General features: G+C 51.2%; 1 protein-coding gene across 2 annotated transcripts; it reads right to left on the bottom strand.

The window, feature by feature from the left end:
* Window positions 1-8,251: 8,251 nt before the first annotated feature.
* Window positions 8,252-46,053, bottom strand: ADARB1 (adenosine deaminase RNA specific B1). Of its 2 annotated transcripts, XM_065876049.1 has the most exons (10): window positions 45,987-46,053; window positions 41,560-42,494; window positions 37,979-38,093; window positions 35,840-36,008; window positions 35,049-35,226; window position 34,106; window positions 33,850-34,018; window positions 26,296-26,477; window positions 9,241-9,419; window positions 8,252-8,431 (listed from the first exon to the last, which is right to left on the bottom strand). In XM_065876049.1, exons 1-10 carry the CDS (start codon window positions 46,012-46,014, stop codon window positions 8,252-8,254), a joined length of 2,136 nt encoding a protein of 711 aa, XP_065732121.1. In that variant the 5' UTR covers window positions 46,015-46,053. The 2 variants fall into 2 exon arrangements, with proteins under 2 accessions (XP_065732121.1, XP_065732123.1); XM_065876051.1 differs by lacking the exon at window position 34,106 and having other exon boundaries at window positions 35,078-35,226.
* Window positions 46,054-63,125: the final 17,072 nt, after the last annotated feature.

Here is a 63,125-nt window from a genome sequence, read left to right as displayed (position 1 = left end):
GAAAAAGGTCGGAAAGGTATGAAGGCTGAATGAAAAGAAAGGCAAAAAACGAAAGCAGGCTCATAGCTGACGCTTTGCAATGTGTGTTTGCAGTATTATTTAAGAATATTCGATTCCTCCATATAAAACAAGACATGAGTAGAGAAGCAAGTGGTCTATTTGACTCGTGAAACCGTTTACAGGTCAGCCGGACGTGGGGAGGTACCGGTATTCATAAGACACTCGTCTTCACGAGGCCAGACATTACCCACCCACAGCTGGCTTCCAGTTCAGCCCCAGCATTTCTTGCCCGAGGCAAGCAGATAAAAGGCCAAACGCATTTCATCCAGCAGCGTAACTCAAACTCCCAGTGGAATCGGGTTTAACGTCTTATTAGTCTTGTCACTAACTAGAGTTAACTAAAGTCTTTGACGTGCTCATATAAAGATAATGGATTCTCGTATTCCACCCCAGTAAGACAAAGAGCTAAATGTATTCTCACACCCTCTACCCTCCCATCACTCCAGGCTTCGCCACGTTGACACAACCCAGACCTTAAACTCTGGCTTTTCAGGGCTATGTGTTCTCTTACTTTCAGCTTAGCTTTTACAACCACCGTAGCCTTCCCACCGTACGGATGATTGTTACGATATAGGCCTCTTGCAAGATTTCTTAAATGCTGTTTCTCTATTTAAGCGTTTCATCAAAACTGCTCTCAATGCCGATTTTTCTGCGTCAAAGCTCTGAGGCACCATTTTTAACAATCAATCATTTGCTTTTGTTAATTCAGTGGGTATTTACCGTCTGCAGCATGGCAGGGCTGTCCTAAGTGACGGGGATCAGCCGTGCACTGATGCCTCTGACCTACAGTGTTAACGTTCCGTTGGGGACAGATAAACAAACCCAAGTTACATCAGAGCAGTACGTGTCAGGAAGGAAAATCGGGCAGGGTGAGCGGTGACGGAAGATTCAGTGGGTGCATGAAGTCCTTATTTCCACGAAGGTACCCTTAAAACGGCTCTCCAAGGAAGTAAATGATTGCGATTTAAAAACCGTTTTATGCCCCGCTTCCCTTTTTAAAACTTGGAAAATTCACATTTTACAGTGGTAAAATTTTTTGTGTGTGCGTTACCTGCTTTTGTGTAAAAAATCCCAGAGCACTTAGAGTACCATAAAATGGTAGTTTTAAAAGTCTATGTTTGAACTTTTAAAATTCCTTATGAAAAATTTTAAAGACATAAAAGTGGAGAGAAGAGTATACTGCATTCCTATGTGCTGGCTCCAGCAATCTCCTACACTCGGCCAATACTGTTTCAACTAGACCTTTTCTCCATTTACAGTCCTTTTTTATTGTTTTCGTTTTTTCTTTTAAGGAAGCCCCAGACGTACCATTTCATCTGCAAGGGCTTCACTGTGCCTCCTAACGACGCCCTTGCAAGGGTAACAAACGGCACAGACACCGCATTTGCCGGATGTGACACTTTACCGCTAGCGTCCGGATAGTTTAGATTTTCTTTGTCTCTTCCTCTTTCCATCTGGTTTTCTGATTGTAAATGCATTCTATTATTTAGTTCACTATTTCAAATCCTGCTTGGCTCTCTTGGTTTCATTTCATCTCTTTGAGAATGTTCATTAAGCTAATTTTAAATTCTTGGGCTCTCCGTTCTAAAATATTAGCATATATTCTGACGGAATCTCTAATTCAATATTCTAATTGTCAAATAGCTGTACTCTTCAGACGTCTTCTTTCTCCTCAGGAGGTCATTTTCTGCGGGGTGTTGGCTACTTGGTCAGCTGGCCTCAGAGGCCTCAGTCCCAGGGAGCTGAGGGGCGGGGAGAGGCGGGGAGCCCCGGCCCTTGCAGCCCTGCCGCTCTGGGCTGTGGGCAGACGCTCCGAGAACAGGGCCTTGGCCCGCCCAGAGCTGCCCTACAGACCCAGGCCAGTGGTGCCGGTCGATGCTTAGCCACGCGCCCCCGCCCCGTCCTGTGTGCATGTGTGTCCGTGAGCTGACCGTCAATTGTGTGGCTGTGGGGACTGCAGCCCACGCTGCATATAATAGACAACAATAACACACATGATACTCCAGCAAGTCCCAGGGCCCGCTGCCCCTGCAGACGCCCGGTGGGTTCATCGCTGCGCCCTTGCACCCACAGCCCGTCCAGAGCGGGGTCGCCATCACCCATGTGTCTGGCGCGGGAAGCAATGGCGATGCCTCTCGTCATGGGCGTGACAGTTCTCAGAGGCTGCACCAACACGTTCTCAACTTCTGGCGCCCTCACAACCTGGCGGGCGCGTTTCAGGTGCCATCTGCACAGCCTGCGCCCCTTTCTCGGGCCTGGGGACAGCAGGGCAGCAGAGGGGGCCAGGGTGGGGGCGTCCAGCGTGCACAACTCCCCCGCAGGCCGACGCCCGGGCCCAGAACAACGCACACGGCGAGTGAGGGGCTCTGGAGATCCAGTACCTTGATCTCGATGACCGTGAGCTCATACGGTGTGATTTTAACTAACAGCTGGGTTCGACCTCTCCCCAAATTCCCGCACCTTCGCTGCTGGGCCAGTGCCCTGACTCGCCAGGTTCCCTCGGCTGGTCCCTCTGCCTTTACTAAAGAAATTATTAATAATATGACTAAATGTTAATCAATATTAACAATTAAATGACGGCAATTTACGAAGTAGCTGCTTCCCCGCGCCCCCCGGCTGCAGCCCGCCTGCCCCCTTCCCTCCTCCTCTCTCCACCACGACACCCACCCCGACACCCCTCCCATCCCAGGAATGGATCTGGAGTCTTTGCTGCAGGAGAGCAAGAGCTCCGTGTCACGTCAGCCCCGTCACGGAACACGGGGTCTTGCCCGCCCCCTCGATGGAGCCACAGGAAGACCCCACGAGGAAAAGCCCTTCTACAGACTGGACTCGTAAAGAGGAGGCTGCCCCCAACCTTTTCTCTGAAGCTTCATCTGCTCTTTTTGATGACACATATTTTCATTTGAATGTTGCTTTTATTGTGGGGAAAGAAATGAAAACGGAATCAAAATGGATGCAAAGGACAGTAAATTACTTGTCTGTAACAGTGCTTTTTATTTGTATGGGACTTTTGACTTTTCAAAAGGTTGTCCTGTTTGCTTTTCATGTTGATATAGAAATGTTGGACAAAGAGATACAATTTTTTAAAAGGAAACTAAAATTAAAATGACTCCCAATCCCATCATTCACACACGGTGACCAGACTCGGCCTCTTCCAGATTGTTCCGTGTGTGCTCGTACCCTTCTTACATAAAGCATCCGAATTTCTCTACAACCGCGAACTTCAATACTGCCTCGCAGCCAGGTTTCAACTTTACCGAGAACGGCCCTCCAAAACGCCAGCCCTGAACACTGCCGCTCTACCCTGTAACCAGGCAACTGCCTCACTGTGGCCGATACCCAGACAGTCTGGCCAGCGACGAGCTGGTGTGGGCTCCCCCTCTGCTGTCCCGTCCACGGCGCTCCACATGCCTCACGGCACATGGGCTCACGTCATCCTCCCTCTCTATAGCCCGGCAGGAGCAGGGCCAGCTATGCAAGTTCCACTCCTCCGCCTAACGTGTGGGAGTGGCCGGCGTGTGCCAGGAACCCACGTGGAGGGGGGAGTGGCCGGCGTGTACCAGGAACCCACGTGGGGGGGGGAGTGGCCGGCGTGTGCCAGGAACCCACGTGGGGGGGGGATGGCTGGAGTGTGCCAGGAACCCACGTGGAGGGGAGAGATGCCGGCGTGTGCCAGGAACCCACGTGTGGGAGTGGCCGGCGTGTGCCAGGAACCCACGTGGAGGGGGGAGTGGCCGGCGTGTGCCAGGAACCCACGTGGGGGGGGGGATGGCTGGAGTGTGCCAGGAACCCACGTGGAGGGGAGAGATGCTGGCGTGTGCCAGGAACCCACGTGTGGGAGTGGCCGGCGTGTGCCAGGAACCCACGTGGAGTGGCCGGCGTGTGCCAGGAACCCACGTGGAGGGGAGAGATGCTGGCGTGTGCCAGGAACCCACGTGGGGGGGGGGAGTGGCCGGCGTGTGCCAGGAACCCACGTGTGGGAGTGGCCGGCGTGTGCCAGGAACCCACGTGGAGGGGAGAGATGCCGGCGTGTGCCAGGAACCCACGTGGAGGGGGGAGTGGCCGGCGTGTGCCAGGAACCCACGTGGGGGGGAGAGATGCCGGCGTGTGCCAGGAACCCACGTGGGGGGGGAGTGGCCGGCATGTGCCAGGAACCCACGTGGCTGGGGGTGGCCGGCGTGTGCCAGGAACCCACGTGGAGGGGAGAGATGCCGGCGTGTGCCAGGAACCCACGTGGGGGGGGGAGTGGCCGGCGTGTGCCAGGAACCCACGTGGCTGGGGGTGGCCGGCGTGTACCAGGAACCCACGTGCGGGGTCGGGGGGAATCAGAGGGCCCAAGCCCCAGGGGAGGTGCTCAGAGCCACGCACAGATGACAGGAGTGGAGTGTTGGCCCAGTGCCCTCGGCTGGCGCCCACCCACACCTTCCCAAACCCTACTCCGGACCAAGGAGGGAAATAACCAGGGAGGAGAGAGAATCTCAGCGAGGCTGCGGTAGTGAAACATGGTTTTATTGAGAACGTCTCAAGTCCTCTGTCTGAGCGACAGGGTCTCATGCTCGGTGCCGGCTCATGCAGGGGGTCACGTGTGGCCCGCACATCAGTGGACACACAGGGGGCACCGAGGAGTGCGCCTTGGTGACAGCGCTCTCGGCGGGATTACATTCATATGAAGTGTCCGAATTCTAGAATAAAATTAACAGCATATAACCCAAAGTTGGAGAAGCAAACAGCTTTTGGGGCTCGTTCCACGAACATTCCACAGACCGCCTTTCACTGTTCACGACTGGGTCCGTGATGCAACAGCAGCCCCAGCCGTGGCCAAGATGAGAGTCCTCGGGGCTGGGGGCGTGCACCTCCAAACACTGAACGAGGAAGCGCAGACGCGCTGCCGGAAACGGGAGCTCAGAGTCCAGATCGTCAGGGCCTCTCCCTCCCAGCCATGTGGACACAGAACCCCAGTGCCCCGGGCCGGCCTCCGGCCAGGGAGAGACAGTCACAGGACACGCCGAGGAAAAGGACACGCGAAGCTGGACTCACACGACCACACTCTGCTTTTTCCATTCATATAGTTTTGATAAAAACAAAACCTTCTGAGAGATTCACTAATTTCATAGAATTTAGAGACGGGACTTTACTTCTTGTGCTGGATCAAATTTATAGTTGGGGCAGACCTTACATTTGGGTGTAAAATATTTCGGAAATGGAAAAAAACCCATCTGTCTTTTTTACTTGTTCCTGGAGAAAAGGGGCAGGGCGTGCTCCCCGCTCCCAGCACCCACCAATTCCATTCTGGGACCTGGCTACCCCAGGAGACTGGGAGGCTCGGCCACGTGAAATTACAAGGAAAGCAGGGATTCAATAGTCTGGAAAGCAACAAAATTATTCAGAAAAAATAAATTCCAGAGAAGTTAATACCTTGTGAAATGTGGGCTTGTACATTTTAAAATAAAATAACTGTTTCTGATTATAATAAAAATCTCCAAATAGAAAAAGATGACGAAAAGCCCCATTAAGACTCAGAGTCAAACTGCAGGGAGGAGGTGAGGCCTCCCGACCCCGAGCAGGGGTGAGGGCTGAGGAACCAGCGATCACGGCCCCCCACCTCGGCCACCCTCTCCACAAGCCCTGGCTCGGGTCACAAAATGAGACTTCTCTATGGCGGACCTTCCCGCCAGCAGGACAGCTGCCCAGTGGCCCCAGGCACCGCAGCAGGGCCAGTGTCTTTGCAGAATACATACTACAGGCTTAGCCGCCGAGACAGAACAGAAACCCTCCCAAACCCCACCGGTCAAAATGTCCTCAAAGTTTAAGATTTTTCTCAAAAGATCAAGGGCTTGGTTGTGTCAGATTTCCAAAGTTTCTAAAACCCAGATTAAGGACCCTGGATGCAAAACGACACCTCAAGGAAATGCCTACGTGGTGGTGCACGGCGGGCCGCGCTCCCTGATTTGTCTTTTGGGGGGTGTGCGTTTCCTCCTTTTTCCTGCTTACAGAGGACTGTGCCAGTTGCCCTGTCCCAGGAGCTGTGCAGGCCTCCTGCCCCAGCCCGACTCCCCGCAGCCCCGCCTGGCCCTGCCGCCCAGCGGTCCCCGACCCCCTCGCCCGCGATCCTTGGCTACCTTCCTCCCCAGGCCTGGGTGCTCTCGGGGCAGGAGCCCCGCATCAGGTCCGTCCTGGACGGTCGCACAAACGTGAGCCGGGAGAGGCAGCAGGGCACAGCCACGCGGCACGGACCCACACAGTAAGGCATTCGTTTACCTGGGCTGGGGCATGGTGGGGGATCGTGCTCAGGTCCACAGTCGGCTGACAGAGGGGGAGCGGGCATCCTGGCCTGCTTGTGTGCACGTGCGGTATCATTCCTCTGGACTTTGTAACCAAAATCCACATATTTTTTAAAAACTAAGTCCATCTCCCAACCCCCATTAGAAAAAATACCATCTATAGAGAGAAGAATAAAAATGCAGGGACTCACAGATGTCTTTTCTGAGTGTGCAGGAGACTGCTGGGGTCGGCGGGCGCCACCAGACACCTTTCTTTTCTCGGGTGAAACCACAGCAGGCCCCGCCGGGCCACGCAGGCCCGAGCCCCGTGCCGACAGGGTCGGGACAAGAAAACGCCCTGCAGAGATGGCGGCATGGGCAACCCTCGTCCTCTGACCCGGCCAGGCCCCGGCAGTGTGGCCCCCTCCCCCCTGCCCTGCACGCGCCCACGGGGCACAGCACCTCAAGTCTCCACGCGGACGCGGAGACACCTGGAGACGTGACCTTCTGGGACCACGTCTCCCACTCTGAGCGCCCGGGCTCTGGGCCAAAGTGTCAGTGGCCGTCCTGTTCCTGCACTGAGTTTTCTGAGCCCATAAAGGACACGGGACACCCAGGCACAGAGCTTGACGCCTGGACTTGGCTGGAGGGCCCTCTCTGCCTATGGCACCCCCAAGACCCCCCAGAACCAGGAACTGCTGCTGACTCAGCGAAAGGCACCAAGCTCCTCTCCGACCCTCCATGGAAGCGGGAGGAGCGTGCTGTGACCTTTGCGTCAGGGTGGGGCGGCCTCCCGGGGTCCCCAACTGCCCGCCTGCCCTGACCCCCGGCTCGCTCGGCCCGCCTGGGACTGGCCTGTGTGCTGTGGGGTGCCGAGCAGTGTCCCGGGCACCCCCGACTCCAGACCACCCCCCCTTCCCTGCCGTGACACCAACATCCCAACCTGGTCGAGACCCCACCGGCAACACGCTGTCTCGCCAGCTCTCAGCCTGAACACTTGTACTTCAAACATGTCCTTGATAAAGCTGGAAAGAATAATTAGAAAATACGCCTTAAGTGGCGTTTTCCAAGAATGAACACCTACTTACTTAGCTCTATTTCCATCCCGTGAAGAGCCTGAGACAGTCATTCTCATCCAGGAGGTTCAGAGGAAGGACCAGCGGGAATTCTAGGTTATTTACTGTGCAGGAGCCCCTGTGGGTCCCTTCTAGTCCCTAAAAGTTCAATACTGCTTAAAAAACCCAAATGAATGGCCAGGCCTACTGACCATGTTTGACCTCTGATTATTTAGAAGTCAACCGAGAGACGATTTTCCATGATATGGTCCTACGAGGAGCACAGAAACTTCTAGAGGACGCTGGAGGCTGCAGGGACCTGGCTGTGACCCCATGCGCCACACCACGGGTCGCTGCGCTGTGGACGTGGGCTCCGCGCGGGGAGTCCTCTCCCAGGGAGGCACCTACGGGGAACAGGGACCTACACGTGGACAGGGGTACAGTTTCTTTAGGTTACTGCCTCCTATCTATTTCCTCACTCCCTCCGTATATAAATGCCTCTTTGCAATCAAAGTAATGTGGCATAAGAGTGACCTGACATAGTTATTTCTTATTTTATAAACCATATTCCTAGTTCTGAATAAATTAATTATTCAAGAATTTCACACAAAGTAATTCCTATTTTTCCTAAACTTCAGGAAGCCCTACTCAGTAGAACTCAACTTCTAAATGTAAACTGAGGTTGAAAGCAGTCACTGGATGATTCAAAAGGGGGAACACTGCTGTAGAGAGATGCCAGGTGTTGACACGGGACCCTGACGCCAGACCCCGCGCCCCGCGCGCCTGCCCCTGGGGACGTTGCCGCGCGCCCAGCTCCCACACATCCCACACCTGCCCCGGCTCAGCTGCGAGGTTTGGGGCCGCACTGCACACCCGTCAGGGTGTGAGTGAGAACTGGTCCTGTTCCGTGGGCTTCTCCACCCAGGCGCCCAGCCCGGCCTTGATGAAGGCTCTGAACAGACAGGCCTTGGCGGCCTGGTACTCCTTGGCCACCAGCTTGGACTCGTGGTACACGTTGGGTTTAGTGATCTTGGAGCGCAGTAAGTTGGAGGGAACCTGTAAAAAGATTTAAAAAAAGACAAGTGCAACTGTTTAAGCAGTAACGGTAGAAAATGAAACAGTAAGATGTTCAAAAAACGGCGTTTCAAACAGTGCTGCTTCTGGGGGGATCCAAGGGACAGTGCCATCCCCGGGGACCGTGTCACACAGAGCCACGCTGGACACCCCCTGAGGGTCTCCATCCTCAGCCCCAAGTGGCGGCTTCCAGGTTAAACAGACAGGGGCTGCTGGCCAGCAGCAGACTCCAAGGTCGGGTCTCACACATGCAGGTCTTTAACAAACACCACCTCTGCCGTTTGGTCACAGGGAGAACTCGAGCCGCCCCCCCGCCCACCTCCTCCAACCCATTTTTTGTGCAGATCTTAGAATCAGCAGGGCAGCCACCCAAGGCCCCCTGCACGGGTGAGCGTCCCGCCACGGGGACGCAGCAACCTCTGCCCCTCACAAATAAAAGCTACTGACCCGACTTACAAGTAAATGGAAACTGGTAACATACTGACTCACTAGAGGAGAGTTTATTGGGGAAGAAGGGCCGTGCTGCTGCAAAACCCCCAAGCCCCAACCAAAGCCCGCTGAACACACAGGCTGGAACCCAGGGCGCCCCAGAGCTGCGGGCCCCGAGGAGGACTCCGCGCGAGTGCCGAGTCCCAGGTTCCGGCGGGCTGGGGTGGGAGTTTGGGGGGAGCGGGGCTGAGCCTGCTTTGAATCTGAGGAGCCAGGGCCAGACTGTCAGCCAAGAGCACCCAGAAGAGACCAGGTGTGGGGCGGCCGCCCGGGCAGGCTGGTGGGGAAGGGCGCCTCAGTACCTTGCCGTGCACACGCATCCAGCGACAGTACAACGCGTGCTTACACAGGCGAGAGGCGCGGCCCAGCTCGTCCTTCCCTGTGGTGGCGTTGATGACCTCGATGGCCGAGTCGCCCACCGTCCAGTTGACACTGAAGTTGGGGGCCTTCCCCGGCTGCCGCGCCTCCGCGTTGCTGATGCCTAGAACAAGACGGGGGCGGGTGACGCGGGGCCCGGCGTGCGTGCTGCGGGGACGCGGCCCGACAGCAGCTGGCCAGGCGCGCCTGCCCTCCCAGCAGCCCGCCCCAGTCCCTGCCGCCCAGAAACACACCTGTCTGTGCGGGGAGGCGGGTGGGCCCGCAGAAACCCCTAACCCCGAGACTTCACGCACTCCCGAGTTCACTCGGGGCCAAATCTCTAGACGCCTGGGTGGAGAGGGGCCCCACTTCCGGGAGTGATTCAGGGTCCCACACGACTGCGCTCCTGCCCGCCGGGGCCAGGCGCGTTCAGCCCCCACCTCACATGCAAGACACGAGCGATCCAGGAAACCCGACCCTCGAGGAGTGTGTACGAGCGAGACGGTGCTTCCTCAGCAGGGTTCAACCCTCCTGTCTTGACCAACCGAGGCTCATGTCCTGGGGCTGAAAGTGGGACACGCTCAGGTCGCCGCCGGGGACTGAATGCACACGTCCCCGCCCGCCCTGCGTGTAGAGCCCGGTCATTCAACCCCCAGACGGCAGACACAAGGCCACAGCGCCTACGACAGCAGCTGGCCCGCACCTGGACCCTCCAGGGGGCTTCAGCCCGGCCCTCGCTCTTGGTGGCCATCTACTCCTCCCTCGCACAGAACGTTAAAGCCAGGACAGCAGGTCCAGGCAGCCCCCAGTTGGCACCCAGGCCTCGCTCAGAAGCCTCACTTCTTCAGGGCAAAACAGCAGCTCGTCTGAAAGCGGCGTGAAGAGACAATAAAGAAAATTCACGTTTACACCAACCTCGGGGAGATTCATTTAAAGGGACGATGCACGCTTAACAGGATGTCCATGCTCCCCTCCCCCCAGGGCGGGCGGGGGAGGGAGTGGGCACCCGCTCTGTCCGGCCTCCCCTTTACCCCTTCACTGGCTGGTCGCAGGAGGAGGGGGTGGTTGGTGCGGAAGTAACATCCGGACGTGATGGAGAAGCTTCTTGTTAGCAGCACTGGCCAGGCTTCTTAAAGGGTTCTGGCATTCAACACAGACCCCACCCCCACGGACACGGCGGGGAGCTGCTGCCCCACGGGGGGACCTGCGGAGGGTCGCCCAGAGCTTCTTCCAGGGGCAGGCGGAGGTGGGGGGCCCCCATGCGGGGGACAAGCCTCGGGCACAGAGTGGAGCTCACTCGGGCCGGGTGGACCACACCCTGGATGACCTGCTCTAACACAGCTCCTGAGGGGAATCGCAGGGTGACTGTGGGTCACTAAATGGACACTTAAAAAATGATGATTTAGGGGCTCCCCTGGTGGCGCAGTGGTTGAGAGTCCGCCTGCTGATGCAGGGGACACGGGTTCGTGACCCGGTCCAGGAGGATCCCACATGCCGCGGAGCGGCTGGGCCCGTGGGCCGTGGCCACTGAGCCTGCGCGTCCGGAGCCTGTGCTCCGCAACGGGAGAGGCTACAACAGTGAGAGGCCCGCGTACCGCAAAAAAAAAAAAAAAAAAAGATGATTTGTCCACAGGAGGAGTGCAGATTAAGAGGTGCATTCTTCCCTGGTGTCGCGGTGGTTAGGAATCCTCCTGCCAATGCAGGGGACACGGGTTCGAGCCCTGGTCCAGGAAGATCCCACGCGCCATGGAGCAACTAAGCCCGTGCACCACAACTACTGAGCCTGCGCGTAGCATTTACTGAAGTCCACACACTCTAGAGCCCACGCTCGCAACAAGAGAAGCCACTCGCAACGAGAAGCCACTGCAGCAAGAAGTCCGTGCACCGCAACGAAGAGGACACCCCGCTCACCGCCACTAGAGAAAGACAGCACGCAGGGACGAAGACCCAACGCAGCCAAAAATAATAAATACACTAAATGTATTAAAAAAAAAAGAGGTGCCCTGCCTTCTATTCATTCAACCACAGAACTGCCTAGCCCCTACTAATCTTTTGTTCGGATGCCTAAGTCCTCCCGGCCACAGTGGTCTCCTCTGAGGTCTTCTTCCGAGCCCCACGGAGGCGGTCCAGCTGGCAAAGCCAGCTACCGACTGGCTTCACACCATCCCCCGAAAGACAGAGAAGAGTCTGAAGGTGGACAGGGTCGGCGTCCCCCCAGTGAGGCCGGGTGGAAAGCACACCCCGTGGACAGAGCAGGGAGCGCAGGTCCCCCTGCCAGTGCCGACCTCTGGCTGACCTCTGCTCCGGACTCCAGGCCCCCGCGATCCGCCTGCCTTCTCAGATGTACACGAGGCCCGCCCATGGGGAGGCCCGCCCACGGGGAGGCCCGCCCACGGGAATCCTCAGAGCAAAGCCAGCACCTGGTGCAGCCCCTCTATCCGTGCCCCAGGCCTGCCCCTTCCCCAGCAGCCAGCCTCCCGGCTCAGCACAGGGACTTTAGAAACTAGCCCCTAGGGAGACAGACCCAGTTCTGAGAAAAGCTTCGGGGTTCCTTCCAGGTTTCTGCCTTTTCCATTAAACCGCTGAATCATTTTTTCATTCCAAGACGTGAGCGCTGAGTTATTTCACCTTCCATGAATGTTTCAACCGACGTATAACAAAGTGCGCAACTTTTCAGAGTGAGCAACCCGTAGTCAGCAACTGCTCAGTAAACTGAGCATCTGGCCCCAGAGGGGCCCCCCCGCGCCCTCTCCTTGTCACTGCCCCTCCCCCGTGGCAGCCACTGCCCTCCCCCCGCCCCCCACAGCACTGACCGGTGCTGCCTGCCTCGATATGCATTATATGAGTATTTCCCAGACCCTCACATTAATGTTTGATTTCTATACTTACTAAATGCTCTCCACAAATTAGTAAGGTTTATTCTTTCCATCCTCTTCCGTTTTCGGAGTCACTTCCTCTTAGGTGTTCTATTTTCTCACACAGATCACCTCCTTTGTGTTTACTTTCCTCAAAAGCTTGACAGCGGCTGTTCATTCGTGTGTTGTGAGTAAACAGCTTGGCTGCCGAACAGAGGCAGTCGGCATGGCCTCTTGTGCCTCTTTCTGGGATGGGCCTCCAATTCCAGGGAGAGCCTGGAGGAAAAGCCAGGACCCCAGTCCCTTCGGGACCGAGAGCCCAGAGCCCAGCCTGGCCCTTGCCTGGGGGCCTCACCACGGGCCCCTGTTAGGAGTTAAATGCAGCCCTGGTTTCAGCATCTCCTCGTTTCACTCTGCCGCCAGGACGCGCCTGCTGAGCTCTGGGGTTTCCCCCAGCAGTTCTGTCAGGTGTCCGGGTCGTGGGCGGCTGTCACTAGCCCACCTGCCTGGCGTGCAGTCGGTTCCTGCCGGTCACCGAGCTGCCGCTGAGCTTATTCAAGGCCACAGCCTTTCAAGTACGGAGTCAGGGAGGGGTGTGGGGGGAGGGGGGGGAATCTGTTTAGGTACAACTGGTGGGGGAATCTTTCATGAATAAATGGGTAATGCTTACATTATATTATTTTCCTTTGCAATTCCATTACTTTTCTACAACAAGGTCAAAATCAAGGGTTACTGCTGAATGATACTTAAACCGCAGAATTACAACATTTTGCATTAAAACTAGAAATGGTCAATTAACTAACTGTTCAAATTTTTAAATTTTATTTTAAGCTGAGTAAACTCCCATCTTTAGCGAGAATGGAGAAAATAAGGCAAAGAGAAAATAGCTAGCCCAAGGTTCCAACACTAACCGTACACTTTTCCTGGGGCAGAGAGCCCCAAATGGGCCCAAGAGCTTATCTCTATGAGCCTCTGGGGCCAACACTGCTGTAGTACGGACACCAAGAAGAGCTTATCTTTCCGGGGCTGCAAAGCAAGAACCAGGGTAGTAAGTTAATCACAGACCATGGTGCAGAAAACAATAAAAGAAGAACAACTTTGTCTGGTAATGAGAGCCCCTCTGTTGCTGTAAATTAGGTGTGCCGAATCAGAACTTTTCGAGCAGAAGTACAGAGAAACTGTGAATTGGCCTAATAACTGATACAAGTAAACACTTAGAAAACTCAGCTGGCACTGGTATTTTTCTTACTTCGCTTGTAAAGATACTTCCTACATTCCTCACACAGTAACATGTAATCAAATGCATTACGTACAGAACAAAGAGTCACAGACATCCAGGGTGACTATGGGTTCCCGTTACAGAAACTGCCACTCACTTGCTAGCTGGTCAGGAAAATGTGTAGTTACAGTCTGGACTGAAAGTGGTCTTTGCTCTGCACATACGCAAAGACCCGAGTCCAGCTGAAGTGGAAGGAAACCGAGTACACAGCACTCGACAGTGATGGTGACACGGGCCGTGTAGCCGGGGCCGTGAGCCCCGAGCCTGCAGCCCCTGGAGCAGAGCACCTTCGAGACTTCCATTCTGATTTTCGTTCAAAAAGGCCCCCTGAGCTGACGGAGCGGGGGTGGAACCAGCGGGCAGCTCGAGCCTGTGAGGGCGAGGCGGCCACACACCTGTCCTGCTGTCCTCCCCAGTCCCAGGCGGGGCCACGGCTCCGCGCAGAGGACCTCGGGCCGAGTCAGACTCCCTATTCACACGAGCCCAGGGTGGGAGGGCTAAAACACCCACTCCGGGAAGGAGCCCAGGCGCTCTGGTCCAGAAGGTGACGTGCGTGCTGCTGGCGAGCCGGCCGGAAGGCGGGCCGATCGCACGGACGGGGGGTCAAGCCGGCCTCGCCCCGAGAACCGCACAGGGCTGGTGCACGAAAGGGAAAGTCCCTTCCCCACCAACGTGCCTGGGGGGGCCAGACGGGGACTCCACCTGCTGGTGCAGACACAGGGAAAGGGGGACACCTGGGCGGGGTGGGGGCGGCAGACGCCCGGAGGGACACGCGGCGCTTGCGTCCTGCGGGCGGCACTTTGGGCCAGGTTCATGTTCTGAGCAGCGCGTGGCCTTCCGGGGGCGCTGCTGCAGCAGCAGCTGGAAGGGGGTGGGCAGCGGTGACGGGGAACACACTGCACGGGGTGGGGAGGATCCAAGGGCAGGTGTGAGGGGTCGGGCTCCGTGACAGGAAGGAGCGCGTGCCTGCCCCGAGATACAATTTGAAGACGGTGCTCAGTGAAGCTTAGCAATTATTTTTGAAAAATCCTCAAAAGTGTCATCAATGAAATAGGTAAAGACACCCACACAGAGAGGATTTTAAAAAGCAACAGGCCGATCACATCCCACAGGCTCTCAAGTGTTTAGAACACACTTTGAGGTCACGCGTATCCACAACAGGCAGTGGCCATCCACTCCACCTGGGACACCTCGTCCTTCTCAGGAAGCGTCCCCAGACAGTTCAGTCACCAGAAGGTTTCTCTCTTCGGCCACCAACTGAAAACCTAATTGGAGACGCGGCGCCTTCTCCCAGAACGGGGATCAGAGCCAGGAGAAGGCGACTGTGAGCGAACAGCTGTGACAACGCCCGGTGGGTCCCCGGGCACCGGCCTCCACACGGTCTCGACAGCTCCCCCCATCAAAGGCTGGTCCCTCAGAGCGTGAGGCCCCTGGCACGGCCGTGAGCGAGCAAATTGGGGGGTCTCTAGCAGGGCAGACCAAAGGACACAGTGAAGCAGGAGGCTCGGGACGAGACCTGTGAGCTCTGCCCCAGGAGAGGATGGAGACAAAGGCAAAGGATAAAACGGAAGAAAATCTCTCTGACCTGAAGACTCCATTACCCAAATCAAAGTGTTCACAGTCGTCAGCAGGAAAAAGGAAAACCGGCCACACACCTAGGCTTTATCTGTTGAAACCTGTGAATTTTAGGGGAAAGTGATACATTTAATGCTCCAAGGGTAAAACAAAAGGGGGTCCCAGGAAGGAAAGAAAATCGAGGTGGCTCAGTGACACAGGAGACAGGAGGACGGCTGGGGTTCTCAGGGCAGGGCCAGGCTCGAGATGTCTGCAGTCCTCAGACAAGCGGGTGAAGGCGCGTCCCGACGCAGAGCACCGCCCGCGCAGGCATTTTCCCGAAAATCAAACAGGAAGCAATCAACAAACAACTCTACTCTGTCCACTAAATTAAGGATATATTTCAGCAAAATGAAAAATAAACCTGAGTGTGGAATTAAAGAGAGGGGAGCCCATGGGTACAGGAAACAGTGATTAGAGGAGGACGTGTGGCGCTTCTCTTTCTGTCCAAACAACTGTTGATGATAGGTCTGGGAGGCTTATTAAGAAGGGCTTTTTGAAAGTTTCTAAAATTCAAGATGACATCAGAATCTAGAAGGATGAGGGTGAGAAGAACGTGGACTGAAAACAACCCTGAGGTTGTAGTTCTTCTCCAGCTGTGACCTTTACAAATAGTGATGAATTTTTCATGCTAAATTTTAATCAAATATATTTAAACCGCTTTTAAAAATTTAAGGGTGGGCTTCCCTGGTGGCGCAGTGGTTAAGAATCCACCTGCCAACGCAGGGGACACGGGTTCTAGCCCTGGTCCGGGAAGATCCCACATGCCGCAGAGCAACTAAGTCCGTGCGCCACAACTACTGAGCCCACGCACCTAGAGCCAATGCTCTGCAACAGGAGAAGCCACCGCAATGAGAAGCACCGCAGCAAAGAGTAGCCCCCCGCTCGCCGCAACTAGAGAAAGCCCACGCGCAGCAACAAAGACCCAACGCAGCCAAAAAAACTAAAATTAAAAAAAACAAAAATTTAAGGGTTATCACTGGGGAAAACAAAATAAGATTTAAAACTTCCAAACCACAAGCACAAAAAAAGAGAAAAAGACAATTTAATCAACTCAGCAAAAGTAAGGGGAAGAAAATAATAGTGAGAAGGTATAATGGCCAGAAAGTATATGAGACAAAAGGAAGAATGAAGAATTCACACCCTGGGTCCAAACCTGGTCCCTCCTGCTTCCTCGGGGGGTCATTCTGTCCTAGAAGGATGCATACATAGCATGGAGACCCCTATTCTAGACACCGGGGCAAGGAGAAAAACACCCACACCTATTCCTGCCTGGAAAACACATACACACTCATTCTTATTCGTATTTATATTCTCTCTCTCATTTAAGGCTTCACTGTCTTGACACAAAAGCAGCTCTTTTCACCAATTCTCAACAGTCACGTGCTTTCCCCTGGCAGGCGGTACAGCTTTCTGTCCTGGTCTGACAGCACCACGCCCCGCAACCCGACTCCCATACCATCTCCCCAGAGACCCTCGGAACTCAGACCAGATCCGTCAGGATTCGCTCCCCGACGCTGCCTTGTTACTGTTTTTTTTAAAAACATGTATTTGGTTTATTTAAGAAAGATGTTGGCTCTTATTTTTAACTCTAAAAATTTTTTATAAATTGCTTTTATTTATTAAATTGAAGCATGGTTTATCTACAATATTATGTTAGTTTCAGGTGTACAGCATAGTGATTTGGTATTTTTGCAGATTATACTCCATTATAGGTTACTACAAGATATTGGGTATAACTCCCTGTGCTATACAGTAAATCTTTGTTGCTCATCTATTTAATACATAGTAGTATGCATCTGTTAATCCCACACTCCTAATTTATCTCCCCATCCCTTTCCCCTTTGGTAACCATCAGTTTGTTAGCTATGTCTGTGAGTCTATTTCTGTTTGTGTACAGATCCATCTGTATTATTTTTTAGAGTCCACATATAAGTGATATCATATAATATTTGTCTTTGACTTACTTCACTTAGTGTGATAATCTCTAGGTCCATCCATGTTGCTGCAAATGGCGTTATTTCATTCTTTTTTATGGCTAATATTACACTGTGTATGTGTGTGCGCGTGTATCGACATATATATGTATATATAGCACATCTTGTTTAGCCATTCATCTGTCAATGGACATTTAGGTTGCTTCCATGTCTTGGCTACTGTAAATAGTGCCGCTATGAACACTGGGGTGTATATATATTTTTGAATTGGTGTTTTGGGTTTTTGTAATATATACCCAGGAGTGGAATTGCTGAATCGTATGGTAGTTCTATTTTTTTCAGTTTTTTGAGGAACCTCCATACTGTTCTCCATAGTGGCTGCACCAATTTACATTCCCACCAGCAGTGTAGGAGGGTTCCCTTTTCTCCACATCCTTGCCAACATTCGGTATGTGCAGACTTTGATAACAGCCATTCTGACAGGTGTGAGGTAATACCTCATTATGGTTTTGATTTGCATTTCTCTAAAACCTAGTGATGCTGAGCACTTTTTCCTGTTAGCCATCTGTATGTCTTCTTTGGGAAAATGTCTATTCAGGTCTTCTGGCCATTTTTTGATCGGGTTGTTTGTTTTTTTGATATTGAGTTGTATGAGCTGTTTATATATTTTGGCTATTAGCCCCTTGTCAGTCATATCATTTGCAAATACTTTCTCCCAGTCCATAGGTTGTCTTTTCACTTTGTTGATGGTTTCCTTTGCTATGCAAAAGCTTTTAAGTTTAATTAGGTACCATTATGTATGTTTGCATTTCTTTCTTTTGCCTTAGGAGACTGATCCAAGAAAATACCATATAATTTATGTCAAAGAGTGTTCCACCAGGCTTCCCTGGTGGCGTGGTGGTTAAGAATCTGCCTGCCAATGCAGGGGACACAGGTTCGAGCCCTGGTCCAGGAAGATCCCACATGCCTCGGAGCAACTAAGCCTGTGCACCACAACTACTGAGCCTGCGCTCTAGAGCCCACGAGCCACAAGTACTGAGCCCATGTGCTGCAACTAGAAGCCTGCGCGCCTAGAGCCTGTGCTCCACAGCAAAAGAAGCCACCGCCATGAGAAGCCCGCGCACTGCAACGAAGAGTAGCCGCCGCTTGCCACAACTAGAGAAAGCCCGCGCACAGCAACGAACACCCAACACAGCCACTAATAAATAAAATAAATAAATTTATTTAAAAAAAAAAAGAGTGTTCCACCTATGTTCTCTTCCAGGAGTTTTTTGGTTTCAGGCCTTACATTTAGATCCTTAAACCATTTTGAGTTTATTCTTGTGTATGGTGTGAGGGTGTGTTCTAACTTCATTGATTTACATGCGGCTGCCCAGCTTTTCCAGCACCAGTTGCTGTAGAGACTGTCTTTTCTCCATTGTATATTCTTGCCTCCTTTGTTGAAGATTAATTAACTGTAGGTGTGTGGGTTAATTTCTGGGCTCTCTATTCTGTTCCACTGATCTATGTACCTGTTTTTGCACCAGTACCACACTGTTTTGATTGCTGTAGCTTTGAAATATAGTGTGAAGTCAGGGAGGATGATTCCTCCAGCTTTATTCTTTTTTCTCAGGATTGCTTTGGCAATTCAGGGTCTTTTGTGGTTCCATAAGAACTTTAGGACTATTTGATCTAGTTCTGTGAAAAAATGTCATGGGTATTTTGATAGAGATTGCATTATATCTGTAGATTTCTTTGGGTAGAATGGCCATTTTAACAATATTAATTCTTCCAATCCAAAAGCATGGGATATCTTTCCATTTCTTTGTATCACCTTCAATTTCCTTCATCAATATTTTATAGTTTTCAGGTCTTTCACCTCCTTGGTTAAGTATATTCCTAGGTATTTTATTCTTTTTGATGTGATTTTTAAATGGTATTATTTTTTAAAATGTTCTCTTTCTGATATTTCATTATTAGTGTACAGAAACACAAATGATTTCGGTATAGTAATCTTGTATCCTGCAACCTTACTGAATTCACTTATTAGTTCTAATAGGATTTGGGTGGAGACTTTAGGATTCTCTATAAAAATTATCACATTATCTGCAAATACTGACAGTTTTACCTCTTCCCTTCCAATCTGGATACCTTTTATTCCTTTTTCTTGTCTGATTGCTGTGGCTAGGACTTCCAATACTATATTAAATAGAAATGGCAAGAGTGGGCATCATTGTCTTGTTTCTGCATTTAGTAGGAAAGTTTTTAGCTTTTCACCACTGAGTATTATGTTGTCTGTGGGCTTGTCATAAATGGCCTTTATTATGTTGAGGTATATTCCCTCTATACCTACTTTAATGAGAGTTTTTGTCATGATGGATGGTGAATTTTGTCAAATGCTTTTTCCTGCATCTACTGAGATGATCATGTGATTTTTATCCTTCATTTTGTTGATGTGGTGTGTGGTGTATCACACTGATTGACTTGTGACCTTTAAACCATCCTTGTGACCCTGGAATAAATCCAACTTGATCATGGTACATGATCCTTTTTATGTATTGTTGGATTTGGTTTGCTAATATTTTGTTGGGGATACTTGCATCTACATTCATCAAAGATATTGGCCCATAATTTTCTTTTCTTGTGGTGTCTTGTCTGGTTTTGGTATTAGGTAATGGTGGCCTCATAGAATGAATTTGGGAACATTCCGTCCTCTTCCACTTTTAGGAATAGTTTAAGAAGGATAGGTGTATGTTCTTTGTATGTTTGGTAGAATTCCCCTGTGAAGCTGTCCAGTCTTAGACTTTTGTTTTCTGGGAGGTTTTTTTTTTTTTTTTTTGGTGGTACACGGGCCTCTCACTGCTGTGGCCTCTCCCGTTGCGGAGCACAGGCTCCGGACGTGCAGGCTCAGCGGCCATGGCTCACGGGCCCAGCTGCTCCGCGGCATGTGGGATCTTCCCAGACCGGGGCACGAACCCGTGTCCCCTGCATCAGCAGGCAGACTCTCAACCACTGCGCCACCAGGGAAGCCTTTTTTTTTTTTAATTTCAATTTCACTTCTAGTGATTGCTCTGCTCAAATTATCTGTTTCTTCTTGACTCCATCTTGCCAGGCTGTATGTTTCTAGAAATCTGTCCATTTCTCACTAGATTGTCCAATTTGTTGGCATATAACTATTCATAGTACTCTCTTATGATTTTTTTTTGTATTTCTGTGGTATCGGTTGGTATTTCTCCTCTTTCATTTCTTAATTTATTTGGATCCTCTCTTTTTATTCTTGATAAGCCTGGCTAAAGGTTTATCAATTTTGTTTATCTGTACAAAAAAACCCAGCTCTTGGTTTCATTTATCTTTTCAATTTTTTAAAAATCTTTTTTATTTATTTCTTCTCTGATCTTTATTATTTCCTTTCTTTGGCTGACTTTGGGTTTTGTTTGTTCTTCTTTTTGTAATTTTTTTAGATGGTAGCCTAGGTTGTTTACTTGAAATTTTTCTTGTTACCTGAGGAAGGCCTGTATTGCCATGAACTTCCCTCTCGAATCACTTCTGCTGCATTCCATAGGTTTTGGGAAGTTGTGTTTCCATTTTCATCTGTCTTGAAGTATTTTCTGATTTCCTCATTGACCCACTATTTTTTAGTAGCATGTTGTTTAGTCTCCACGTGTTTCTTCTTTTCCTGTTTTTCTTTCAACAGTTGATTTCAGAAACAACATTGTGGTCAGAAACAACTCTTGGTATAATTTCTATCCTCTTAAATTTGTTAAGGCTTTTCTTGTGACCTAGTATGTAATCTATCCTGGAGAACATTCTATGTGCACTTGAGAAGAATGTGTAGTCTGCTGGTTTTGGATGTAGTGTCCTATAGATACCAATCAAGTCCAAGACCAAGTCTGGTCTATTGTGTCATTTAAGACTACTGCTGCCTTACTGATTTCTGTCTGATCTGTCCATTGATGTGAGGGGAGTGTTAAAGCCCCCTACTGTTATTGTTTTATTGTCAATTTGTCCCTTTATGTCTGTTAGTATTTCCTTTATACATTTAGGTGCTCCTGTATTGGGTGTGTATATGTTAAGGAACAGTATATCCTTTTCTTGTATTGATTCCCTTTATCACTACATAATGCCCTGCTTTGTCTTTGTTATAACCTTTGTTCTAGTCTATTTTGTCTGATATGAGCATTGCTATCTCCTCTTTCTTGTCGTTTCTGTTTGCATGGAATATCTTTTTCCATCTCCTCACTTTCAGTCTGTGTGTGTCTTTTACCCTGAAGTGAGTCTCTTCTTGGCAGCATATTGAAGGGTCTCATTTAGTATCCAATCAGCCACCCTATGTCCTTTGATCAGAGCATTCAGTCCACTGACATTTAAACTATAAATATTGATAGGTATGTACTTATTGCCATCTTATTACTTGTTTTCCAGTTGTTTTTGTAGTTCTTCTCTGTTCATTTCTTCTTTTCATTTCCCTTGTGTGGTTTGATGATTTTCTTTAGTAGTATGCTTGGGTTCCCTTCTTTTTGGTTTTCGTGTACCTATTGTAGGTTTTAGATTTGTGGTTACCTCGGGGTTCCTATATGTTGACCCATGATCATAACTACTTGATTTAAACTGAGTTACTTAAGTTCAAATGCATTCTAAAAGAGCTACATTTTTTACTCTCCTCCCCCACATTTTGTATTTTTGATATATTTTACATCTTCATGTTTATCCCTTTACTGTATATTGTAGTCACAGCTGCTTTTACATTTGTCTTTTAATTACATACTGGATTATTTAAGTGATCTTCAATCCTTACTATATATTTGCCTTTCCTATTGGGATCTTCTCTTTCCTACATATTCTTACTTCTTTTCCATTTAGAGAAGACCCTTCAACATTTCTTTTAGGGTAAGTTTAGTATTGTCAAATTCTTTTAGTTTTGGCTTGTCTAAGAAATCCTTTATCTCTTCTTCTATTCTAAATGATAACCTTTTTGGTTAGAGTATCCCAGGTTTCAGCACTTTGAATATATCACGCCCCTCCCTTCTGGCCTGCAAAGTTTCTGCAGAGAAATCAGCTGACAGACCTATCAGGGTTCCCATGTAACTGACTCCTTGTTTTTCTCTTGCTGCCTTTAGAATTCATTATCTTGAACTTTTGCCATTTTAATTATATATCTTGGTGTGGGTCTGATTGGGTTCATTTTGTTTGGGACCCTCTGTACTTCCTGTACCTGGATATCTGTTTCCTTCCTTAGGTTTAGGAAGTTTCAGCCATAATTTCGATACCCTTCTCTCGCTCTCCTCCTTCTAGAAACCCTAAAATGCGAGTGCTGGCATGTTTGATGTTATCCCAGAGATCTCGTATGTTCCTCGTTTTTTAGTTTTGTTTTGTTTTCATTTGTCTTTCTGTCTACTGTTCTGATTGGGTGATTTCCATTATTCTATCTTCCAGATCACTTATGTGTTCTTCTGTGGCATTTAGTCTATTACTTGTGGCCTCTAGAATGCTGTTTAATCTCAGATATTGAATTGTCTATTTTTGCCTGGGTCTTTGTGATATTTTCTAGTTCCTTATTGAGAAGATCTGTGTGTAGAGCAATCCTCTTCCCTAACTCAGGAATTTTCTCACCAATGTTTTGAATTCTTTGGTAAATTGCTTATTTCTGTTACATTATTTTTTCTGGAGTTTTCTCTTTTTTCCAATGGAGAGTAGTTCCTCTGCCTTTGCATTTTATTTAACTTTCCCTGTCTCTATGCATTTACCTGAAGCAGTTACCCATGGTGGTCCTCAAGGGATGATCCCACGTGGGGGCATCGCTATGCAGACTGTTTGCCCAGTGTCTTTGCTGTGAGGGCTGGATTTGATGTGGACACCAGTCACATCTTTCCTCAGGGTATGCTGGCCACTGTCACCTTGGGAGGGGATGTGGCTGGAGATGGAGGGGCTAGAGCATGTGCGGGGCAGGGTATGAGGTAGGACTTCCTCTCTGCTCAGTGGCCATCGCCACCCTGTCAGGGGTGAGGTCAGCAACCAAGCTGCTGGAGCGGAAGCCCTGAGGGTTGGGCTCGAGTTGGCTCTGTGCCCTTGAAGTGTGTGTTTTTCCATCTCCTGCACTGAGTACTTTGCCCCAAGGGAGGGGAGTGCTGAAGCCAAAGGGGCTTGTGTGCTTACAGAGGTCTGATGCGCTGCCTGTGTAGGCGTCTGCAGCTCTGCTCAGATGCAGCCCATGGTCACATCTTTTCCCCTGTCTAGTGCTGTGCTGTGGAGTGGAGTAGGCAGGGTCGGGGTGTTCACTCAGCTTGGGCTGCGACATGTGCCGAGGCGGTCATGGGAATTCAGGTGGCCACCTGAGTAAGCACCAACAGTGGCTGACATCACCCCACCCAGACCACACCCCAGGCCTCTGGGTCACCTCTGCATCCTCAGATCAAGTCTTTTCCCAGGTCCTGGCTGCCCTAGGTCCAGTGCCGAGGTGTGGGGTGGGGTGGGCAGGGCCAGGGTGGTCGCTCCACTCAGGCTGGGGAGAGCAGAACAGAAGCATCACTAAGGCAGACCTCTCCCCTCCCTACATGGGGTCAGCCAGCACCCGTGCTCCTTAACAGCGGGGAGTCCAGGCTTCTCCAGCCCTTCCATCTGTCCCAGCGGCTCTCCGAGGAACAAAAGGCTTGTCTCCTACATGCAGGACCCCAGGACTAGGATGCCCTGTCTGTGGCTCTCACGACTCACTCCCCAGGGCTGGTGTCAGCCCTGCGATCTCCCTTTTCCTCTGAGTCTCCTCTCGGGGGCACAGGCCGCGACCCGCCGCTCTGCTTCCCGTCCCACCCAATTACATGTGTCTCCTTCTTGCAGCCTTGGTTGTACAGCCATCCTCCTGCCAGTTTGCAGCTAGTGTTCAGTGAGGAGTGCTCCGTGTGGAGGTATCTTTGTGGAGCTCATGGGGAGGTGAGCTCACACACTTGCTTCCCCGTCTTGGCCTCTTCCTCTGGGTGCTCCTGTTTTGTGACATCGCTGGCAGTAAAACCAGCACTGGGGGGGGGGGGGTCTCACCCCGTGACCCCGGGCAGCCTGGCTGTGACCACGGCCCCTGGAGCTGGGGCACTGGGCCAGTCCAGCACCTTGGTCTTTCTTCTTGAGTTCTCCCAGTGCACATGGACAGCAAACTGGGCCAGTCGAGAAGCTCAGACTCAGGGGTCCAGTAGAGAAGGCAGAACTGTTCTGAAACGTGCAGGTGCTGGATTTGAAACTAATCTGAAAAGGATAAACGAGAGAGCTCAGGAGGCCCGGGAAGAGCATCACGTGAGCGTCCAAGGCAAAGGCTCACGACCAGGAAATTCTTTCCGAAAGTAAACGCATGCTGTTTATGCTGAAATTAAAATAAAATTCTCATTTTAACCTCGACAGCATCTTCAAGAACAGCTCACTGCTAAGTCTTTAAATAAGTCCACCTAGAGTTGCTCTGGTTTCCAGGAAACCTTGTTTAGTTACGTCAGCCTCTCTCTGCACGGCGTTCAGGTCCGTTTTCCTTGCTCCCTTCCAACACTATGGTTCTCTCGCTGCTGTCACATATCGTTCTCTTTTCAACGTGGGAATGATCTGCGATAAACCGTGAAGTGAAAGAGGAACGACAAACACGACGCGAACTGTTAAACACACAGATGCGCACCACGTGTGCACAGCCAGAGGACCAGAATGGGACAACCCACATGTGCTGGGTGCTCCCGTCCTGGGCACTTATTAACTGTGGGATCCGCTGTGAGAAAGTTTTGAGGGCTTTGCTGTGGGGCCCATTTCAAAGGAGTGTGACCTCCCAAGACCTTAAGACACTGACACACACACCCCCACCTCCAGACTTCTGCTGTTTGAATCCTTTCGTCTGTGACGACACCCGCAGTGGTACCTGTGGGCCCCAGGCTTTGGGGTCAGAGATGATACCGGGGAGGAAGAAGGAAGAGCAGATTCTTTCCTTATTTATAATTTCACGTTTTTAACAAATATATGTGGTGCAGCGCCAACTGAAACACTATTTTTCCACGTTTTCACAGATACAGATGCACTTCATATACCTATGATGTGGTAAAACACATTTGACTTTCACAGGTGAGCTATCCTTTCAACACCTTGGAATAGTCCTTTAGCTAATGGTCCTGTCTTTTTAGGTCGCAGTGGTGGAGCAACACCGCTTAGTAAGCACCACGCAACAGGGCACTAGTCAGCTACGACTGCTCAGCGCCTCCCGCATGCCGCGTGTTTCACACACGATGTTTTCGGTGGCTATGAACGTAAGAGACGATTGACGGCTGTAATGAAACAAAGCACTCTCTCCTCAAATGTAGAACACAGACTAAGCAGGGAAAATTATTTTCTGACTCGTGAGAAGTTTACACACCAACACACACCAAAGCACACTTAAGTCGTATCTACCAGTGGAAGTTCAATGGGTGTGGATGCTACAATTTCAACCACCAAATTCTATCAGTCTGTCTTTTTTTTCTTAAAAGACAACGGTTAAAGTTAGCTGTAAAATTTGATCCAAAACAACGTTTGTTTTTCTCGTTCCTGTGTAATTCATGTGCTCTAAGAGATACGCTTTCAAATAAAGTTCCACGTTGCTTTGCTTAGTTAGAGATGGGCTAGTAGCAAGACCACAGACCACGGCAAAACACACGCACACCAAGAGGCATTCTAGTTCAGGGTTACGGTTTTAGTTCTAGCTTAAAAAAGTAGGTAAAGCGATATTTCCAAAAGGATAAAAATACCTTAACTGTGTCCTTTTAAATAAAGGTGACCTGAGCAGTTAGGACCCTTGAATTCAAAAGCTCTTGTTCACTTTACTGTTAGCCACTGACATTCTAAAAGAGAAACAACAAACAACCGGTAGCACAGGGCACGCTGGGTAGGGGCAAGTCCCCACTGAGAGACACCACTGCTCGTCACGGGCACACACACCCCATCGCCAACCTCTGCGAGCAGGCCGCCTGCAGGGCTCATCACTGTGTTGACGTAACCCGCGGGGCCCGGCCCAGCTTCATCTCGGGCGGCCGCTGCCTGCGGGATCCTCACGACATCTGTGAGCCTCTGCTACTGACACAGGACTTGAACACACCAGTACGGGTGAAAGAAAAGCACACAGGTGCCGAGCCTGGGCTCTAGTTTCCCCATAAACGGCAAGGTTTTCAATCAGCTAGAGAGAGTAACCTCGAGGGACTCACTCAAATGACCCATCGCCTTCCGCTCTGGCCCGGGCTCCCCCATAGCCTCAGGGCAGCCTCCCTCTGGTGCTTCCCTCCTAAGACTCAGAGGCTGCAAAATCAGGTGCGTGGGACAGAGGAAGGAGGCCGCCCCGGAGATACTTGCCGCTGAGCAGAGGCTTGTTGAGGGTGTACAGGGCGGGCAGGTCCTCTATGTTGGAGATGCGCTGGTACATGGCCCTGGAGAGGTGGTCCCCGTGGTAGAGGCTGCCCAGGATGACGCTGGAGAAGTAGATCGGCTCCACAAAGACGCTGAGCAGGGACCCCTGGATGCCCACCACGTTCCACCTGAAGGCAGAGGGACAGGCTCCTCAGTGCGGCTCCCCCCACGGCCCGCGCCCTCCACGGCGGTGTGCTTACGCGGCACCGCTCACCCTGTGCCAGCGTCAGCCAACTGCAAGAGGGCAGCGGTTAAAAATAGCCCACTTCGCAGTTTGAAATTTTAAAAAACCTGCTTAGAAATTCTCTTCTGCAGGCACGATCTTTGCCTTTATGTTTCCCACGATGACACATTTACTGAAGATGATTTAGCTCGGAAAAGGTACCAACGAGCCACGTTTCCGGTGAGAAAAATCAAAAGGAAAAATAAATCTTTATTTTATTACTTCTAATAAATATGGAGGTAGCTGTAGAGGAGCCCCCGGAGACCGGGAACGGATTCCTTCCTGCTCCCCGGCAGCGGGGCCGACCGCCCTGACCCTGCGTTTGGCTGGCGTGTGTGAGGGGCCCCCACCCCGTCACACCACCGACCCTCCAGGGCTTCGCGCTCGACGCCACCAGACACGCCGCTGCCCGATCCCTACACACGGCAGCGGGGCCGCTCTCCGGGCCTTGGGAGCCCACGCCCACGCGCCCCTGGAGCCAGCGGGCCGTCCTACGGGCGCAAGCGGCAACGAGGCAAACGTGTGAACCAAGAATTAAAAGCTGAGGGGAATCAACCTGAGGGAAGGCAGAGGCCCCGAGGAAGAAGGTGGTGCCGACTTCAGGGAGGGCCCCGGCGGGGACGCGGCCAAGCGGTGGGGAGGCCGGCCGGTCCTGGGGGAGGGGCAGCGGGGGCTCTTCCAGCGCAGGCGGGGAGCCCAGCACAGGCCCCACCGGGTCCGCACCCCAGACCGCGGCTAGGAGGCCGCAGGGGAGCTGCCCCCGCACAGCACGTGTCAGCAGTACGTGGGGACAGGGCCGGGGCCTGGGGGCCGGCAGACCCTGCGAGGACTGGGGGCGTGAAGGCGAGGCCCGGCCCTGCCCGGCTCCACTCTCTCCAGCGGCACCGCGGCGCCAGTAAGCAGGGCGGGCGGCCCAGACTCCGGGGCGGCCCAGCCCGTGCTCCGTGGCTCAGGCCAAACCCCTGTCACCGGCCCACGGCCAGCAAACTTGCGGGACCTCCTCTCGGAACGGATCAGGGGCCGCCGCCACGGCCTCTGCTGGACCCGGGTCGCCGCCCCCTCCCACGGGGAGCCCAGCAAACACGCCCCCACCCCCGGGGCCCCTCCCGGACAGTCGCGCGTGACCCTGTGGAAACCCAGGCCAGGCCACTCCTCAGCGCAAGCCCTCCCACCCACCCCATCTTCTCCCCAGGAAGCACCACCTTTCCGGTGCCCGCCAGCCCGTCTGGCCTGGTACCTCCGCCCCCCCCCCCACCCCGTGCTGGGCTGCGCGGCCGCAGTGCCCCCACCTCGGTCTCTGCAGACAGCCCCTCTCGCGGCGGTCCTCCCTCAGCCGCCACCAGAGCCCACCTGGGGCCCCCCCCCCCGCCCCCCCAACCTCCTGCAGCACTTACCGTGCGCCACTACCCGCCCTCCCCTACATACACTCCACGTGGAGGGGGCTGGGCTGTTTAGTTCACTGGAAATACCCCAGCACTTAACCTACACGCCTGGCATACAAAGACCAATACGTGCTGAATGGGCAAATCCTCAAATTGCTACATCCCATCCCTCCCACCCTCTACAGAGGAAATTAAAACACACGTCTTCCCATCTAGCGAGGAAAAGCAAGAAACATTCGGTGCTTACGAAAACCACAGGGCACCCTTTCTCATGGAAATCAGAAGCTTCTCTGTGGGTTTAGGCCGTACTAAGCTGCATTCAGACCCCTGGGGCAAACTTGAAAGCAGCGATCCTGCAGAAACCTATACTCATTACAAGCCGTTAGCTCTGAACACACGCTTCGCGAACTCTAGGCACAATTGCTCCGCGGAGGCCCTGGTGGGCAATGGTCTGGCACACCAGCCACTCCGCTGCGTCTCCTGCCAGGGCGCCTTCCAGGGAACAGCGAGGATGTGCACGCATAGGGTGTGTGCGCGGCGGCCCCCGGCCCCAGGGCAGCCCTCTGTGAAGGCTGGAAACTGGCCCCACCCCACGACCCCGCCTCACAGGGGCTGCGGTGCTGGCGCCCCAGCACACAGGCGTCCCTCCTGCTCTGTCACTTCTCGGAGGACGGGCTTCAGAGTGTGATCGTGCTGTCACGTCCCTGGCGCAGCTCCCCTGTGCCAACCCACAGCCTTCCCCCCGATCCCGGGGGGGCACAGCCAAAAACCCCCTTCGCCCTCCTGGCCCACCTCTGAGTCTGCGCCCACACAGTGAAGGTGGCGGACTCCCAGCGCTCTGAACAGTCAAGATGCTGCCCTCCGGCAGGTGGTCTCTGCTCCCCCCACCTCCGGGCCCAGCAGTGCCGAGAACTCCCTCCCTCCCTCCCTCCCTCCCACGCCCGGCCCAGCCGACAGAACTCACCCAGAGACGGGGAGCCCCCCGCAAGCCCCTCCCACCCCGCGCCCCACGCTGCTCCCAGGACTGCCCTCCAAATGGACCCCGGCAGCAGGGCTCACCTCCCCCACCCCAGCCCACCGTGGCCTCCCTCCAAAGCCGGCCCACTGCCCTTGTCCCCATCTGGAACCATCTGTGGGAGGTGGCCCTGCCTCTCTCTTAAGACCCAGGTCAGCCCTCCCCGTACCTGCTGTGGGCCTTCCGTAGGGACGGAACGGCCCAGGGGACTCTTCACTCCCCCACGGCAGGGACGGGAGGGGCTTGTGAGGAGCTGGCCGCCTCGTGGCGCCATCCGGCCATTTGCTGGTGTGATACCAAGCGACTAGCCACTTTCAACCATGCCGGATTCATGCTGACCAGGTGACAAGGAAGGAAGGGGCTGGTGGCCAGGGGAACCAACCACAAGATTAGAGGGTGGTTCCGGGAGGGGAGAGGGGCTGGGGTTGAGTTAATCACCAAGGACCAAGGATTCAATCCGTCTGCATAGAGACCCCTGAGGACAGGGCTGGAAGCTCCCCAGGCTGAGGGGTGGGCCCCTCCTCCCACGTACCCCTTCCATCTGGCTGATCGGTGAGTCTTCCTAGCGATCTACTGAACCCACGGATGGTCGATCTGGGACCCTCGATTTGCAGTCAGGTCAGGGGTGTGTAGGAACCTGACCCCCAATCCCAGCCCCCGTGTCTGAGCAGGGGCAGCTTCACAGGCCAAGCGCTAGCCCTGGGTGGTGGAGCCACAGGGTTGGGAAGGGGGCAGGACAGGGCACTTGTCCCCACGCTGTCCCCTTCCTCCTGCCTTGCATCTGCTTATTCAAGATGACGACCATTGTACACGGTGAAAGGCACAGACCTTAAGGGTTTGCGTCCCAGAGTTTTGACTTTTGTGTGCATGGGTGGAGCCCCACTTCAGGAAGATGGAGCGTTCACAGCCCCCCAGCAAAGGCCCTTCCAGTCCATGCCTCTGACTTGCTGAGCTGTGGGAATTATCTTTACAAACCTTTTGCTGGTTATGTGAGTCAGATCTCTTTTCCCAGCGTGTGGCTTTTCTTTCCTATATATCTATGGGGGTTTTGGTAAATAAGTTTTAAAATTTCAATATGGTCAAACTGGTGCATGGTTTTCTTTCTCATTTGGGCTTTCTGTGCCCTGCCAAAGAAGCCTGCTGAGGTGGAGGCCCGCCAGCAGTGCCGGGCACCTCGGTGTAGCCCCGGGTCTCCCTCTGTCGGCAGGTGCCTCTGCGCACACGGCCCTGGCTCACGATGGCCGCCGGCTGGGTCACCTCGTCCACGAGTCCCCCACGTGGCACAGACCGCAGCTGCAGCCCCGCGTCCCTTCCCTTCTGAGCAACAGGGCCTCCATCCCCCTCCAGACGGCAGCTAACCCAGGCTCCTCCGCAAGGAGATGCAGCCGCACACCAGGTCCTCGGTGGTGAAACGCAGCTGCCCTGCCAGCCCGAGCCGCTGGAGGCCTGCCCGTCTGGCCCTCCTGCTGCTGGGGATTTGGCCGGCTCTGGGCACCGGGGAGACCCTGAGGACAGGCGACACAGTGGCGGTGCAGGAGGACGGAACCTGGCCTCTGGGTGACCAGCCGACCACAGCAACTCCGGGTGACCTGTTCCCAAACTTGATTTCCATGAGAGATCAATAAACTTCTATCCAGTTATGTTTCCTCCTCAGTGTAGGCGAACCTGCTCACAACTGGGGCACCATGTACCCGGATGTCCCTCTCCAGGTCTGTGCTCTATGACACCTCCCTGCTGCCTTTACCACTCAGCTTGACGTGGTTACTTTTCCACGTGAGTGTCAAGTGCTATGAAAAACGAGGTTTTGATTGAAGTTATAGATTTGGAAAAAACCGATCAAGCTATTAAAAGTACGATTGGGGCTTCCCTGGTGGCGCAGTGGTAGAGAGTCCGCCTGCCGATGCAGGGGACACGGGTTCGTGCCCTGGTCCAGGAAGATCCCACATGCCGCGTAGTGGCTGGGCCCGTGAGCCATGGCCGCTGAGCCTGTGCGTCTGGAGCCTGTGCTCCGCAACGGGAGAGGCCACAACGGTGAGAGGCCCGCGTACAGCAAAAAAAAAAAAAAAAGTACGATTGGATTCAGTGTAAATGTGAATGTTTTTATAATTGAGGATGGCTTGTCACTTTGTTTTCCTTCCTGGTCTGGTTTGGGATACAGGTGGTAGGCAGCCCACAAGATGAGCTGCGGTTCTTTCCCTACTTTCCTAATCTGTAGAAATGATTATATAAACAGGGATTGCTGCCCCCCCCCCGCCCCCCAAATGCAGAGCCTCTCACAGAAAAGCCTCCTGGGAGACCTGCATCCTCTTTCTCCACAGCCACCTCTTTGACTTGCTTCAATTTATCTATTTCTTGGGAGTAGGGAGTGACTGGTTTAATTAATGGCTAGAATTCCATTCAAATTTTCTACCTATGCTTGAGTCAATTTTACAAATGTACACTTTTCTAAAAAGTTTTTATTTCATCTCAGTTTAAAAAGATATTGGTGACTCAGTGTCCGTAATTCTCACTGTAACTACCTGAGCACATTTCCGTTCCTGCTGAATCCCTGACCACCCGCTTTTCCTCCCCTAATCTGGCTTGGCTGGGCCTTCTATCTCGGTCAGACTTGCCCAAGTTCTGCCGATTTCATGACCTTTTTCAAAGAAGCAGCACTTGGTCTCGGTGCTCCTCGCTGCTCATCTCTGTTGCGTCTAATAATAATTTCTGGTCTTTATCGTTTTCTTTTTTCTACTTATTTGGATTTGCTCTACTGTTCTCTTTCTGACTCAGTAGCTGTGGGGCTTTCTGTCACTTACTTACAACCATTTCCTAACTTCTGTGAGCTGCTGAGGGGCAGCTGACACACAGCACCCCACACGTGGTTAAAGCACAGGGTCTGGGGAGTCCTGATGTTTACACACCCCCGAGTCTCCTCACACCTTGCTCGAGGCCTTCCTCCTGCCCCTCCTGCTCTGGCCCCGATCCCTGGGCAACCACTGATCTGCTTTTCTGTCACCGTGAGGTAGTTTGCACTTTCTAGACATTTACAGACAGGGAATCACACAGGAAGCACTCCTCTGGTTTCCCGTACTCTGCATAGCTATTTTGTGATGTGCCCATGTTGCACTGACTGTACGTCACTGTTTATTCTGTCCCTTGCCTGAGCAGTGCCCCGTGGCACAGACACACCCCCTGTTTACCCCTGTTTATAGACTGACAGCAGTTCTGGCTGCTTCCAGCTTTTGACTTGTACAGGGAAGCTGCTGTGAGCACACGGCTGCCAAGCTCTCCTCAGAGTCGCTGCAGCATCGGTCCCCAGCCTGGGAGGATGGCGCTCCAGCTCCTGGGGTCCCCGCCGCGCCGGGCAGGGGTCTAGCCTTACAGCCAAGCACGTGCCTTCACAGCCCTCCTGCACTCCCCGTGATTAACGATGTGGAGGGTCTTCTTGTGTGCTAATTTGACATCTTTTTTGCTGAAGTGTCCATAAAATATTCTGCCCATTTTAAAAATTGTTTTTCCCCCCTTGTTGGGTTTAGAGGGTCTTTATATATTGTGGATACAGGCCCTTTATCAGATATATGATTTGTAAATATTTTCTTTCAGTCGGTGACTCTCTCATTCTTTTAACAGTGTCTTTCAAAGAAGTGATTTTTCATTTGATGAGGTCCAACTTATCCCTTTTTCCTTTCATGGAGAGTGCTTTTGGTATCGGGTCTAGGAAACTGCCTATCCCAGTTGCCAGGATCTTCTCCTGTTTTCTTCTAGAACTTGTACACATTTAGGTGTGTGACACATCTTCAGTTAATGTTAGTATACGGTGCAAAATATCAGGTTCATTTCTTTTGTTTCTCCATAGGGATGTCCAATTGTCCCAGCACCATTTGTTAAAAAGACTGTTCTTTCTCTACTGAATTGGCTTTGAACCTGGGTCAAAAATCATTTGTGACCGACAATGAACATGTAGGACTTGAAATTAGAAACACAATACCATTTACATTGACACCTCCCAAAATCAAATATTTAGGTACAAATCTAACAAAACATATTCAAGACCTATATGAGGAAAACTATAAAACTGACGAAAGAATCAAAGAACTAAGTAAATGGAGAGATATTCCATGTTCATGGATAGGAAGAATCAATATTGTCAAGATGTCAGTTCTTCCCAACCTGATCTACAGATTCAACACAAACCCAATCAAAATCCCAGCACAGTATTTTGTGGATGTTGACAAACTGATTCTAAAGTTTATATGAAGGAGTAAAAGACCCAGAACAGCCAATACAACACTGGAGAACAAAGTTGGAGAGCTGAGACTATCTGACCTCAAGACTTACTATGAAGCTGCAGTAATTGTGATATTGTTATTCATCAGAAGAGTATACTTGGCCACTCAGATGACCAAAAGTATATTTTTCTTATATGTATTTGGTCTTCTTCTGGGGTTCCTGGCTCATAGCTCCCAAACCCTTGGAATTTCCTGAGTGATTAGAGCCATAAAGGTGTCTTATGTTAATGAGCTGAATTCTGTCACCCACCTAAGGATGGGGGCTGGTTGTCTGTGGAGCCAACTACGTGATTATAGAAGGTGGGAACTTTCAGTCCTGACCCCCGATCTCCTGGGAGGGGAGGGGGCTGGAGGTTGAGTTCAAATATCAATTGCCCATGATTTTAATCCACAGTGCCTTTGTAGTGATGCCTCCCAGGGCTCAAGAGCCTCTGCCCACAGAGACCCCACCTTTATCCCCTCAAGGTGACCCCCGAAGCACCTGTTCAGAACCTTAGTCCTTCAGAGAATCTGTGGAACACATGAGGTAGGAAATGGGGGCGAAGCACCGGTGTTTCTGGAAATGGCAGCATGCACCCCAGGTACTCGGCGGGGTTGGGGGGTGCTTACCGCGCCATCTTGTCACTGCAGGACATGGTGAGCAGCCGCTCCCCTTGCAGCACCCCGTCCCACGTCTGGATGCTGGCATTCGAGCGGACTGGGATCGTCCCCTCACCAGACTCTATTTTCGTCCGCAGCTGTCCTCGGGCTTTACGATTCGGATGTCTGTCTGCTGGTTCTAAGACAGAAACGTAAGATCCTCTTGAGAGGGTCCACCGGTAGTTGACCATATACTTAACTCACCGAAAAGCACATCTAACAACACCCTATCGATTCAAAATACACTTTACACTTATGTGTGCGTATGTTTTTGCTATATACACGTAAGATATGTGTGTACAATGTAAGTACATAAAATTTGACAGGAGGGTATACTACAAACCAAATTCAAGAAGGTGGTCTCCTTAGTGGTTGGGAGAAAAGAGGGCTTCCATTTTAATCAAAATGATTCATTTCTATCATTAGAAACGAGCTGAAGCAGACAGGACAAAATGCTAACATTTGCTAATTCTAGGTGATGGATATTTGGGTATTTGCTACATTTCTTTGCTGTGTATTTAAATTTTCAAAAATAAATCTATAATGATGCAGAAATAAATGCATAGGAAGCATTCACACACATCCAGAGTGATTATCTCCAGGTTATATGAATATGGAGTGATTTAAATTTTCTTTTTTATGTTTTAAAAATATTTAGCAACTTTCTACAGTGGGTATATGTTGCTTTTATAATCAGGAAAAATAATCAAACGTTCTATTTGGAATAAATAATGCTTAAGCTTGTGAAGGGATGTGGGTACAAACTCCTGTGAAACGAGAGCACTAACAAACGTGAGAACGAGGGAGGATGGAGGGCACGTGGTGGCCACCATCCTGCACCTGCTTTTCTAATTCGATTACACGCTCATTAAACTACGACTCCCCAGAAACACGGATGGTGACGTACACTTCCAATTGAGAGACAGGTACTACCCAAATTTAAAAACTGAAAACAGTTTTGATCTAATATCCTCACTCTATTCTAATTTCTCATTAGAATCCACATTTTCATTCATTAAAATTTCAACTTACTGAGAAGAAAAACCTCATGTTTTTATATATTCCTACCAGGTCCACATCCAAGGTTGAAATTTTTAAAGAAGAAAGGATATTAATGTAGGTTTATCCTTTTCTCTGTTCTAGCACAGTCATGAATTTTCTTGAGACACTGTGGCCGTGGACGAGCCTGGTGCCATACCTTCCAGGACGGGCTCGTGTGGCGAGAAGATCCTGGCATCTCCACAGGGGGAGGTGCTGATGTACAGATGGAACCGGACCTTCTCCTTCAGCTTAAATCCTCCCCGCTCGGACTTCTCAAAGATGGATCTTTTTTGATCGTCTTTGCTACTGAAAGGAAACAAGTTGCAAAGATAAACTTGAAAGCTGAATACAATCAAAATTTAGTCTGTCATAGCTTACGATGATTTGCAAAGGCCAGTGTTTTCAACGGGGTATGGTAGGCTTGGACTGGGGTACTTATTTTACATGTTAATCATAATTAGCACAGTTCCCGTCTGCTCACCAATGGGACATGCCATCAATACGCAAGTAACCTCTCCTCGTCATTCATGACCTCAGAACAGAAAGAAAGCGTGTCAGATGTGGCCTGTGGCGAGAAGCAGTCAGGTCCACGGTCAGCGGTTCCGGGCACAGTGACTGGGGCAGCACTGCCCCCCTCCCCAACACTTACTTCTGCATAAAATGAAAGCTCGGGATCTGAAACACAGACATGGCCCCTCTGACTACACGTGTGGCGTGTATGTACAGGCAAGTGTGTGTGTTATAATTCAGCTTCACGGGGAAATGGGATCCAACCTCACTGTTACCCAGAAAGTTACTAGGTTGAGAATTTTTCAGAGCTTACAGAAGCAGTGGAAAGTTTTGCAATACATTCTGATGAGAGGACGATGAAAAAAAAAAAAAAACCAGCTTCCTTTACTTATTTACTTGCTAAACTTACTTTAAGTAAAGCTCAAGTTGTGTGTAAAGAAATCTAAGCAAGGATCTTCGAGATATGATTTCCGCGTGGCAGTCGTTCAGCGCAAGGCCGCGATCACTCATGTACTCGCCGTTAATACACTTTGTTCCTGTGGAAACACTGATCACCTTGGCATCCTTCACATCTGTACCTGAAAAACAGAAGAGAAATCGTTCCTCGCTATTCCTAGACACGCCCGGGCTGGACCCGCATTCCCAGGGACTGACCTGGGAGACGTCAGCGCATTTTCACACCCTGCCACTGACCCTCACCTGGGCGCTGCTAACGGGCCCCCCGAGCCTTGCTTTGCACATTCTGGGAGGGTAACCCTCCCCACTCTTGCGTGTAAAGATTCTACTTGGAAAGTTACTTCACCTGGAACACACTAGTCTTTTCTTGAACGCTCCCCAGTGGACACGGAGGAGCACTGTGTAGAGGCAGACAGACTGGCCTGGTGATGAATCCTGGGAGTAACATCAAAGCACCGCAGAGGCTGGGAGGACTGCCCGACACTCACCCCGGGGGCCCAGGAGTCATGCAGGGGGCTGTCTGGCGGCCTGGCACCGTTTAACTGCATGGGGAGTGAGTGCAGCCCTCAGCACTGGGCAACCTCGGGAGCCACCACTCTGACGTGCAGGTGTCGACAGACAGACCACGTACGACGGGCGCAGGCCCTGCGCGTGGCCTGTCGGGGAAGGTACCTCACTTCCCTCCCATGTCCTCCGAGGCCCATCCAACCATTGTCTCCGTTTGCAGACGAGGGGACTGAGGCACAGGGCCATCAAAGTCGGCCTGGGGATTTGAACCAGGTCTCCTGACGTCAGGACCACATGCCACACGCAGTGTGGTGCTGCCTTCAGGCGTCAACCGTGGCTTCGAGCGGACGGTCCCAAGTGCAACACACGCTATGGGGCAAAATGCCCCCACGAGGTAACATGCCCCTTCTGAGGCGGTTAAAACACCTGGATGAAAAACCACAGGCTCGCTCACTCCCGTCACCGGGAAGGGCAGCGCCCTGCTTAGGAAACGACGTTATCCAGCAGCATACGCGTTCACCCTGACGTGCGTACAGGACGACAGCAAGGAGACGGAGGGAGCAGAGGGACAAAACACAGGCAGCTCACAGCAGAACAAACACTGAAACCCAAGTTACTGCTCAGAGCATCCATCCTACCCGTCAGACAGCTCTCAGCCGTGCCAAGGTAAAGACACAGCAAGAAAATGCGATCCTGTCCTCTAGGGCACGGAGCGTGGTCAGTGCCGAGGATCACAGAATCGGGTCCTGTCCATGATCAGAGGTGAACCACGCCTCAGGAGAAAGGGACGGGCAGTCGCCCCATGGGAACTGGGGTTGCCCCTGCCCGCCGGGTGTAGACAGATAACCACCCCCCGCCGCCCCCCTCTCTGGCCTCTGGCTGGCTTCCTACACACGGCAGGCCAGGCTTGGCCAGCTGGGCTGAGCAGATGCTCCGAGAAGAAAGGGACAGCCCCAGACTCAGCCCCAAGGAGCAGAGGGTCCTCCGGCCACCCAAAGATGCAGGCACTGGCCGAGGCCGTGCTTTCCTGTTCCCAGGAGGGATCCACAGAGACGCTGCTCGGCGGGCTCACTCCTGGGATGTGGCACGAGAACTCAGGGAGGGTTCCCTTCGCTGCTGGGAACTTAGACACAAATTTAATAGGGCTTCTTCTGCTACCCCAAAGTGTGCTTTACCCCCCCCCCCCAGATTTTCTACTCTTGCTAGGACTTCCTCTCTCCCCCGTAAAAGTCACACAGAAATTTATGTGGCAGCGTTAACATTAACGGATAAATCGGATTAAGTCCTACTTCCAAGTGAAGTAAGAACTGCAGGTTTCCAGGGTCGATCAAGGCCATTCACATAAGATTACAGGGATCAAATATTAATACAGGACTCTTTCTCCAGATGAAAACCTTAGGTTAAAAAGATGAACCTGTAGGGGAAAAATATAAGCGCAGTTCCTCTATTTGCACATGGTAAACATTCTGAAGGAGAATGAAAAAGTGACCTCCTGCTGGTGTCACAGAGATTTTTCTAGACTGAAAGCATTTCACCTTTATTAAGCGTGAAAGCAGGCAGGTGGACACACCGCCAACATGGTTACCTGTCGTCATGACGATTCCAGCAAGCACTTTCCTGCGTGCGTGGGGGGCGGCGAAGTTGTCCGTCAGGTCCCCAAACTTCTCCAGAACCAGGCGCGCCACGGCATCAGCTAAGACCTGCGGACCAAGCAGGGGTTTAGTGCTCCCCTTGGGGCCACGTTCCGGGGCCTCTCCTCTGGAACCACAAAGGTAAGCCTGGCAAACAAGTGTGCGCGCGTGTGTGTGTGTGTGTGTGTGCGTGTGCGTGAGTGTATGCACGCGAGCGCATTTTTTCCTCCCAGACGTTCCTTGGAAACAGACGCCCAAGGGGCGTGCGAGGGTCTCTGCAGAAGGACAGTCTGGAGCCCGACTGCATGGGAGCCAGCACCTGAGCAGGTGAGGCCTCCTCACAACAGCCCTGCCCCGGGGGAGGGACCCAGGTCCAGAGGTGAGAGCACCTGCCTGGTCACCCCCCTCCCACCCTCTGCGGCTCCGAGTACCGCAGCCACAGCCCCCGAGTGGCAGGGCTTTGGGAAGAAGTGAGATCACAGGAGGTGCGGCCCAGTCAGCTCAGGGCTGGCGAGGCCCCACGGGGGACACGTGGGAAGAGAAAGGGGAGGTCTGAAGGGCGGTCACATTGCAGGATCACTAAGTTCACAGTACCTCCCTCCCAAAGGCACCCAGTCCATGTGTGTCTCAGTGATTTCAACATCTAAAAATAATTACCGTGGCCCAGTCACTCAGAAACCAGCACCGCTTAGAGCCCGTAAGGGCATTTGTCACTTAGATCGAGTGACACCAGAATGCACCAGAGGCTACACTTGTACAGGGCAAGTGTAATGTGATTTTAGAAGACTTCTCGTGGTGCAATTCCAGGCCAGGGAGCCACTGGACCGAAGGGAGTGCTTCTCAGAAGCGAACACATCGGTGAGATTTTGGACACGGTCCTACTTTCACAGCTTATGATTCATCTTGGATAGAACGGACCCTCGGTGTTTTGGGAAACGATGCCTGATGGGAGGTGTGTGCCAGGAGCCCGCGGGACCCACGTCCCACCAGCTCACACTGGTCTGGAGTCCCCAGCGGGGCCCTCAATAAAATGCTCCCAAATGAACAGAAAAGCCACCTGTCCTAAACGGTGGCTTCTCTGGGAAGAAGCGTCATCAGGATGCTTTCACCTGCCACTGCACCAGCAACAAGCCCCAGAAGGCGGTGCTCAAGGCCAAGGGCACAGAGTGTGGCCAGAAGAGCAGGGACGGGGCCCCACTCTGCACCCTAGACAGAGGCACAGAGGGCGGAGGTGTGCAGGCAGGAGAGGCAGCGAGGCCACGGACAGAAAGTCAGGACGTGCAATCACACGATGGGACGATGCCCTCCGGTGGGAAGAGAACAGCAGGAGGGAAGGGGAAGGCAGAGGGAACAGAGGCCGCTCCACGCAGGGTGAGGCGGGGCTCCGAACTCAGAGAAAAGCAGGAAAGCGTGGAGTCGGGCACTTGCACCGACAGCCTCTGCTCAGGCCCGCCCTCCCGTCCCCTGAAGGGACTGGGCGTGAAGCAATCTCCCTCTAGATTTGGGGCAGATATAATAACAAAAGGTACATGCGCTCAAAGTCAGCTCGAGGCTGGGCCCCGCGGGACAGCTCGGTCCAGCCACGTCCACCAAGTTTACTGACAGACCGCCCTGCACACACCATGTGGGCAACGCTGTCTGATTTTAAACCCTCCGATGCCACCGTGAACGCCATGGAGGCAAAAAGTCCTGAGACCAGGGATGGCCAACCCACGCCCTTCAAGGATTCCACTCGCAAGACAGCAGGACGTTTCACCCCCTCTAGACCATACGTCTGGAAATTCCCAGGGGAAAGAGTAAGGACTGACCCTCTGGAGGCCGGCATAGGTCCTGCGACGAGGACACGACTACTTCCTGAGGTACCGCTCGGGGGCTGGCAACCACCCTGGGGGCCCTGTGAGCGGGGAGGGCTCGGGCGGGGGGAGAGACGGCTCCACCTTCCCAGACCTGACTGGCCTGGGCCACAGAGGCCACCTGGGCAGGGTGGAGACGGCCCCTCCCGGGCAAGGCTCCACCAGCCAGGGGCTCTGGTCACTGCTCCCCACTGACATAACAGCCAGGGTAGAGGCAGGCTGCCAGCGCACACACACACACCCACGCACACGCAGACCTCCGCCCGCCTCCCCGCCCCCCCCCCCCCGGGGTGTCACCCACGCAGAACCAAGCACCGGGGGTCACGGCATTTGACGAGTCCAGTCTCTTCACATGACTGCCAATGGTAAGGGAAGACAGGGCCACTGTGGCTCAGGCTGAAATGCTCTAACGAACAGTAAACCTGAAAATAAAAAATCCCTCGGGAACTAGTGCCGCCCATGTGTAAAACGATAAATGGACTAACGGTTCTTATGAATAATATTAACGAGAAGTTAATACACGGGAAGCGGTTACTTGGCTCAAAGAGCAGAAAAAATCAGCGAAATCCTTTGAATATGTTACTTTATACTGATGCTGTATTTGGTTGCTTTAAGCGAGAAAATAAACTTCCTTTTTTTAAAACCGAGAACTTCTGGTCCTCCCGGGTGACAGTTGCACAGAGGTCACAGAAAGGCAAGACGGAAGCCGAGCTTCCTGAGCGAATGTGGGCTGTCCTGTCAATTCGGAGTCCTTCATTTTTTTCTCCTCAGATCAGTGTTTATTTTATCTTCAAAGTGAATAATATTTTGACAGAAAGAAATAGAGAAGAGGGTCAAACTTTCTCCCTGAAAGAAACATTTTTACAATAGACCGGAATAATTTTGGATTTCCAGGAAAAGAAGTAATAAATAACCGAAGAGTTCTAGGGTGTTGATGACAACTGAACATCATTTCCTCCTTCCTACTCCTCAGAGCCCACCCTGAAATGTCCCCTCTCTTCACACTGAAATTTCACCCTGATATTCCCCCTTCTCGCCCTGTCCAAGACCAAACTAGGAGGGGTGCCCACCTCCGGCTGAGCAGGGGAGCCACAGGGACCCCTTGGGGAACTCCAGGTGCCGAGACCCCCAGGCACCCGGCGGGCTCTGGAGCGCTGGCAGAGGCCCCGACGCCCCGGCCCTTCTGACGTGTGCTTGCCACCGCTGCAGCTCGGCCTCTGCCTGGACAGCATCCGTGAGGTGCTGGTACTTGACCCAGACTTGGGTTTCAGCTGCTGACCCGCCAGCCTCACCTGTCCTGTACCTGGGTCCCAGGTGAGACACGGAGGAGGGACCCCACTGAGCTGGGGCAAGATGCCAGGGCTCCGGCCCTCCCCTCCCCTCCCGTCCCTCCGCGACGGGCCGCCGTGGGCTGTGGTCGCCACAGGGGCAGGCGGCACAGGGAGGGCACCTCGGCCCACCCGCCGTGGGCGGCACTGACCACACTGCACCTGACGGCCCTGGCTGGGCTTCGCAGCGGCCACACAACCGGCACAGTCACGGGAAGGCCGCCCGGCAGCCGGACTTACCAGGGCCTCCCCGTGCTGAGGACAGAGCGACGAGAAGACACCAGTGACCACGGCAACCGCACCCCGTCTAAAAGCGTGAGCAACACACAGCCGCGCTCGGGCAGCTTTCCTCACCTGTGGCGAGTGCAGCTGGAGGCCCTCGCTGGGGACAGGCTGGCGGGACGGGGTCTGGTCCAGGCGCAAGTTAAAGACAGTAGCCAGGGCGGACTGCGCGGCCCGGGCCTTGGCGAGCTTTTTGCTCCTCCCCGAGCCCTCGAAGAACTGCCCGTCCACGACCACAGACAGGACGAAGTTTTTGGCGTGGCTCTCCCCGCTCTCCGAGAGGAAGTCGTACTTCAGTCCCGGGCGCAGCTCGTTCAAGATCATCACGGGGTTCTTCCCGCTCGGGGGTGGGAACGGCGGGGGCACGGGGAGGGGTGGCTGGGCCAGGCCGGCGGGCACGGGAGACGCAGCCAGGCTGAGGTCCCCACTCGAGCTGAAGGAGTCGTCGCCATTGGCGCCCAGGTAGAAGGGCACATCCGGCCTGTCCGGGGTCTCGAAGCCGTTGAAGAGCGCGTCGGGGAAGTCGGCCTGGTCGGACGTGAAGTCTGCATTGGCGGACAGGCTCCGGCCCATGGCCAGGTGGGCCTCAGAGGCGTTGGGAAACTGGACAAAGGAGCGCAAGGCCTTCTCGGCCGCGTGCAGCTTGGCCTTCTTCTTCGTGGGGCCGGAGCCCTCGAAGACCTGCCCGTTGACCTCGACGGACATGACGAAGAGGGGGGCGTGCACAGGGCCCGTCTGCGACAGCAGCGTGTACTGCAGGCCAGGCTTGATCTCGTTGAGCTGCATCAGCGCGTTCTTGGGCAGCGCGGGCCCCGGCGCCCTCCTCCGCTTCTTCAGGCGGAACTTGGAGTGGCCATTGCTGCTCTCGTCCAGGGCCCGCTTCCTGCCGGCGCCCCCGCCACCCCCGTTGGAGAGCGGGGCGCCCTCGCCAGGCCCCGGGGCGCTGCCGTCCTTGGGGGGCGCACCGTCCAGACCGCAGTTTTCCTTAACATCTGTGCTGCTCGAACCTGCGGTGCCCAGAAAGAGTAACTTACAACGCCTTCGTTGCAGGATCTTGTAAATGCAAAATTTATAGATTCCTTTATCGCCCTTTGTAACTGGTTAAGTGATGTGTGCTTATACATTTTGTTCCTGGCTGCGTACGTGTGGAGCTGTGCGTTTAACCACAGAGCTATCCACCTAAACTGGAATAATTGGAGTAATTTGACGTTCTGAGAAATAATAACTAATCCTGTTTCTATTTGGTATCACGGACTGCTTTTGCATTAAAAGGTGAATTTTTAAATCATCTTTTTCTACGAGAATATTCCGAAGCATCTAGAGGAATTTTATTCAAGTTTATCAAAATGTGGGAGGATAAACTAACCCAGAAAGACCTTACGCTAATAAATCTAATATCAGTATCGACAAACGTACACTTTATTTTGGCATTTTCTTCCTTTTCAATGCCATCTACTCTCATACTATACTCATGTCGGGCTTTCAGTTGCAGCCTTTCCCAGAAAAGAAGACATTATTTAAAACACGCATTCACAAGTTACTTAGTCCTTCTGGCTTAAAAGATGCAATTAATATGTGCAGTTATTTGGTTCTGATTCATGGATCTTAGAAAACTGCTTATGTAAAGTATTCTGGCCTTTTAGAAATTATTTTGAAGGATATAGCTTCACTTCTAGTATTAACATTTTCTCATTATGTATGGGGACTGATCTGCCTCTGAATCCTTAATACATCCCATGATAGAAAAAAATATACAAGGCAAGACAGGAAGACTGACACTGCAGACGGCCACAGCTCTCTTAACTTCCCAACTGAAGGTGGCATCTTTGTCTTTTTCAGAAAAACAAATATTTGATGGATTTACAGAATAATTTAGCTATCCTACCATTTAAAGGTAGTTCATTTTCACAATTAATAAAGATAATTTTAGAACTCTAAAAGTTCATGGCAAAATAAATATGATTTTAATTGCAAAAAGGGGAATAAAAAAGCATTCACTCTCCCCTTTAAGTTTATCAGACAAAGCTTTTTTAAAAAGAGAAAAAGAAGTAACTCCTTGTCTTCCTGGTCAGTTTGCACACGCTGTTGGCCGCAGGAAGCTCAGGGGTAACTATCACAGGGCTTCACGATACTGTTGACATGAATGTACTTGAAGACCTACCACTAGTTTTTGAGAATCCACGTAAGTCTTTCAAGCAACGGAAATATTTTTCACAATTGTAAGCCAGTTTACAAGTACCCCAATACGGTGGCCCTCGGTCCGTTTCTACTACATAAGGTGAAAGTAGATTCTGACTATGCTAAGGAAACTGAGAAAAACAGTGAAAGCGCTCATCGGCCCTACCCATGGGAGGGGCTTAACGCGGCAGCAAGTCTGGGTCACCGGCTGCCAGTCCCCACAGTTCAAGCTCTCAGATTCCCAGGGCTGTCACCACTCAGCTGAGACGGGCCCCGGGAAGACTGCCACCACACCGCGGCAGAGGTTGGGAGGTGGCCACGCTTTCCCTACAGACTTCACGCCTCCTACGTACTCCTGACACACACCACTTCTCCCAGTTGACAAAGCTGACGGAATGGACACTAAATTTTCATTTATAACATCCTCCAGCAAAAGCTCAATAGGTTACTCCTTTCGGTGCTCAAGGGAAACAAAAGGTTAGAAAGGGTGGGGCAGGACAGAATTGAGATTAACAAAGCAAGGACATCACCCACTCCATGACAGCTTAGTTCTGACGTTAGCGCTGAACAGAAGTCAGATCGTGATAAATATATCCTGACATGCATTTAATCAAATGTTTATAGTCTCTGGAACACACAAATGCTTTCTTTTAAAAAATAAAAATAATCCGTATTGATTATAGAAAAATACACTTTCTATCAGACAGTTCACATAGATTCTAAGTTCTTATTTGCTCCAGAAGCATGGAAATACGGTTCATGTTCTACTTTACTAAAAATGCTACTATGTAAAGGAAAATAAAACACTAAAATTGGAGAAAGACCTCCCACTACCATAACTCTTCTTAAATAGATGCTTTCGCTTTCCATATCATGCTACTTTACCTCATAAATGTGAATATTAACCATGATGAAAATTCTTCATCGCTTTCAAAATGATAGAAAATACAGGACTGGCATTTCAAAGTTCCAGCACTAGAACCAAGTTTATCTTTCCAGAAAATGTATTCAGAAGGATTCTTTACCTCGGTCAGAGACTACCGGATCAGTCTGGGGATAGTTATATCCCTACGCACACTGTGACATTTCCTCCCATACCTGCTGACCAGCGCCGTGGGTGACAGCGGGAGTGGGGAGTGGGCTGACCCCTGAGAACACAGGCTGGGTTCCAAAGACCCCGAGAGCAGCTGTGCCGGGGGCAGCGCCACGGGCAGCCAGAGGCCTCGGGAGGAGGTGCTGCCACGTGGACTGAAACCACGCCTGGTCACGTCTTCTCACACTTGCATCCCAGAAATGGCCTCCAGCCTGAGGGCACACGACTGCGGGGTCACCCAGCAAAGACCCAGCAACTCCACGGCACCCACTACACTCGTGGAGCAGAACCCCTGGCTTCTGCGTGCAGACAAGCCAACTCCGAGGCCTCGGCTGTGGGCTCTGGGTGAGGCCGAGGGAAAGTGGTGGACTGTAGCCTCATCCTTGGTGACCGTTCGTCACTCACGCCTGTGGGTTCTTCCCGGGACCTCTCAACATGGACAAGTAACAATGCACGTTACACACATACCAGAACACTGATGTCTCTGTTGTGATGTCCCTACCGAAAGCTCCCAACTTCTGTGGGAGCATTTAACCTTAGGCAAATGCTCTGCTATCCGGGATTAAAGACAGAACAGAACAGAGAAGTGTATTCACTGAACTCTTCATCTATGAACATCTATGAACAATGTCGAGAGGGGGAAAGCTGAGGCTCTCTGCCCCTCCGTCCCCTCCATCCCGGAGGGCAGTGTGGAAAGGAGTTTCAGGCCACGCCGGCCCAAAGGCCCATCAAAGTCTTTGGAAACAAGATCAACAGACTCATGTGAGTCCCCTTCCTTCAAAACGCACGGACAACCCACCGTATGTGAAGGGAAGATTTTATGCACCGTCACCCCAAATGACCAATCTCAAAGGTTATCTCAGATTTACACAGATGGAAATAGGACCATGATCATGAGAACCATGCAGTGACAGAGCACGAAGCCATGCGGCTTTATGACACATGCACCTGGAGGCAAGCCTCCCCCTTCCGGGCATGTGCATCAGGACCCCAGGACGACAGCAAGGAATGAAAATCCGGACAAACGGCTGTAAGGAAACGCCCACAGCAGACACCGATACCTACTGTAGAGATTACATAAAAATTAAATACATGCCACCGTTAACAGTCTGTATCGAAGGAAAAGAATCACCCCCCCCCCAAGTTGGTGCCATTCAATAAATTTACAACACTAAGCTTTTAATAGAAAATTAGCCGCTTGATACTATGTGATAGGCCTAGGTCTTACTCATGTTCTCTTCATCTTCTACATCCATGGCAAAATACTTGTGTGGGTTTCTTGACCGGCGGAGACTGTTCCTGTCTGAAAGAGCAAGAAAATGACACTGAGTGTACCAGTCATACGACGGAAGTCTCCTCTGTGGAAAACATCGCAGAACAAGGACGGTTAGGTCTGCCCTCTGGACAGAACATTCTCCCACCTCTTCAGCATGGTACAGGACTCCCAGCGTCCCCCCAAGGATCCCGGCCAGGACTCTGCTGTTGCGGGGTGCGGGGGGCGGGGGGGGGGCGGCGGCGGGTACCATGGCAGGGAAGATTTGGGGCCACGCTGCGGAGGACGGCCTGGATTCCAAGGGTCAGGACCATGGAGAGCTCCGAACCAAGGGAAGGGTGACACACTTCAATCTCAGAAAGCCACCTCTCGTCAAGACAAACCCCAAACGGAACTCCCGCCCGTCTGCCACTTGATCTCTGTTCTGGGGAGACTTTGGTTTGGGTTATAAAATAAAGCTGTGGAAGAATACGCCACAGCACTCACCCTACTCCTCCCCTTTGCCTGGACTGAGCGGCGTCACGTGGACGCAACTAAGCAGTACATAATTGTTAAAACCGGATCTAATTTCTTAGCCACGTACAACTTATTATTCTGCTGTCAGGAGAAACCACAAGAAATCCTCAAAGAACGATTATTGCAATTACATAATTATTAACAAATTTAAGAGTTTCCTCTTCCTAGATACCTTGGCTGCGCTTTGCAGGACTGCACTAACACGTGATCTGTAATAAAGAGTCCCGTCAAATTGCCACTGAGGAAGGAGACCTGCAAGTTTTGTAGTCACGTTATTTTAGAGAAATTAAATTTATATTATAAATCAGTTAAGAGGCAAATTTATTGCTTTTGAGAAAACGGTGACTAAAATGTGCTAGATCACGCCTATACCTTATACATCTCTCTCATATAACATATATGTAAAATGGTTCCCGTGACAATCATTTGTTAATGACGTTAACTCTCACTGTATATCTGGTGAACAGACAGTTAAATGAGTTAAAAGTTAAATGAGTTTTTATTTAGACGCGTTTATTTAAGGAACTGTTCCGGACAGTTTTTAAAGCATTAACATTTTATATTGATGAATTACTTCGACGTAAATTTCTGAAAGTTTATTATAGGAAAAGCACAGTACTGGGTATTATGAGAACCTAAAATGAATCAGACTGACCGACTGTATTAAGGAATAACTTTCAGTCATTGTAGGTGTGGAAACAGTACTTAACTTTGAGTGATGTATACTGAAATATTTACAGACGAAATGATACCTGGGGTTTATTATTATAAAATGATCCCATGTGGTGGGAAGAAGTAGATACGGATGAAACTGGTGATGCTGGCGCTGCCTGATGGGCACTCGGGCTCACCACACAATTCTGTATCGGTGTGTGTTTTAATATTTCCACTAGGGAATAGTTTCAATGAAAGTAATTTCCTTGAGGTCTGGAATGGGCACGAGTGCCAGGCCGCCCCATGCCCTCAGTGAGATGCAGGTGCTCCAAGGGTCCTCTCGGCCACGGTCAGGGCGTGTGATGGTTAAGCTGATCCTGGAGGAGAGGGGGTGGGACACACCGTGAAGACCATGCACAGGTATAGCATGCGGGAAGCACAGAGGCTGTGTGAGAAAGGCACTCAGAAGGCACTTCTGAGAAGCTCAGTTATCAGTTCTGGAAGCAACCACTCAAGCTGTCCAGAGCACTGTGTTCTTACTGGCTGAGAGCTGGCTTCAGAGCAGGCAAAGGGGCTCGTGTGGTGGGAAGACGGAGGGCACGTCCCCCGTTTAGCCCGACTGAAAACCCCGGATGGCACAGACACAGCAAGCACGCGGAGGCTCGGGAGGGCGGAGGGGAGGCGGCAGAGTAGCAGGGGACCCGGGGACGGTGTGGCGGTCAGTCCCTTACGTCTTCTTTTTGTATCATTATCCCAGGCTTGGAGTTGAAGAAGCCGGCAGCCTGGAAACACCAATGGGCAGACCAAAACACCCAACGAGAACTGTCTCTCTGGCCAAGGGACCAGGAGAGGACCTGCCAGCAGGACAGGAACCTGACAGACCAAACTGCCCTATTCAGCCAGACCCCAGCCTCCCATCCAGCAAGGACATGGGGTGGGGGAGCCTCGCGTCTCATTCCCTCTGGGCTGTGATGACCCCCTCCCCGCCCCCGGCAATGCAGAGTCAGGGAGAACAGGCGGAGAGCCTGGACTTCCACCCCACCTGGCGGTACCCAGGCGCCTGCCCCCTCCCCACTGCGGGTGTCACAGGAGGCCACCACGCAGCAGTGCCAGTGGAGGCCAGGGAACCTGGACGTGCACCCCCGTCCGGCAGCGATGAGGCGGCGTCTCCCCTCCCCAACAGAGGGCCGTGAGAGAGAGCCAGCTGAAGCAGAGGTCCAAGTGAGACTCAGGTCCTTGTAACATAATATGTCCAGGTTCCAATCGAAAATCACTCATCACACTGAGAGCCAGGAAGATCTCAAACCGAATGCAAAAAGACAACTGATGCCGACCCAGAGACGTCAGCATCGTCTGAGAAAGTTTAAAGCAGCCGTCCTGAAAACGAAGTGGACCTCAACACCGCCTACGAAGTCCGAGTCACCAAGACAGACAGGCAGACCACACAGAACAAAACAGAGGGCCCAGAGACAGGCCCCCACAGAACACCCGCTCGTTGTTGACAAGGGTGCACAGGCAACGCAATGAAGGAAGGACAGCCTTGTCAACAGACAGTGCCGGGTAGTCGGCACCTAGAGCTCACACCCCACACACACATTCACCTGGAATGGACCACGGGCTTATTAAACGTAAAGCATGAAACTACAAGGCGTTTACAAGAATCATAGGAGGACATCCGTGGGATCCAGGACTCGGCAAAGAGTGTGCAGACTACCTACTAAAAGCACGATCCACAAAAGGGAAAAATGATGACCTGGAACCCATCGGAATTCAAAACCTTTTGCTCTGCTAAAGACCCTGTTACGAAGATGAGAAGACAAGCTATGGACTGTGAGCAATCTGAAATATCTGAAAACCACATCAACAAACAAAACATACAAGAAACGCAACGATAAAACACACGCTCCCATTAGCAAGAGGCATTTCACCGAAGAACGCACACAGATGGATGTTCCCGCGGGAAATGATGGTCATCCTCATTGGCCACTAGGGAAATGGGACTTAAAACCACGTGAGATTCCACCACACACCTACAAGAACGGCTAAAACAATGACAACCCAAGGGCCAGCGAGGATGGGGAGAAACTGGATCACTCACGTGCCGCTGGTGGGGATGTGAAACGGTGCAGCCACTCTGGGAACCAGTCTGGTGGTTTCTTAAAACTAAACATGGGCATTTATTCCAGGGAAATGAAGACTTACGTTCACATAGAAAACGTACACAGGAATGTTGATAGCAACTTTATTCACACCAGCCCCAAACCGGAGACAACCCAGCGCCCTTCAGCACGTGACTGGCCGAACACACTGTAGACCGTGGAGCACCACGCGACGATGAAAAGCAACGAACTCCTGACACATGCAGTAACCTGATGGATCTCCAGAGAATCGGGCTGAGTGAAAAAGCCAATCCCAAAGGTGACATACATCACACCCATGTATACAAAGGTGATCCTTGAGCAACACGGGTTTGAACTGCATGGGTCACTGAGACACAGATTTTTTTTCACTAAGCACGACCTACCCCACTGCATGGCCTGAGGCTGGCCGAGTCCAAGGATGAGGATGCAGAGGGCCGACTATCAGTTACACGGGTTTCCGACTGCACCTTGCGTCGGCACCCCAACCCCTGTGCTGTTCAAGGTCAACTGTATAACATTCTTGAAACGAGAAAACTGTAGACATGGAGAGCAGAGTAGTGGTGGCGGGTGGGGAGGCACCCCGGCTGTGACAGCGCGCTGTGTACAGGGAGCACCGTTCTCCCCGTACTGCTTCTTACAGCTACCCGTGAATGTACGTTCTCTCAAAATAAAAAGGTCTATTTAAAAGCAGGCAGAAGGCACACAACATAGTGGCCGGTGCACTGAGAGGCTGGCTTCCCTGGAGGTCTGGGACGAGGAGGCCATGCCTGCCGTGACAGTGACAGGGAGTCTGGGCACAGGAGAACCCTGCACCGCCAAAGCTCACCTGGTTCGTAGGACATGCCTCGTTTTCCTGCTCTTTCATATTAAAGCTCTAAAAAAGGACAGGGAAAATGTCTCACAGTAGAAAATAATCAGGCTGTGCACAGTGTGGGTGGGTACGTGTACAATAAAAGTGGAAGCCAGACACATATATACAATGAAATATTACTCAGCCATAAAAAGAAACGAAACTGAGCTATTTGTAATGAGGTGGAGGATACAGAGTGAGGTAAGTCAGAAAGAGAAAGACAAATACCGTATGCTGACACATGTATATGGAATTTAAGAAAAAAAAATGTCATAAAGAACCTAGGGGTAAGACGGGAATAAAGACACAGACCTACTAGAGAATGGACTTGAGGACACGGGGAGGGGGAAGGGTAAGCTGTGACAAAGCGAGAGAGAGGCATGGACATATACACACTACCAAACGTAAGGTAGATAGCTAGTGGGAAGCAGCCGCATAGCACAGGGAGATCAGCTCGGTGCTTTGTGACCACCTGGAGGGGTGGGATAGGGAGGGTGGGAGACGCAAGAGGGAAGAGATGTGGGAACATATGTATATGTATAACTGATTCACTTTGTTATAAAGCAGAAACTAACACACCATTGTAAAGCAATTATACCCCAATAAAGATGTTAAAAAAAAAAAAGAAGAAAAGTGGAAGGCAGAAATCTCTCGCAGAGCAGAAGCCAATATTTTCAGCTTCTACAAATGCCAACTCTCGTACTGAAGGTTATAAAACAAAGCAAAATAGCAAATGCAAGCACTTCAGAGCATTTTACGTAACCATTTTTCTTTCATTCTGGAAAGTACCTCATATGGCCTGGACTACAAACACATAAGAATGAAAACCCCATCCAAAATCGCATACAGAACAAAATTCCAGGAGCGGCCAGGTAAAGGAAAGCTTTACTTGACAGCAGTATTCGAATGCCTTCTTCATTTTTCAGGGTCCCGTAAGCATTAAGAAGTGGAACTGGGCGGGCAGGGAGGCGTGAAAAGACCATTAAACCTGGCATCGAAAGACCTGGGACTTAAGTTTAACTTGATTCCAGTTATAATTTCAACTCTTCTTTTTGTAAATAGAACTAGAAAAGCGGATCTTATGTGGAAAAATCATCAGGTTTGAATAGTCAAGAAAACTCTGAACTAAGGAGCAGTTAGGTGGGGCTGGTCCTCCCAGACTGGAAAGGACGGGGCACCAGCGTGCAAAGCACGCCCGCGGCTCATGGACTGTGGAGCAGGGAGACGGACTCAGGACACAGCAGCTGCCCACACCACTGACCAACGTGCTTGCTAACACGTGGGCCTGGAAAGGGGTAAACCCCGGAGGAGGAGGAAGATGGACCCACCAGTGCCACTCGGTCAGTGTCGGTTTTGTTTGCCCGTGGGTTCGCGTCTGACTTCCAATAACATGATCCGATTGGCAATGCTTTATTTTCTAAGTGGGTGGTGGGTAACTGGTCATCTGTTGTGTGATTCCTTACACACTGTAGATGTTCATGATGTAAGCCAAGGTGTAGATATATATGTAAAATACAACATTCCTACCCGCTTCCGAAAGCACTCTTATCCTCACTGTGGAAACGTCAACCTGCACACATTCCTCCCCTTCCCTTGGTGAAAAAACGTTTTCTGGAATAAAACACAGAGAATATAACTTATTAATACTCAGGATGCATCAGAACATGAATTCTCTATTGTGCTGGTGAAAAATGCTATCTTTAGGAATTCACTAAAAATTTATAGATTAAAAAACGTTTAAGACAAGCAGTAACTTGACAAAAATTACCGGCAATTATTACCGGGTTTTATCCATGTTACTCTCCGAACAGGATGGTTTTGAGAAAAGTTTTACATATTCTTAATGACTGCGAAGGGTTTCAGTTTTCATAGCCATACACGACCAATTTTTAAAGAGCGAAGCGTTAGAATGAAGATTCTTCATGTTAATTCTCTACTATAAATCAAGCAACTTGCTAAAGGCTAGACTAATTTCGCAGCTATAGCAAAAAACTCAATGATGATTGTATTCTTTATTTAACAAAGGTAACTGAAGTATAAAATTCTTACTTAATTTGAAGAAAAATCTGAAATTCAACAACTTAATCATGCATGTTTAGAGAATGCATTCATGATTTGTATTTTGCTTCCAATATTTTGCTTTCTAAACAAACTAATGTCATTAAAATATTCAAAACATTCAATTTATAATATTTTACAAAGAAATCGTTTCCTTCCTAGGAAACCATCCAAATAATAGATGTTCAGTTATCCTTTAGAGATTTTGTACACACTGAACTAGATACAGCAGACTCTGCATAGCAAATAAGCTTCAAGTGGGCTTCCCTGGTGGCGCAGTGGTTGAGAGTCCGCCTGCCGATGCAGGGGACGCGGGTTCGTGCCCCGGTCCGGGAAGATCCCACATCCCACATCCCACATGCCGTGGGGCGGCTGGACCCGTGAGCCATGGCCGCTGAGCCTGCGCGTCTGGAGCCTGTGCTCCGCAACGGGAGAGGCCACAACAGTGAGAGGCCCGCGTACCGCCCAAAAAAAAAAAAAAAAAAAAAAAAAAAAAAGCTTCAAGCATTACTTTTAAAACACATGTTTTTTTCTAGTGAAAGGCAACATGGAATAATTAAAATAACCATAGTAATCAACAAAAAAAACTCTTGGAACTAATAAGCAATTACAGAAAGGTTGCAGAATACAAGGCTAATATACAAAGTCAATTGCTTTCCTACACGCAAGCAATGAACTGGAATTTGACATAAAAAACACAACACCATTTACATTAGTACCCCCCCAAATGAAATACTTAGGTATAAATTTAACAAAATATGTACAAGATCTATATGAGGAAAAGTGCAAAACTCTGATGAAAGAAATCAAAGAACTAAATAAATGGAGAGAAAATCCATATACATGGATAGAAAGACTCAATAATGCTGATTTGGGCTCTTCCCAACTCGATCTACAGATTCAATGCAATCCCAATCAAAATCCCAGCAAGGTGTTTTGTGGAAATCAACTAAGTGACTCCAGTGTTTACATGAAGAGGCAAAGACCCAGAGCAGCCAACACAATATTGAAGGAGAAGAACAAATTTGGAGGACTGACAGTATCTGACTTCAAGACTTACTATAAAGCTGTGGTAATCAGGACAGTGTGGTATCGGTGAAAGAAGAGCTAAATAGATCAATGGGACAGAACAGAGAGCCCAGAAGCACACCCACAAAAATACTGTCAACCGTTCCTTGACAAAGGAGCTAAGGCAATATAACAGGGCAGACAGTCTCTTCAACAAATGGTGCTGCAACAACTGGTCATCCACATGCAAAAAGATGAGTCTAGACACAGATCTTACAAACTACACAAAAAGTAACTCAAAATGGATCTCAGACCTAAATGTAAAATGTAAAACTCCTAGAAGATAACATAGGAGAAAACCTAGATGACCTTGGGTTTGGCAATGACTTTTTAGATACAACATCATAGGCAAGATCCATGAAAAAAAAAAATCACTAAGCTGGACTTTATTAAAATTAAAAACGCCTGTTCTGTGAAAAACAATGTCAAGAGAACAAGAAGACAAGCCACAGACAGGGAGAAAATTTTTGCAAAAGAAACAGCTGATAAAGGACTGTTATCCAAAGCATACAAAGAACTCTTAAAACTCAACAATGAGAAGACAACAACTTGATTAAAAAATAGGCCAAAGACCTGAACGGACACCACACCAAGGAAGATACACACATGGCAGATGAGGTGCTTCACGTCGGCTGTCATCAGGGAAACGAAACTTAAAACAACAGTCAGATGCCCCTACACACCTATTAGAATGGTGAAAATCTAGAACACAGACAACAGCAAACACTGGCAAGATTGCAGAGCAACAGGAACCCTCATCCCTGCTAGTGGGGACGCAGATGGTGTGGCTGCTTTGGAAGACAGTCTGGCCGTTTCTTACAGAACTAAACAGACTCTTACCATAGGATCCCGCAATCGCTTTCCTTGGTATTTACCTAAAGGAGCTGAAAACTTATGTCCACACAAAAACCTGCCTGTGGGTATTTATAGCAGCTTTATCCACAGCTGAAAAAACCTGGAAGCAACCACGCTGTCCTTCAGTAGGTGAACACATAGTCTGTGGCCCAATCCAGACAATGGAATAGTGTTCAGAGCTAAAGAGAAATGAGCTATCAAGTCAAGAAAAGCCATGCAGGAAACTTGAATGCATGTTCCTAAGTGAAAGAAGCCAATCTGAAAAGGCTACGGACTGTATGATTCCAGCCATATGACATCCTGGAAAAGGCACAACTGTGGAGACAGTACAAAGATCAGTGGCTGCCATGGGGTGGGAAGATGCATAGGTGGGGCGCAGACGTTGTTTAGAGCAGTAGGACGTTATGGTGAAGATTAATAACCGGAAACTCCATTATTTTTATAACCACACTCTGTCCTTCGAGATGAATGAAGAGAAACAACACATTTGAAATACGGTCCATGCTTGCTCTGTTCATCACGGCCTAATTAAAATCCGTTTCTCTGAAAATTAGACTTTATTTTCTGGGATGAAAGGGAAAAAGAGGATACTGTGAGCTGCAGTTTCAACATGAACACTAATATTTACGCTAAGAATAGGCGCTGTTAAGATTTGATCCAGTTCCCACAGTATTTCGAGTACATTCCACAGATCTAACTCCACACATTTGCTTTAGAATCCCAACTGTCAAACCAGGGTGACTCTGCCCATCCCTGGAACACACCCCCAGCTGAAGGAGCTCCTTCCCAAGGAGCACGGCCCCCATGTGTGCTGGGAAGCCCATCTGTACAAGTGCAATGAAATGTACCCACACATCTGTCACAAGAGATTCTGCGAGCCCTGGGCCTTCCATCCATAACTGCTGTCCACCAGGGGTCAGCAACTGCCCTCACTTGCGCCCTCTCCTGGCAGACACAGTGTCTCCCACTCTTGCCAGAGATCGGTTAAGATCCCTTCCTTCCTGATATACACAGCACAGCAGCAGTGCATCCCAGAAATCCCCTCCTCACCCATCAACTGGTGCTTCAGGTGGCCCATTCCAGAGTGAACTCCAGGCCTGAAAGCTGAAGCTACCCCTCTGCCACTGCCATCCTGTCACCCACACCTGTCCCATGGGTGCCCAAATCCCTGGTGCTGGCACACAGAAGGTTCTAATGGCTACTTATTGCATGAATGGATGGATGGATGGATGGGTGGGTGGACTGGATGAATGGGTGGGTAGGTGGAAGAGTGAGTGGATTGGATGAATGAGTGAATGGGTGGGTAGATGAATGGATGAACAGATGGGTGGATGAATGGATGGGTGGGTGGATGAACAGATGAATGGGTGGGTGGGTGAATGGGTGGGTGGGTGGATGGGTGAATGGGTGGGTGGGTGGGTAAATGGCTAGGTGGGTGGATGGGTGGATGGGTGGGTGGGTGGATGGGTGGGTAGATGGGTGGGTGGGTGAAGGCTAGGTGAATGGATGGGTGGATGGATGGGTGGGTGGGTGGGTGGGTGAATGGCTAGGTGGGTGAATGGGTGAATGGGTGGATGGGTGAATGGGTGGATGGGTGGGTGGGTGGATGGGTGGGTGGGTGGATGGGTGGATGGGTGGGTGGGTGCGTGGGTGGGTGGGTGGGTGGATGGGTGGGTGGATGGGTGGGTGGGTGGATGGGTGGGTGGGTGGATGGGTGGGTAGATGGGTGGGTGGGTGGATGGGTGGGTAGATGGGTGGGTGGGTGGATGAACAGCTGAATGGGTGGGTGGGTGAATGGCTAGGTGAATGGATGGGTGGATGGATGGGTGGGTGGGTGGGTGGGTGAATGGCTACGTGGGTGAATGGGTGAATGGGTGGATGGGTGGGTGGGTGGATGGGTGGGTGGGTGGATGGGTGGATGGGTGGGTGGGTGGGTGGATGGATGGGTGGGTAGATGGGTGGGTGGGTGGATGGGTGGGTAGATGGGTGGGTGGGTGGATGAACAGCTGAAGGGGTGGGTGGGTGAATGGCTAGGTGGATGGATGGGTGGATGGGTGGGTGGGTGGGTGAATGGCTAGGTCGGTGTATGGGTGGATGGGTGGACGGGTGGGTGGACGAATGCCGCCCCGCCCTAGGCCGCCAGCTGCCACAGCGCTCTGCCCCTCACCAAGAGGCGTCTCTCAGCGAGGTGGAAGCCTGGCATAACAGCCGCCTGCTCCCTCAGGTGCTGTCGGCATCTCCTCGGTGGCACAGGGTGTCCATGCCCCGTCCTCCAGCGCTATCAGAGCTTCCGGGCCTCCATTTCTGTAAGCGGTCCCCGCCCCCATTCACTTCTCCATCCTGGAAACGTGAGGGAGCCCAGCTGACTGCAGTACATGCACGGCGACAGTGGCCATCACAGGGCGTGCCTACGACTGGGCACAGACAAGGGTGCTGTCACACTCAGGACAAAGTACTCACTGAGAAAGCCCTTAATCGCAAAATACAGGGGGGCATTCATAAAGCGGGGGGCAGGGGGGTGAAGGAGCCTTCTGGGCTCTCCATCCCGCCCCTCCCACCGTCCCGCAACTCCGCAGCAGTGCCGTGAGTGGAGAGAAGGCGACAGCGTCTGCACTGGTCGGGCCCGGGGAGGGCTGGTCTAACAGTCCCCGGGACTGTGACCTGGGCTCCGGACCCACCTTGGGCCTCAGGGGGCAGCACCTGCCAAGACAGCAGTGTCTGCTGTACGGGGGTCCCGGTCAGTATTAAAGTTGCACACTGCTCTCTTCTAACCGTAATTTTCTGACGACTACGCTAAGCCATGTGCCTCTCATCCAGAGTAAACCGCCAATACCCTGCCGTGGGGGAGGGAGCGACCCTTCCACAGGAGCAGTGAAAAATCACTGAAATCGCACTGCTACCGAAACCAAGGAAGCTGCTGCTACACGGTGCTGACACGTAACTAAATTCGAAAAGGCGCACGTTACGCCATTTTCGCACATTACGCCAGTCTTCACGCAGGATTTGGAGCGCTTTAAAATTAGACAATACTAGAAGACTGCATTTCACATCTTGTAAAACTGTCCCAATTTGGTATAAATGGGATGGCCAGTCCTAAGAATACTCATAATTTTTAAAGGCATTATTATTAGTTTCAAATATAGGGCACGTTATAAATAGGAACGTGTATTAACACATACCTAATGTTGTTTAGCAGCGTTCACAATGAATCTACAGACACAGGAACGTCCAGTGAACAGGGCTCACTTAATACACGGGGCTGCGCTGCTACATCTTGTAACAGCTAATTTCTCAAGATGTTGGTCTGAAACTGCAACGTACTTGGGAACGGTTTTCCTACCGAAGAATAAGATTCTAGAACATGTGAAGACATTTAGAATTTGTATACAGTGGGACTAATACACACCACGTGAATTACGATAAGTTCCGAAAGAATGATGACCGAATGGTTCGTACACTTCTCAAAATTTTCCCGAATTTATGTTTAGCAATGAGAAGCCACGGAGGAAAAACACTGGCAAAAAAGTCTAAATTTAGCGTATTTGGATGAAAATGTCTTGCAGTTTTGGCTTTTGCCTTTGTCTTAATGTCCTCCTGCTTGTCTTAATGCCACCTTGCTCTCTCATGCCTGACTGAGGAGAGCAAACACACCGACGCCGTAACCAGGTGCAGGTCGGGAGCAGCAGGGACGCGCCGAGAAGGCTACGCCCGCGTGCCCTGGGGACGGTGCCTCTGTCCTGGACACACGCGGTGGGCATGGGGCCCACAGAGGTCACACATCGCAAGGCCCCGCCGCCCCTAGACACAGAGCTCCATTAGGACCAGCGTCTGTGCTACAGTGAGCAACGTGCTCTTACAACAGATTGCTGACTCCAAAATGAATGTCTTCTTCCTCTTCTTGGGAAGCCACACTAAAGAACCGTGGCTCGTTTTCTTTCCTGGAGAGACGACTGTCTCCTGTCGCAGCAGACTCCAAAGATGCGGTGCTGGAGAAAGACCCCGTTCCAGCCCTGTCAGCTGCTGGGTAACGAGGGGGCACCCGGAAGACAACCGGCTATCGCCTCAGCAGGAACACTTCTGCACCTCAGACATTTTCTGTTGGTTAACGCATAGTACGTGGAGACAGCAAACTCTCAACACCTCCTAAAGCAACAATTCACCCCAAAGCCAGGAGTTTGTGATTTTTATAGTCACAGGCAACTTTTAAATCTGGTGTTAAGAAAAAAATATTGATCTTAACACGTCAAGTTGAATTAAAGACTGAAATAATCTGGAGTGTTGAACGGAAGGAATTTGCTCTCCGTGTCTTTAAAAGGAAAACACTGTAACGGCGGCAGCCACAGTCTTACCACAGCATGAGGAGTAGTTTTGACGTTAGAAAAGTCAGTCAGTAAGGAAGAGTGGCAGCAAAGGAGAAATTACAAAGCATCTGTCTCTAGAGGGAAAATCTCCTGGGACTCAAAGCTACACACTTCAAAGATTTCATAAATGTCTTCCTAAAAAATACATTAAACCTTGAAGCTAACGTGATTTCTAGACATGTTTAGAGACATGTTTTTAAAATCTACCTCTGTGAGTCCCTAGCTAAAACTCTACGAAATGCCAACAGAAGAAAAGAGAGGCACTCTAGAGGGAAAGCAGAAGTAAACAACCTAAGTGCCCATCATCGGATGAATGGACAAAGAAGATGTGGCACATATATACAATGGAATATTACTCAGCCATAAAAAGAAACGAAATTGAGCTACTTGTAATGAGGTGGGTGGACCTAGAGTCTGTCATACAGAGTGAAGTAAGTCAGAAAGAGAAAGACAAATACTGTATGCTAACACATATATGTGGAATTTAAGGGAAAAAAATGTCATGAAGAACCTAGGGGTAAGACAGGAATAAAGACACAGACCTACTAGAGAATGGACGTGAGGATATGGGGAGGGGGAAGGGTAAGCTGTGACAAAGCGAGAGAGAGGCATGGACATATATACACTACCAAACGTAAGGTAGATAGCTAGTGGGAAGCAGCCGCATAGCACAGGGAGATCAGCTCGGTGCTTTGTGTCCACCTAGAGGGGTGGGATAGGGAGGGTGGGAGGGAGGGAAATGCAAGAGGGAAGAGATATGGGAACATATGTATATGTATAGCTGATTCGCTTTGTTATAAAGCAGAAACTAACACACCATTGTAAAGCAATTATACTCCAATAAAGATGTAAAAAAAAAAAAAAAAAAAGAAGTAACCGGCATCAACAAAATAAACTCACAGGCAGGTCAGAACACGTTCCCGCACTGCACCGCGTTGGAAGCCCGGTATTTGCACTTCAGAATGAAAGACAAAGGAGTTACCTTTCCTCTCAGAGCGTCTCTTGCGCCTCCTTTTACACCGGCGGATGCTGAGGACAGTCCCCATGGCCAGCGTCCCCGCGATGAGCGGGGCCAGCCCTGGCCAGCCCGGCCCCGTCCCAGCCCCCGGCCACTGGGGTGGGCGCTCAGCCAAGCATCTGAGCCGCGCGGCTGTGACGGCCCTCGTGGACACGTGGGAGGGTGGCTCTTCCCCCGCCCCACGCTCACTCTTCAAAGCGCAGATGGAGGGGCCCTCAGCCCTTCCAAGTGGGCAGGGACATGACTCCGGGGGCGGGGTGTGTGTGTGTCACCATCTCCCCATCAAACAGAGTCCTGCCTAAAAAGTCCCAACGTCTCCAGAATATACACAATTCCTCAAATAATGAAGTAGAACCACCAAGAGTCCAGTTCACAAAATAACACCGCCCAAAGTAACGCTCCCACGCAGCACTGCTCAGGGGCCCAGGACCCCGCGGCTTGGGGACACCGCTGGCCCCACCTGCACGTGGGCACCTGGCGCCAGGCAGGCACGACCCTCCCCTTCCCACCCAACCTGGCTCGCTGGGGGGTGCAGAGCAGGGCACACACACACACGCATACACACACACACACATGCGCGCACACATGCACGCACACACACAGACACACGCACGCGCAGACACACGCACGCACACACATCTCAGGGCGCGGGACCCACACTTGGACTGGCCCAGCACAACCCACAGCCCTCAGCCCCCCTTGTCCAGACACACTGTGTAGATGCTCTCCCACATCTTGGGGTCTCTGTCCTTGGAACAAAAGGCAACTGCATCCGAGAGCCCTGAGGACGGGGGTGTCTTGTGGAGGAGTCAGTGTGCAGGGAGGGTGTGAGTAGCAGAGCCCTTCAGCAAAAGAAAAGTTAATCGACGCGTCAAAATCTTTCTCTCCACACAACTGCCCGTGTCTTGCATAAAAAGCGTTCCTTTCCTGGTAATGCCAGCATCGCTTTTCCAACTTATTATTCCAAAGGTGCACACGAATTAACGCCGGCTTCACCACGACTGCACGTGGCGCCTGAGCCATGTTTTGTCACATCGAGCAGCTCCTATGACTCTTAGATTTGTGTGTGCCCGTCCGACATGCTCCACAGAAGACGTGGCCCCGCAGCACCCCTTCCCCAGGGCTCCAGGCAGCGGGCACTGGTGGGACAGAGCCCACCGCTCACCCTGGGGAGGGACCAGAGTGCAACCCTGAGAGCACGCCCTCCGACCCCCGTCCCCAGCTGCAGGGCAGCTCAGCTCCTAGCGGCAGTCGTTCTAACTCTGCTTCCCTGGGTTCTGTACAGTAGCTGTCTATGTGGCCTCCATACATCACACTGCAAATTAGTTTAACTCTATTTTCTTTTTGTTGATGCTCTGGCATTTGGGGGCCTTGCAGACCCTGGGAAGGAGAGACTGCCCCTCCCGGATGAGCTGATTTGCAGAGACAACAGAGGGCTCGGCCAGGAGCAACGCAAGCCACAGCCCACACTGAGATCTAACCTCCCTCCAGGCCCCTGCTGCCCCACCCCTGCCCCAGATCACTCGGGCAGGGACCAGGCAACCAGAAACCACCGCTACAGCCCAGAGCCTGCCAGGGTCACTCAAACTGATCAATCCTAAGTGGTTCACTCTGCCCTGCCTTGCTGTTCTCATGGAAACCCCCAAAGGCCTCCTCACTCCCTCCTCCCTCCTGTGACCCAAATGGGTGTCCGTGTCCTGCGGGGTGGGCCACGTGGCCCGGTGTCTCCGCGGCACCTGAGGCACCCACTCACGACTACCCCGCGGGCGCAGGAGGGACAGCAGCACGGTTCTCAAGACGCCTGGTTTGACAACATCGAGTCTGTTTAGGTTCCTTTTAACTATAGAGCACCGAATACTCTATGAAACGCAAGGACAAGCTGGCTTCCTACTATCGCATCGTACAGCCCAATTTCACATTCGCACTACATTCGTATAAAAACTCAGGTAAACGTGGCAGTTACGTGCATATAGCCTTCACTTCATAAAGGGATCATTTGTTTTTTCTCATCAAAGGACACGACCGAATGCACAGTTAATCTTCCTCACCTAATAAATGCCGTGTTTTCCGCTTTCTTGAAAATCAGAGTGAGTCAGAACCCACCGGAATGACAAGGAAAGTGGAGCCCTGATGCAGCGTCTGTGGCCGTGGATGGGAGGGGCCCTAACGGAGCACCACCTTTCTCAGCGCGTCTTATCTTAGAGCCGTTCCACGAGAAGTTCCCACAGGTGAAATAACATCCTCTCTCTGCATCTATCACGTTCTTCTTTTTTCTTCCCATTTCTTTCTGCTACCTTTAGGATTATTTAAGAGGAGCATAAAAATAGAATACCTGTATTCGTGGGAATCAAGAAATTCACAGCAGAATGGCAATGATTTGCTGCATCAGATATGGTTTCTAGAACCACTAAATTGACAGTAATCTAAAAGAACACTTTAAAGCTTCTTCCAATTTTAAAAGTACACCGATTTCGGGCTTCAGCTGTCACATCTATGCAAGTTAATAACTACTGAATTCCAGGAGAACGTCAGAAACAGTTGTACACCATTTAGCATCTTCTGACATTCCTGGTACCTAATTAATTTTATTTATCTATGTCCTAGAGTAAAGATTCCAACATTTAATGTTCCTGGACTATTAATTTAGGATAAGACTCTTGAAAACTGTTTTTCTACTCTTTCAAGAAGGAAACAAGGAGTTTATGCCATCAGAATTCTACAGTCTCTAAAGGAGTCAGTTCTTCCTTACTTATTCACAGATAATCAACACACAGGAAGCTGTAATGGTACTTGATTTAACACCATGGCGCCTCAGAAAGATCTCTTAATAAGAAACACAGCAAACATTCACTCACTCGTCCAACCGGGAGCAAGCACCTACTATGTGCCGGGACCATCCTCGGGGCCAGGGCTCTGTCTGTGAACAGAGGACGTTCACCGACTCGCATGGGGCTCACGTCCAACAGGAAAAGAAACCCAGTCAGCAGTTAAAGGACCCGCGTGTCAGAGGACACTGCACGGCTCCACGAAGACGGCAACGAAGCCAAGCCTAAGGCGCTGAGGAGGCTGACGTGAGGCCCCGGGGAAGAGCGTTCCAAGAAGACGGAGGGCGAAGACGCCGAGGCAGAGCCCAGCGTGGCCCAGGAACAGCCAGGAGGCCAGAAGTACTGGAGGGTCGGCTCACTCTGCCCGGGAGTTTCCATGGGGCCTGGCCTCTGGCCTCGGGGGAAGGACAGGTGTGGGGCAGGGCTGACGCGGGGAGACAGGTTAGGAGAGTACTGTAAACAGACCCAGTGGTCAGAGCCTGACGGCCGCGGACAAGGTAAGACATAACCAGACCCGACGCACCCTAGTGCCACAGTAGGCAGTTCTGATAGCTTGGATCTGGGGCAGAAGGGAAAGGACAGCCCCGGCTTTTGGCCTGAGAGCCCGGAAGGACAGAGCTGCTGAGACTGGAGGCCTGTGGATGGGCGGGGCGGGGCGGGGGGGCATCGGGAGGTCAATCTGATGTCCCAAGTTGGAGATGAGGTGATTCCCCAGAAGATGCTGGGGGACCCGGGGTCTGAGCCTGGA

The sequence above is a fragment of the Phocoena phocoena genome, chromosome 4, assembly GCF_963924675.1.
Source record: "Phocoena phocoena chromosome 4, mPhoPho1.1, whole genome shotgun sequence".
NCBI lineage: Eukaryota > Metazoa > Chordata > Mammalia > Artiodactyla > Phocoenidae > Phocoena > Phocoena phocoena.
The sequence above is the reverse complement of the archived record's forward strand: the minus strand, read 5'-3'. Positions and strand labels throughout refer to the sequence as shown.

Excerpts from the sequence above, each read along its gene's own strand:
- ADARB1 (XM_065876049.1), bottom strand. The coding sequence starts at position 46,014 with ATGGATGTAGAAGATGAAGAGAACATGA. Across the intron at positions 36,009-37,978 it reads TGGAATCGTCATGACGACAG|GTACAGATGTGAAGGATGCC; the intron begins GTAACCATGTTG and ends TCTGTTTTTCAG. Across the intron at positions 9,420-26,295 it reads CAACAAGCCTCTGCTCAGCG|GCATCAGCAACGCGGAGGCG; the intron begins GCAAGTATCTCC and ends GTCTTGTTCTAG.